We start from the raw sequence: 56,576 nt of genomic DNA, 5'->3' as shown, positions 1-56,576 counted from the left end.
CTGGTTCGGCCCGTATGCCATTCTTATAGGGAAATATCAGTAATATAATATAACCTTTTTTGTTGACAAATTGCGGTTTAGGCCTATGTGACAAAACCAATTCTTTGAGGTAAATGAGGGAAGTATGTTTCTCCCTAATTTTCTGTCCCAGCGTAATTACCTCTTTTCCTTTTAAGATTTAGGTCGGAAAAGGAATGCTGTCTGATCTCTAAAGGGCTGAGCTGTCTCCAGCCAACTAACTAACGAACTCGTGATTCCATTGTTACCCGCTTGCCCTTTCACAACGAACAGCCCATTCCAGAAGTAGAGAAGTGAGAAGAAACTGTAGGAACTACATTCTTCTGCTCTTGAAGGTTGGGCCTCTAGGGGTTGAACTTGGATAAATGGACTTTTGCCATAAAATACTACTGCAGTGCACTGCAAAAATGTATTTGTTATGAAAGTGTAGATCTACACTGAACAGAAATATAAACACAACATGTGAAGTGTTGGTCCCATGTTTCACGAGCTGAAATAAAAGATCACAGAAATTATTCAGACGCTCAAAAAGCTTATTTAACACAAATGTTGTGCACAAATTTGTTTACATCCATGTTAGTGAGCAATTCGCTTTAGAAAATTTGGCAGAACGTCCAACCAGCCCCACAACCACAGACCACGTGTAACCACGCCAGCCCAGGTCTTCCACATTTGGCTTCTTCAACTGCTAGATCGTCTGAGACCAGCCACCCGACAGCTGATGAAACTGTGGGTTTGCACAACTGAAGGATTTCTGTATAAACTGTCAGAAACCGTCACAGGCTAGCTCATCTGCGTGTTCGTCATCCTTACCAGGGTCTTGATGTCACGATCGTCGATAGAAGTGGACCAATGCGCAGCGTGATGAGTGAACATACTTTATTTTGATTCACCACACGAAACAAAACAACAAAATGATACGTGAAGTCCTAGGTAACAGACACAAACCATACACGGAACAAGATCCCACAACACACTGTGGAAAACAGGCTGCCTAAGTATGGTTCCCAATCAGAGACAACAATCAACAGCTGATTCACGTTGCCTCTGATTGAGAACCACACCGGCCAACATAGAAAACACATCAGCTAGATAAACGACCTAGACCACAAAACACATAGAACCAACACACCCTGGCTCAACATAACGGAGTCCCAGAGCCAGGGCGTGACAGTACCCCCCCCCCCCCAAAGGCGCGGACTGCGACCGCGCCAAACATAAACCGAACAGGGGAGGGCCGGGTGGGCATTCCTCCTCGGAGGCGGTTCCGGCTCCGGGCTTGACCACCACCCTCCATAGCGCCCCTGGTCCGGTCTGGCCCCGCTGGCTGGAGCTGGACTGGACATCGGTGGAGCGGATTGCTTAGGCTCCGATGTGGAGCAGCTGACCGGTACCTGACCAGGCACCAGTGACCCAGGCACGGGCTGTGCCCGACTGACGACGCGCACCACAGGCTTGGTGCGGGGAGCAGGAACGAGCCGGACCGGGCTGACGACGCGCACCACAGGCTTGGTGCGGGGAGCAGGGACGGGCCGAACCGGGGGCTGACGATGCGCACCACAGGCTTGGTGCGGGGAGCAGGAACAAGCCGGGTCGGGCTGGCGACGCGCACCATTGGCTTGGTGCGGGGAGCAGGAACAGGCCGGGCCGGGCTGGCGACGCGCACCATTGGCTTGGTGCGGGGAGCAGGAACAGGCCGGGCCGGGCTGGCGACGCGCACCATAGGCTTGGTGCGGGAGCAGGAACAGGCCGGGCCGTGCTGGCGACGCGCACCATAGGCTTGGTGCGGGGAGCAGGAACAGGCCGGGCCGGGCTGGCGACGCGCACCATTGGCTTGGTGCGGGAGCAGGAACAGGCCGGGCCGGGCTGGCGACGCGCACCATTGGCTTGGTGCGAGAGGCAGGAACAGGCCGGACCGGGCTGGCGACGCGCATCACAGGCTTGGTGCGAGGGACAGGAACAGGCCGGACCGCACTGGGAACACACACCACTGGCCTTACCCGGGGATCAGGAACGGGCCGGACCGGACTGGCAACACACCTCAGTACCTCTCACCGTGCCTCTACATTCTCCTTCCCTCTACTCGCCAATGGCTCCCGTAACCCGGTGGCCTTCTCTCCTCGTCCACTAACTCGCCCCTTATCTGCCTCCAGCAGTCCCGTCGTCCACGGTGTGAGCCCCCCCCTAAAAATGTATTGGGTTCGTCTCTCCCCCGTGGCTATGGCCTCCATGGCTCTCGCCAGACTCTCCAGCCTCTGCTCCCAAGTCCAACCTCTCTCTTCCTCACGCGGCTTGACCCAGTCGAGGTGGATATCCGCTAGAGTCCTCTCTGGCGTTGGCTCCTGGACACGCTGCTTGACCCAGTCGAGGTGGATATCCGCTAGATTCACTTCTGGCATTGGCTCCTGGACACGCTGCTTGGTCCAGTTATGGTGGGATCTTCTGTCACGATCGTCGATAGAAGTGGACCAATGCGCAGCGTGATGAGTGAACATACTTTATTTTGATTCACCACACGAAACAAAACAACAAAACGATACGTGAAGTCCTAGGTAAGAGACACAAACCATACACGGAACAAGATCCCACAACACACTGTGGAAAACAGGCTGCCTAAGTATGGTTCCCAATCAGAGACAACAATCAACAGCTGATTCACGTTGCCTCTGATTGAGAACCACACCGGCCAACATAGAAAACACATCAGCTAGATAAACGACCTAGACCACAAAACACATAGAAACTACACACCCTGGCTCAACATAACGGAGTCCCAGAGCCAGGGCGTGACACTTGACCTGACTGCAGTTCGGCGTCGTACCCAAATTCAGTGGGCAAATGCTCGCCTTCGATGGCCACTGGCATGCTGGAGAAGTGTGCTTTTCACGGATGAATCCCGGTTTCAGCTGTACATGGCAGATGGCATTGTGTGGGCGAGCGGTTTGCTGATGTCAACGTTGTGGACAGATTGCCCCATGGTGGCGGAGGGGTTATGGTATGGGCAGGAATAAGATACAGACAACGAACACAATTGCATTTTATCGATGGCAATTTGAATGCACAGAGATGCCATGACGAGATCCTGAGGCCCATTGTCGTGGCATTCATCTGCCGCCATCACCTCATGTTTCAGCAAGATAATACACAGCCCCATGTCGCAAGGATCTGTACACAACTCCAGGAAGCTGAAAATGTCCCAATTCCTCCAATGGCCTGCATACTCAACAGACGTCACCCATGAAGCATGTTTGGGATGCTCTGCATGTTCCAGTTCCCGCCAATATACAGCAACTTCGCACAGCCATTGAAGAGGAGTGGGACAATATTCCACAGTCCACAATCAACAGCCTGATTAACTCTATGCGAAGGAGATGTGTCGCGCTGCATGAGGCAAATTGTGGTCACCCCATTTTTTTTGCTGTGATCAACAGATACATACAGTGGGGAAAAAAAGTATTTAGTCAGCCACCAATTGTGCAAGTTCTCCCACTTAAAAAGATGAGAGAGGCCTGTAATTTTCATCATAGGTACACGTCAACTATGACAGACAAAAGTTATATTTTGGTTTCATCTGACCATATGACATTCTCCCAATCCTCTTCTGGATCATCCAAATGCACTCTAGCAAACTTCAGACGGGCCTGGACATGTACTGGCTTAAGCAGGGGGACACATCTGGCACTGCAGGATTTGAGTCCCTGGCGGCGTAGTGTGTTACTGATGGTAGGCTTTGTTACTTTGGTCCCAGCTCTCTGCAGGTCATTCACTAGGTCCCCCGTGTGGTTCTGGGATTTTTGCTCACCGTTCTTGTGATCCTTTTGACCCCACGGGGTGAGATCTTGCGTGGAGCCCCAGATCGAGGGAGATTATCAGTGGTCTTGTATGTCTTCCATTTCCTAATAATTGCTCCCACAGTTGATTTCTTCAAACCAAGCTGCTTACCTATTGCAGATTCAGTCTTCCCAGCCTGGTGCAGGTCTACAATTTTGTTTCTGGTGTCCTTTGACAGCTCTTTGGTGTTGGCCATAGTGGAGTTTGGAGTGTGACTGTTTGAGGTTGTGGACAGGTGTCTTTTATACTGATAACAAGTTCAAACAGGTGCCATTAATAAAGGTAACGAGTGGAGGACAGAGGAGCCTCTTAAAGAAGTTGTTACAGGTCTGTGAGAGCCAGAAATCTTGCTTGTTTGTAGGTGACCAAATACTTATTTTCCACCATAATTTGCAAATAAATTCATTAAAAATCCTACAATGTGATTTTCTGGATTTTTTTCCCTCAATTTGTCTGTCATAGTTGACATGTACCTATGATGAAAATTACAGGCCTCTCTCATCTTTTTAAGTGGGAGAACTTGCACAATTGGTGGCTGACTAAAAACTTTTTTTCCCCACTGTATCTGTATTCCAAGTCATGTGAAAACAATAGATTAGGGCCTAATTTATCTATTTCAATTGACTGATTTCCTGTAACTCAGTAAAAATCTTTGAAATTGTTGCATGTTGCATTTATATTTTTGTTCAGTGTAAATGTGTTATATACCCATGTGGGGCAATAAATGAAGGTGTTGTAATCTATACATTTTTTATATAAGTAACAAAGTGGGATTGAAATAGATTCGTTTTTTTTGTCATTGATCTACACAAAATACTTCATAATGTCAAAGTGAAAAGGTCCTATTTAAAAATATATATATAAATGAACACTAATTAAATAACTAAAATATAGTGGTTTCATAAGTATTCACCCCCTTTTTTAGGCAAGTCTAAATTTGTTCAGGAGTAGAATTTGGCTTAACAAATCACATAGCTTACATGGACTCTATGCGATATAATTGGGGTTGACATGCTTTTTGAATGACTAACCCTTACTCTGTCCCCAATACATACAACATTTGTAAGATCACTCAGTCAAGTATTGTATTTCAAGCAGATTCAACTACAAAGAACAGGGAGCTTTTCGAAAGCCTCACAAAGAAGGGCAGTGATTGGTAGATGGGTAACAATAACAAATCAGACACTGAATATGTCTTTAAGCATGGTCAAGTTAATTGGTAAAGTTAATATTAAACCACCCAGACACTTCAAAGACACAGTCATCCTTCTGAACAGAGCTGCAGGACAGGAATTAAACTGCTCAGGGATATTACCATGAGGCCATTGGTGATTTTAAAACAGCTACAGAGGTCAATGGCTGTGATGGGAGTAAACTGAGGATGGATCAACAACACTGTAGTGACTCCACAATAATGACCTAAATGAGTGAAAAGAAGAATAAAAATATATACAGAATAAAAGTATTCCAAAACATGCATCCTGTATGCAATAATATAATGCCATTTAGCAGACGCTTTTATCCAAAGCGACTTACAGTCATGCGTGCATACATTTTTGTGTATGGGTGGTCCCGGGGATCGAACCCACTACCCTGGCGTTACAAGCGCCGTGCTCTACCAGCTGAGCTACAGAGGACCAACAAGGCACTAAAGTAATACTACCAAAAAAACATGCTAAAGGAATACACTTTCTGGCCTAAATGCAAAGCCTTATGTTTGGGGCAAATCTAACACAACACTGAGGAACTGCCTCCTTATTTTCAAGCATGGTGGTGGCTGCATCACGGTATGGGTATGCTTGACATCGGCAAAGACTTGGGAGTTTTTCAGGGTTAAAATAAAATGGGACAGAGCTAAGCAAGCACAGGCAAAATCCTAGAGGAAAAACTGATTCAGCCTCCTTTACACCAGACACTGGGAGAGGAATTCACCTTTAAGCAGGACAGTAACCTACAACACAAGGCCAAATCTACACTGGAGCTATTAACTAAGAAGACAGGGAATGTTTGTGAGTGGCCAAGTTACCATTTTGACTTAAATCTGCTTGAAACATTATGGCAAGATTTGAAAACGGTCGTCTAGCCATCATCCCCAACACCTTAACAGAGCTTGAAGAATGTTAAAAAGAATAATGCGCAACTAATAGAGACGTACCCAAGAAGACACAGCTGTAATCACTGCCAAAAGGTGTTTCTAACATGTATTGACTCTGAGGTGAATAGTTATCTAATCAAGGTATTTATTTGTGTTTTATTTTTCATTAATATAGAAAAACATATATATATATATATATATATCTTTCACTTTGACATTAGTGAATTTTTTGTAGATAGTTGACAGAAAATGACAAATCCATTTTAATTTGTAACAATATAATGTGAAGAAATTCAAGTGGGTGAATACTTATGATACCCACTGTAGGTGATTCAGTCGCCACCTTGTGACCATAGAGTACTAACTTTTTTAGATACATTTAGGGTTGCAAAGCTACTGGTAATTCACCAAACATTACCGGAATCTTCTGTAATTTTGGTAATTAACAGGTAATCTATTGCAATCTATGGCAATTTTAGTAATTTATACTTGAATAACTATAAAAATATATATATTCATATAGTACTCATTTTTTATACCGGTGTCCATATTGCCGATGAGTTTCTAGTGGATATACCATATGTTTCAGGAGAAAATACCCTAATGAATGAAAAAATAATCTAATCAACAATGGCATTTTCAATTAACTCTGCAACTCTTACAACTATTGACTTTAGTCAAATAAATGTGTAATGGCTGGAGCGGCATGAGTGAAATGGTATCAGATACATCAAACAGTTTCCATGTGTTTGATGCAATTCCATTCGCTCCATTCTAGCCATTATTATGAGTCGTCCTCCCCTCAGCAGCCTCCACTGCTGTAAATTGATGGTTTATATTTAGGATAATATTTTAAAGATTTGTTATTCAATTTTTTATTTTAAAATGATCTTATTTCATTATTTGATATATTTTACGTGATAAGGCCACACAGAAGTCCGGAGATAATTACAGACACCTAATCTGAAGTACCCAAAATGGCTATACAGTGTGCGAAATTGCTTTGCTAAAGAACTGTGCCTGTTGTAATACATTTTTATCACCTCTTACAATCTTTTTTATGCACACATTTCAACACCAAAAAAAAAGATTGCATGTATTTTTATTTTTTTATCACAAACCCAAAGTTTGCTTACAAAAAAGAACGACAAAAATAAAATGTGTACCCATCTATTGCATATCATGCTGGCAGTTTAAACTACATGCAAATCGACAATAATAAGAACAACTATGATAATAATGATACTAAATAAGAAAGGGGAGGGAGAAGGGTGGTCATTTAAAATAAATAAACCTTGACATGTTACAACTGGTATAAAAAAAAAAGAGTATATAAAAAGGGGCCTTCCCTCCAGTGGAGTCGTTTTTATACATGAGGCTTCCTCTAAGAGCAGGGCAGGAGAATCACAAATCTCTCTGGATAGAGACAAATGTAAAGGGAGAGAAAGAGAGACAGAGAAAGAGAGCGAGAAAGAGAGAGAAAGAGACAGACAGAGACCGAGACAGAGAGAGAGAGACAGAGAGAGACAGAGCGAGAGACAGAGCGAGAGAGAGAGAGAGAGAGACAGACAGAGACCGAGACAGAGCGAGAGACAGAGCGAGAGACAGAGCGAGAGACAGAGCGAGAGACAGAGCGAGAGACAGAGCGAGAGACAGAGCGAGAGACAGAGCGAGAGACAGAGACAGAGAGAGACAGAAGGAGAGAGAGAGAGAGAGAGAGAGAGAGAGAGAGAGAGAGAGAGACAGAAGGAGAGACTGCATAGAGACAAAGGCCTAACCCCTCCCTGCTCTAACAATGATAAGAGTGATCAGTGGAAATGAATGGAGCGATAGAGGGGGCACTGAAGAGGGAAGAGAAGAGGGGGAACTGAAGAGGGAAGAGAAGAGGGGGCACTGAAGAGGGAAGAGAAGAGGGGGCACTGAAGAGGGAAGAGAAGAGGGGGAACTGAAGAGGGAAGAGAAGAGGGGGAACTGAAGAGGGAAGAGAAGAGGGGGAACTGAAGAGGGAAGAGAAGAGGGGGAACTGAAGAGGGAACTGAAGAGGGAAGAGAAGAGGGGGAACTGAAGAGGGAAGAGAAGAGGGGGAACTGAAGAGGTGAGTAGGATCACTGGGCAATGGGGAAGGTATACTGCAGTAACTGCCCAATATTGAATGACACACACACACATGGAGGTCATACATACAAAATACAAACTCAATCATACAGTTAGAAGCCCTTTCATCGATGGCAATGTCTCGTCAATGTGAAAAACCTGCGAGAAACTAACATAACTTAATTGACCTATCATGGCTGGTCTCATACAATTGACAATGATTTATTGTGAATTGAATGGGTTAGGTAAGAGTATGGCTTTATAGTTTCTTTCTTTTAAACGTCTACACATAAAAACATTACATCGAAAGGTCATGATTTATGTTCTCTTGGCTTGTAGACAAAACAAGGGCCAAGCCTTCCATAGGATGTGTCCCAATGGCACTCTATTCCCTATATAGTGCACTACTTTTGACCAAAACCCTATGGACTGTGGTCAAAATGAGTGCATTGTATAGGAAATAGGGTGCATTTGGGACACAAAAATAGAGAACACAAAAGCCACCCATACCGTGTACTTCACAGAGAGACAGAGAATATATAGATGAGGTTTGTACATAAAGGGTTTACAGACACTGAGGAAGAACAGTTGGTCACTAAAAAGGAGAAGAGTTGGGACCTGGAGGATTCAGCGTTTGGATACCCTGTGTGTGGCTCTCATGAATGGGCACTAAGTGAGGCCTGGAGAAACTAACAGAGGCAGAGAGAGATGATATGACATGGGGATGAGAGGGAGTTGTAGGGCAGTCCCTTTGGTATCTGACCCAGTGTACTGAATGTTGTCAGAGAGTCCCTTTTAAGTATCATGTCATAGACCAGTGTATTGAATGAGCGTAGATCCCAAATGGCACCCTATATTGTGCTCTACTTTTCACCAGGGAATAGGGTGCCATTTTGGACGCATCCTAGGAGGTCCCTTGGAGGTTTGAGCCAGTGTTGTCCTTATGGATGGTAGCAGGTGGTGTGGTCAATGGTTGGGTGGTCTGGGGGTCAGGCGGATGTTTCCGGAGCCTCAGTCTGCGCTGACCTGTGTGGTGACCTGTCCATCGGCCGTCTGATTGGTGGACTGGATGAACATGGGCTGGCTCAGGTCCTGTCCCGCCGGCATCGTCACCTGCTGAATCTGATACAACTGCTGTTAGGCGAGAGAGAGAGAGAAAAGGATGTGAGCGAGCGAGCGAGCGAGCGACAGGAGGTCACTGAGATGTTCCTCTTACCTGTCCGTCAGTAAACTGGTTGAATTGCTGCTGGCCTTGCTCTGTCTGTGTAATCTGAGAACAAACCAGAGAGAGAGGAGTCAGTCACAGTGCTTCACACAGCCACTATTCAAACCTACACCTCTAGTCAAATGCAACTGAAGGCAATGGACAATATAGAAAACGATTTACGAAACAATATAGAAAACACACATTTTAAAGATTAATAATCGTATCATATGTTACTACATTAACATTAATGTTATTTTATATACATTTACGTTATTTAGCAGACGCTCTTATCCAGAGCGACTTACAAATTGGTGCATTCACCTTATACTAATACCAGACCAGAGACTACATTACAGAGGTGAAGTGTCTACATACATCTGATGCAATACTATAGATCTAAAAGGTTATTGTTCAGTACCTGTACCTGCTGAGTGTTACCCAGCGTCTGGATCTGTCCCTGAACCACCTGTGTGCCAGAGACAGGCTGTGCCAGCCGGATGTACTGCAACTGACCAGTGTTCAGCTGCACCTACACACAGCCACCACACGGGGGAGACAAACACACTTTAGGCTGGGAAGGTCATCGATACACAATGCAGAGGTTATCATGATCACTGAGCTAGTTAGAGTCAAAATGGAGGAAAGTATAAGGTTCTCCAGCTCTACAGTGTAAGGAGATTTATCTCCAATTTCTAACTGAAGAACATTTTGTATTAATATCATTAGAAAATTGAGCTTTACAATTATAATGTTTCCTCCCTCTCTCCCTTTCTTACTGGTATCTGCTGGATCTCTGCGGTGTTGGTGATTATCTGCTGCATGACCTGCATGGTCTGTCCTGACTGTACCGTCTGGGTCTGGCCCTGCGACGACGCCTGTACTATCTGGACCTGCTGGTCCCCCACCTGCATGGTCATCGGAGCACCCTGAAGGGAGGGGGAGAGGGACAGTTCATTGTTGAACGACTGGTGAGAGTCTGGTGACGGAGACATGTAATGATTGTCCCACAGAGAGAACCCAAAACCCCTTCAAGAGCGAGAGAGAGAGAGAAAGAGAGAACACAGCAGGGTTTAAAGCACCCTCTCATCCTGCAAGCGGAGAGACGATGATGTGAAAGTGATATAGTGTCAGGCAACCCAGTCTCTCCAGGAACGGCTTACCTGACCTGATCTGACCAACGTCCCTAATGAACCACCTGATCTGACCAACGTCCCTAATGAACCACCTGATCTGACCAACGTCCCTAATGAACCACCTGATCTGACCAACGTCCCTAATGAACCAGCTGACCTGATCTGACCAACGTCCCTAATGAACCAGCTGACCTGATCTGACCAACGTCCCTAATGAACCAGCTGACCTGATCTGGCCAACGTCCCTAATGAACCAGCTGACCTGATCTGGCCAACGTCCCTAATGAACCAGCTGACCTGATCTGGCCAACGTCCCTAATGAACCAGCTGACCTGATCTGGCCAACGTCCCTAATGAACCACCTGATCTGACCAACGTCCCTAATGAACCAGCTGACCTGATCTGGCCAACGTCCCTAATGAACCAGCTGATCTGATCTGACCAACGTCCCTAATGAACCAGCTGATCTGATCTGACCAACGTCCCTAATGAACCAGCTGATCTGATCTGACCAACGTCCCTAATGAACCAGCTGATCTGATCTGACCAACGTCCCTAATGAACTAGCTGATCTGATCTACGTCCCTAATGAACCAGCTGACCTGATCTGACCAACATCCCTAATGAACCAGCTGATCTGGCCAACGTCCCTAATGAACCAGCTGATCTGATCTGACCAACGTCCCTAATGAACCAGCTGACCTGATCTGACCAACGTCCCTAATGAACCAGCTGATCTGACCAACGTCCCTAATGAACCAGCTGACCTGATCTGGCCAACGTCCCTAATGAACCAGCTGACCTGATCTGGCCAACGTCCCTAATGAACCAGCTGATCTGATCAACGTCCCTAATGAACCACCTGATCTGATCTGACCAACGTCCCTAATGAACCAGCTGATCTGATCAACGTCCCTAATGAACCACCTGATCTGATCTGACCAACGTCCCTAATGAACCAGCTGACCTGATCTGGCCAACGTCCCTAATGAACCAGCTGACCTGATCTGGCCAACGTCCCTAATGAACCAGCTGACCTGATCTGGCCAACGTCCCTAATGAACCAGCTGATCTGACCAACGTCCCTAATGAACCAGCTGATCTGACCAACGTCCCTAATGAACCAACTGACCTGATCTGGCCAACGTCCCTAATGAACCACCTGATCTGGCCAACGTCCCTAATGAACCAGCTGATCTGATCTGACCAACGTCCCTAATGAACCAGCTGACCTGATCTGACCAACGTCCCTAATGAACCAGCTGACCTGATCTGGCCAACGTCCCTAATGAACCAGCTGATCTGATCTGACCAACGTCCCTAATGAACCAGCTGATCTGATCTGGCCAACGTCCCTAATGAACCAGCTGACCTGATCTGGCCAACGTCCCTAATGAACCAGCTGACCTGATCTGACCAACGTCCCTAATGAACCAGCTGACCTGATCTGGCCAACGTCCCTAATGAACCAGCTGACCTGATCTGGCCAACGTCCCTAATGAACCACCTGATCTGGCCAACGTCCCTAATGAACCAGCTGACCTGATCTGGCCAACGTCCCTAATGAACCAGCTGATCTGATCTGGCCAACGTCCCTAATGAACCAGCTGACCTGATCTGGCCAACGTCCCTAATGAACCAGCTGACCTGATCTGGCCAACGTCCCTAATGAACCAGCTGATCTGACCAACGTCCCTAATGAACCAGCTGACCTGATCTGGCCAACGTCCCTAATGAACCAGCTGACCTGATCTGGCCAACGTCCCTAATGAACCAGCTGATCTGATCTGACCAACGTCCCTAATGAACCAGCTGATCTGATGGCCAACGTCCCTAATGAACCAGCTGACCTGATCTGGCCAACGTCCCTAATGAACCAGCTGACCTGATCTGGCCAACGTCCCTAATGAACCAGCTGATCTGACCAACGTCCCTAATGAACCAGCTGACCTGATCTGGCCAACGTCCCTAATGAACCAGCTGATCTGATCTGGCCAACGTCCCTAATGAACCAGCTGATCTGACCAACGTCCCTAATGAACCAGCTGACCTGATCTGGCCAACGTCCCTAATGAACCAGCTGATCTGATCTGGCCAACGTCCCTAATGAACCAGCTGATCTGATCTGGCCAACGTCCCTAATGAACCAGCTGATCTGATCTGGCCAACGTCCCTAATGAACCAGCTGACCTGATCTGGCCAACGTCCCTAATGAACCAGCTGATCTGATCAACGTCCCTAATGAACCACCTGATCTGACCAACGTCCCTAATGAACCAGCTGATCTGATCTGACCAACGTCCCTAATGAACCAGCTGACCTGATCTGGCCAACGTCCCTAATGAACCAGCTGACCTGATCTGGCCAACGTCCCTAATGAACCAGCTGACCTGATCTGGCCAACGTCCCTAATGAACCAGCTGACCTGATCTGACCAACGTCCCTAATGAACCAGCTGATCTGATGGCCAAAGTCCCTAATAAACCAGCTGACCTGATCTGGCCAACGTCCCTAATGAACCAGCTGACCTGATCTGACCAACGTCCCTAATGAACCAGCTGATCTGATGGCCAACGTCCCTAATAAACCAGCTGACCTGATCTGACCAACGTCCCTAATGAACCAGCTGATCTGATGGCCAACGTCCCTAATGAACCAGCTGACCTGATCTGGCCAACGTCCCTAATGAACCAGCTGACCTGATCTGGCCAACGTCCCTAATGAACCAGCTGACCTGATCTGGCCAACGTCCCTAATGAACCAGCTGACCTGATCTGGCCAACGTCCCTAATGAACCAGCTGACCTGATCTGACCAACGTCCCTAATGAACCAGCTGATCTGATGGCCAACGTCCCTAATGAACCAGCTGATCTGATCTGGCCAACGTCCCTAATGAACCCGCTGACCTGACTAATGTCTCTAATGAGACTGCTGCTGCTGAGTCACAAGCTAAGCTGCAGGCCTGGAGATGAGAAGGACTGGAGAGATAGGAAGGCCCTCAGGGGTGAACTAACCTTCCTGATTAAATGTGGAGGGGTGCGCTCCAGGATGACATTTCCCCTAGGTACAGATCTAGGATCAGCATCCCCTCCCCCAATCTTAACCTTAACCATTAAGTGGGATAAATGCAAAACTGATCCAAGATCAGCATCTAGGGGTAACTTCACCCTACACCGAGGAGTGCTGGGATGGGAGGGGTGATTCAGATGTTGACAGGGGGGGCTGAGGAGGGGTTTTTACCGTGATAGGTGTGCCCTGTGACTGGGCTACCTGCACCTGCTGTAACTGTTGCATTGTGGTCCCCTGCAGCACCTGAAGTGGGGAGGGAGGAGAGAGGAGAGAGAAAGAGGAAGAGAAAGAGGGAGCTTTACAAACATGACTACAAGCACATGCAGAGCACACAGGAAGTAGCACACACATACAGTCAGACACCTGTCATCAGATCACACATACAGGCAGACACCTGTCATCAGATCACACATTCAGTCAGACACCTGTCATCAGATCACACATTCAGTCAGACACCTGTCATCCGATCAAACACACAGGCAGACACCTGTCATCAGATCACACATACAGTCAGACACCTGTCATCAGATCAAACACACAGGCAGACACCTGTCATCAGATCACACATTCAGTCAGACACCTGTCATCAGATCAAACACACAGGCAGACACCTGTCATCAGATCACACATACAGTCAGACACCTGTCATCAGATCAAACACACAGGCAGACACCTGTCATCAGATCACACATTCAGTCAGACACCTGTCATCAGATCACACATTCAGTCAGACACCTGTCATCAGATCAAACACACAGGCAGACACCTGTCATCAGATCACACATTCAGTCAGACACCTGTCATCAGATCACACATTCAGTCAGACACCTGTCATCAGATCACACATTCAGTCAGACACCTGTCATCAGATCAAACACACAGGCAGACACCTGTCATCAGATCACACATTCAGTCAGACACCTGTCATCAGATCACACATTCAGTCAGACACCTGTCATCAGATCACACGCAACAAACAATGAGCATGTGAGCACAACTTAATTATGCGTGGAAGAAACGCATAGAGCAGAAGGGATGCAGAATGAATGGAGAAATAACAGCTGTGAAATCCAGGTGAAGTTAATGAACATAAAGATGTATCCTACAGTAGGACATGGCAGTTCCATTAATACAATGCAGATGTGCAATAGAAATTGAGGTTTGGTTTCGTAACGGATCAGTCCATTAGGGACTTTGTGACCAGAGAGGGAATTTGACAGAACTGGTACAACAGTGACAACTAGTGACACTGAAAGCTCTTTGCAGGCAAGTCTGCCGAAGACGCAAACACACACACAGGAATTGAGCAATGAATTAGGACCTCTTCACCCTCCTCCCTCACTCTCAATCTCCAGATATCTCTCGCTTTCAAAAATCACACTTTATCCATCTGTTTTTAAGATCCTTTCCCCTCTTCCATCCCTCTTCCTCCCTGGCCTCTTAACTGTAACCCAGTAGTCTACACTAGTCATCTATTCTAAGGTGCCAATCATGTAGTGACCTCCCCTGCTCTGCTCGGTGACTGTGGGGGGACTGCGGCATGTAGTGACCTCCCCTGCTCTGCTCGGTGACTGTGGGGGGACTGCGGCATGTAGTGACCTCCCCTGCTCTGCTCGGTGACTGTGGGGGGACTGCGGCATGTAGTGACCTCCCTGCTCTGCTCGGTGACTGTGGGGGGACTGCGGCATGTAGTGACCTCCCTGCTCTGCTCGGTGACTGTGGGGGACTGCGGCATGTAGTGACCTCCCCTGCTCTGCTCGGTGACTGTGGGGGGACTGCGGCATGTAGTGACCTCCCCTGCTCTGCTCGGTGACTGTGGGGGGACTGCGGCATGTAGTGACCTCCCCTGCTCTGCTCGGTGACTGTGGGGGGACTGCGGCATGTTGTGACCTCCCCTGCTCTGCTCGGTGACTGTGGGGGGACTGCGGCAGCAGCAGCAGCAGCTCTAGCCTGACTCTGGCTGTGGAACTGTGACAGCGCAGCCAAACTAAGGCAGCCTGCTGAAGCAGCACTGATCAGCCAGGAGAGAGAACACACTAGAAAGATAGTACAGGAGGGAAAATAATGGAACAAGAGAGAAAACAAAAGAGAGCGAGACAGATGGGTGCCTGGGAAACCACAATCAGAGAAAGAAAAAAAGACTAGGGATGAGGGGGCAACCCACCCATCTGCTTATTCATATGTTCCTCCTCTTCAGAGAGAAGAACAGTGGAGTGGCAGAGAGCAGTCTCACAGGGAGTGTAGGCTGCATCCCAAATGGCACCCTATTAGATGGTGCCAGAGGAGATGGCTGCCGTTTTATGGCCCTCTAACCAATTGTGCTATTATGTGTGTTTTTTCACGTTATTTGTAATTTATTCTGTACATAATGTTTCTGCCACCGTCTCTTATGACCAAGAAGAGCTTCTAGATATCAGGACAGCGATGAAGGATATTCTACAGACACCCGACAAGACCCGAATCCCAGTCATTCCCATGAGAAAGAGATGGAGATATCGTGGACGTAGGTCGGGGTGCCTTGTAAGGATCCGACGGCGAGCGAGTAATCTGCCTCTTCCATCAATCCTATTAGCCAACGTACAATCATTTGAAAACAAAATGGACGACCTAAGATCAAGGATATCCTACCAACGGGACATTAAAAACTGTAATATCTTATGTTTTACGGCTGAACAACGACATGGATAACATACAGCTGGTGGGATATACGCTACATCGGCGGGATATAACGGCTGACTCCGGTAAGACAAGGGGTGGCGGTCTGTGTATATTTGTAAACAACAGCTGGTGCATAAAATCTAATACTAAGGAAGTCTCAAGGTTTTGCTCGCCTGAGGTAGAGTATCTCATGATAAGCTGTAGACCACACTATTTACCAAGAGTTTTCTTCTATATTTTTCATAGCTGTCTATTTACCACCACAAACCGATGCTGGAACTAAGTTTGCTGATGGCCTTATACAGCTCATTGAGTGCAAACAGGAAAACACTCATCCAGAGGCGGCGCTCCTAGTGGCCGGGGACTTTAATGCAGGGAAACTTAAATCCGTTCTACCTAATTTCTACCAGCATGTTAAATGTGCAACAAGAGGAAAAAAAACTCCAGACTACCTTTACTCCACACACAGAGACGCATACAAAGCTCTCCCTCGCCCTCCATTTGGCAAATCTGACCATAACTCTATCCTCCTGATTCCTGCTTATAAGCAAAAACTAAAGCAGGAAGAACCAGTGACTCGGTTAATAAGGAAGTGGTCAGATGACGCAGATGCTAAGCTACAGGATTGTTTTGCTAGCACAGATGGAATATGTTACGGGATTCTTCCGATGGCTTTGAGGAGTACATCACATCAGTCACTGGCTTCATCAATAAGGGCATCGATGACGTCGTCCCCACAGTGACCGTACGTACAGTTGAAGTCAGAAGTTTACATACACCTTAGCCAAATACATTTAAACTCAGTTTTTCACAATTCCTGACATTTAATCCTAGTAAAAATTTGCTGTGTTAGGTCAGTTAGGATCACCACTTTATTTTAAGAATGTGAAATGTCACAATAATAGTAGAGAGAATGATTTATTTCAGCTTTTCTTTCTTTCATCACATTCCCAGTGGGTCAGAAGTTTACATACACTCAATTAGTATTTGGTAGCATTGCCTTTAAATTGTTTAACTTGGGTCAAACGTTTCGGGTAGCCTTCCACAAGCTTCCCACAATAACTTGGGTGAATTTTGGCCCATTCCTGCTGACAGAGCTGGTGTAACAGAGTGAAGTTTGTAGGCCTCCTTGCTCGCACACGCTTTTTCAGTTCTGCCCACATATTTTCTATAGGATTGAGGTCAGGGCTTTGTGATGGCCACTCCAAAATCTTGACTTTGTTGTCCTGAAGCGATTTTGCTACAACTTTGGAAGTATGCTTGGGGTCATTGTCCATTTGGAAGACCCATTTGCAACCAAGCTTTAACTTCCTGACTGATGTCTTGAGATGTTGCTTCAATATATCCACATAATTTTCCTTCCTCGTGATGCCATCTATTTTGTGAAGTGCACCAGTCCCTCCTGCAGCAAAGCACCCCCACAGCATGATGCTGCCACCCCGTGCTTCACGGTTGGGATGGTGTTCTTCGGCTTGCAAGTGGACCCCTTTTTCCTCCAAACATAACGATGGTCATTATGGCCAAACAGTTCTATTTTTGTTTCATCAGACCTAAGGACAATTCTCCAAAAAGTACGATCTTTGTCCCCATGTGCAGTTGCAAACCATAGTCTGGCTTTTTTATGGCGGTTTTGGAGCAGTTGCTTCTTCCTTGCTGAGCGGCCTTTCAGGTTATGTCGATATAGGACTCGTTTTTACTGTGGATATAGATACTTTTGTACCTGTTTCCTCCAGCATCTTCACAAGGTCCTTTGCTGTTGTTCTGGGATTGATTTGGACTTTTCTCACCAAAGTACGTTCATCTCTAGGAGACAGAACGCGTCTCCTTCCTGAGCGGTATGATAGCTGCGTGGACCCATGGTGTTTATACTTGCAAAACAATTTTTTGTACAGATGAACGTGGTACCTTCAGGCGTTTGGAAATTGCTCCCAAGGATGAACCAGACTTGTGGAGGTCTACACATTATTTTCTGAGGTCTTGGCTGATTTCTTTTGATTTTCCTATGATGTCAAGCAAAGAGGCACTGAGTTTGAAGGTAGGCCTTGAAATACATCCACAGGTAGACCTCCAATTGACTCAAATTATGTCAATTAGCCTATCAGAAGTTTCTGATAGTGACATAATCTGTCTGTAAACAATTGTTGGAAAAATTATTTGTGTCATGCACTAAGTAGATGTCCTAACCGACTTGCCAAAAATATAGTTTGTTAACAAGAAATTTGTGGAGTGGTTGAAAAAATAGTTTTAATGACTCCAACCTAAGTGTATGTAAACTTCCGACTTCAACTGTACATACCCCAACCAGAAGCCATGGATTACAGGCAACATCCGCACTGAGCTAAAGGGTAGAGCTGCTGCTTTCAAGGAGCGGGACTCTAACCCAGACGCTTATAAGAAATCCCGCTATGCCCTCCGACGAACCATCAAACAGGCAAAGAGTCATTACAGGACTAAGATTGAATCGTACTACACCGGCTTCGACGCTCGTCGGATGTGGCAGGGCTTGCAAACTATTACAGACTACAAAAGGGAAGCACAGCCGCGAGCTGCCAATGACACAAACCTACCAGACGAGCTAAATCACTTCCATGCATGAGAGCATCAGCTGTTCAGGATGACTATGTGATCACGCTCTCCGTAGCCGATGTGAGTAAGACTTTTAAGCAGGTCAACATTCCCTGACTGAGTCTGTAATACCAACATGTTTCAAGAAGACCACCATAGTCCCTGTGCCCAAGAACACTAAGGTAACCTGCCTAAATGACTCCCAACCTGTAGCACTCACGTCTGCAGCCATGAAGTGCTTTGAAAGGCTGGTCATGGCTCACATCAACACCATTATCCCAGAAACCCTAGACCCACTCCAATTTGCATACCACCCCAACAGATCCACAGATGATGCAATCTCTATTGCACTCCACACTGCCCTTTCCCACCTGGACAAGAGGAACACCTACATGAGAATGCTATTCATTGACTACAGTTCAGCGTTCAACACCATAGTACCCTCAAAGCTCATCACTAAGCTAAGGACCCTGGAACAAAACACCTCCCTCTGCAACTGGATCCTGGACTTCATGACGAGCCGCCCCCAGGTGGTAAGGGAAGGTAACAACACATCTGCCATGCTGATCCTCAACACAGGGGCCCCTCAGGGGTGCGTGCTCAGTCCCCTCCTGTACTCCCTGTTCACCCATGGCTGCGTGGCCAGGCACGACTCCAACACCATCATTAAGTTTGCTGACGACACAACAGTGGTAGGCCTGATCACCGACAACGATGAGACAGCCTATAGGGAGGAGGTCAGAGACCTGGCCGTGTGGTGCCAGGATAACAACCTCTCCCTCAACGTGATCAAGACAAAGGAGATGATTGTGGACTACAGGAAAAAAAAGAGGACTGAGCACGCCCCCATTCTCATCGACGGGGCTGTTGTGGAACAGGTTGAGAGCTTCAAGTTCCTTGGTGTCCACATCACCAACAAACTATCATGGTCCAAACACACCAAGACAGTCGTGAAGAGGGCACGACAAAGCCTATTCCCCCTCAGGAGACTGAAAAGATTTGGCATGGGTCCTCAAATCCTCAAAAAGTTCTACAGCTGCACCATCGAGAGCATCCTGACTGGTTGCATCACTGCCTGGTATGGCAACTGCTCGGCCTCCGACTGCAAGGCACTACAGAGGGTAGTGCGTACGGCCCAGTACATCACTGGGGCCAAGCTTCCTGCTATCCAGCACCTCTATACCAGGCGGTGTCAGAGGAAGGCCCTAAAAATTGTCAAAGATTCCAGCCACCCTAGTCATAGACTGTTCTCTCTGCTACCGCACCGGAGTGCCAAGTCTAGGTCCAAAAGGCTTCTTAGCAGCTTCTACCCCCAAGCCATAAGACTCCTGAACAGCTAATTATGGCTACCCGGACTATTTGCACTGTCCCCCCCACACCCTATTTTACACTGCTGCTACTCTGTTTATTATCCATGCATAGTCACTTTAACTAATAATAATAATAACTCTACCAACATTTACATATTACCTCGACTAACCGGTGCCCCCGCACATTGACTCTGTACTGGTACCCCCTGTATATAGCATCCCTACTGTTATTTTATTTTACTGCTGCTCTTTAATTATTTTTTATTTATATTTTTACTTAACTTTTTTTCTTAAAACTGCATTGTTGGTTAAGGGCTTGTAAGTAAGCATTTCACTGTAAGGTCTACACCTGTTGTATTTGGCGCATGTGGCAAATAAAATTGGATTTGGACTTTTGGCCCTGGTCAAAAGTAGTGCACTGAATAGGGTATAGGGTGCCATTAGAGACGCAGCCCTAGTGTTACTGTACTGTGTTGTTCTGGACCTCCAGTGGAGAGAGGAGTGACTGAAGTGGGCAGATCAAATGGCCCTGTATCATTGCTTTTATAGCTGGGTGTGTAGGTTCATTCATCCCTGCTAGTGGGAAAGTGTTGAGGCCAGAGTGTGGATCGGCTGTGCTTGCCAAGGATAATGTCAATAAAACCCACTGTTATTACCCCATTAACACTGTTTTATAGTGGACAGGGTTGGAGAGGGATGTTGACTGGGAGAGTGTTAGGAGAGCTGGTGATCTGCCAGGCTGTGTCATGGTGTGTGTGTGTGTGTGTGTTACACTATACCTTTGCCTGGCTGAATGTTGGTAGCTTACTGGTTGTTTGTGGCGTAGTGTGTTCAGTGTGGTGCGTGTGTGTATATATGTGTGTGTCTGCACACGTGGTCTTTCTCTCTGTGTCAGTGCACATGTGTGTGTCTATGTGGTGTGTGTATGTGTGTGTGTGTCTGCACACATGGTCTCTCTGTCTGTGTCAGTGCACGTGTGTGTGTGTCTATGTGGTGTGTGTGTATATATGTGTTTGTGGTGCAGGTCTATTCTTAAGTGTACCTGTCCTTGCTGTGGCTGTGCGATGATGATCTGTCCAGGCTGGATGGTGGTAGCCTGTTGTGCTGTGGCCTGCTGTTGGCCCTGGACCTGGCCTGGCTGCTGAGCCAGGGTGAAGTAGTACTGGACCGGCTCTGCTGGGGCCACCGACTGACGCACCTCCTCCTGTACACACACACACACACACACACACACAGAGAGAGAGAGGAGAGAGAAGAGAGAGAACTATCAGTCCATTACAAATCCATTAATTATTTTGCCAGTGTAATACAATAGGTAAGAGGCCCAGATAAATAACTGATAGGGCCTGGATGGATGAGTAATGTGATTCTGAATAGAGGATACGTCCCAAATGGCACCCTATTCCCTATGTAGTGCACTACTTTTGATCAGGGCCCCATGGGTCAGCCCTATAGGCCTTGGTCAAAAGTAGTGCACTATGGGGAATAGGGTGCCATTTGGAACGCAACTGGAGGATCCATTAGCACTGGAGGACCTTGATGAGCCCAGTGGACAACACTCAGGCTCAAGGCCTTATGGGTCTTCATCAAGACAATGGATTTTCACAACCCAACAACACTTTTCAGAACACAAGAACACTTCAACAGACAGAAAGGGATCATTTCCATTCATGAAAACAAGACCTTGGCACACTATTGAGAATGTTTTAATCATAAACTGTGAATGGAAAGCTCATTCAGTGACACATTGGACATTACGTCAGCCATTAACAAGCATGAAGGCTCTTTGTGTATAGTATAATATGGTCTAAGTCCCTGCCAGTTAGAGCAATGCCACATCACTACAAGCTTCCACATTTCTTTGTGCTCTGAGAAGTACACTCAAGGCCTCATCGTCGTCAGAAGTACAGGGTAACAGTGTAGGAGCTAGCAGTTTCCCCGTCACCAGAAGCGTAAACACCCCTCTCCCAGCTCGATGATGTCACAGCTGAGAGTGTAGGATGTTTACACCCCTGGCCACAGACTTGGTGAATCGGTCTATTTAGGTTGGTCACAACTTTAAATGCTTAGGAGCCACTGCCCAGCCTAAAACACCATCAATCTGAGTCAGGACTGTAATGTGGTAGAGGGGGCATCAGTTAACACGGTGGTGATTATGTTGATAGTGATTACAAGCTATGGGGTATTGGTGGTTCTGTTGGAGATTAGAGGCTATGGTGGTGTACTGGTGGTGGTTCTGTTGGAGATTAGAGGCTATGGTGGTGTACTGCTGGTGGTTCTGTTGGAGATTAGAGGCTATGGTGGTGTACTGGTGGTGGTTCTGTTGGAGATTAGAGGCTATGGTGGTGTACTGGTGGTGGTTCTGTTGGAGATTAGAAGCTATGGTGGTGGTTCTGTTGGAGATTAGAGGCTATGGTGGTGTACTGGTGGTGGTTCTGTTGGAGACTAGAGGCTATGGTGGTGTACTGGTGGTGGTTCTGTTGGAGATTAGAGGCTATGGTGGTGTACTGCTGGTGGTTCTGTTGGAGATTAGAGGCTATGGTGGTGGTTCTGTTGGAGATTAGAGGCTATGGTGGTGTACTGGTGGTGGTTCTGTTGGAGATTAGAAGCTATGGTGGTGGTTCTGTTGGAGATTAGAGGCTATGGTGGTGTACTGGTGGTGGTTCTGTTGGAGACTAGAGGCTATGGTGGTGTACTGGTGGTGGTTCTGTTGGAGATTAGAGGCTATGGTGGTGTACTGGTGGTGGTTCTGTTGGAGATTAGAAGCTATGGTGGTGGTTCTGTTGGGGATTAGAGGCTATGGTGGTGTACTGGTGGTGGTTCTGTTGGAGATTAGAGGCTATGGTGGTGTACTGGTGGTGGTTCTGTTGGAGATTAGAGGCTATGGTGGTGTACTGGTGGTGGTTCTGTTGGAGATTAGAGGCTATGGTGGTGGTTCTGTTGGAGATTAGAGGCTATGGTGGTGTACTGGTGGTGGTTCTGTTGGAGATTAGAGGCTATGGTGGCACTGTTGGGGGTTGTAGGAAGTAAGGGGCAGCCAGACGCTGCAAACATCCGACTGAAAGCCCTTGTTGCCCAAACACCAGCTTCCAGTCAAGGATGTTTACAGCGCCTCCAGGCTGCCAGGAGTGGTACTCCATCCTGCCTGGGTCCTGAAATTAAATGCAGATAGACCCATACACACACACACACTACCTGTCGTTTGGGGGGCTTGAGCTCGTCCCGGGGCACGATGTCGATGAGGAAGTCAAACTGGTCGAACTTCGTTATCGCCATGGCAATGTCGTTCCTCTGTAACACAGGAAGTAAGAGTTGAGGGTGAACGTTAGGCTCCTCATTCAGTATGTGAAAAAACTAGGCTAAATATAAAACCGGCTTTGTACTTCTGCTGCTCTCTCCAAATATAGCCTTTTTGGAAGCGTTTGAAGAAAATACAGTTTAGAAAAACTTCTAGGTCAAACTTGAACATTCTGCAGTTCTGTAAACAATACTAAAAGGAGGTCGCTCTCAGTGGAACTATAAAAGGCTTTGCCTACTTCAATCACACACAACACATACAGTGGGGGAAAAAAGTATTTAGTCAGCCACCAATTGTGCAAGTTCTCCCACTTAAAAGGATGAGAGAGGCCTGTCATTTTCATCATAGGGACACGTCAACTATGACAGACAAATTGAGATTTTTTTCTCTCCAGAAAATCACATTGTAGGATTTTTTTATGAATTTATTTGCAAATTATGGTGGAAAATAAGTATTTGGTCACCTACAAACAAGCAAGTTTTCTGGCTCTCACAGACCTGTAACTTCTTCTTTAAGAGGCTCCTCTGTCCTCCACTCGTTACCTGTATTAATGGCACCTGTTTGAACTTGTTATCAGTATGAAAGACACCTGTCCACAACCTCAAACAGTCACACTCCAAACTCCACTATGGCCAAGACCAAAGAGCTGTCAAAGGACACCAGAAACAAAATTGTAGACCTGCACCAGGCTGGGAAGACTGAATCTGCAATAGGTAAGCAGCTTGGTTTGAAGCAATCAACTGTGGGAGCAATTATTAGGAAATGGAAGACATACTGATAATCTCCCTCGATCTTGGGCTCCATGCAAGATCTCACCCCGTGGGGTCAAAATGATCACAAGAACGGTGAGCAAAAATCCCAGAACCACACGGGGGGACCTAGTGAATGACCTGCAGAGAGCTGGGACCAAAGTAACAAAGCCTACCATCAGTAACACACTACGCCGCCAGGGACTCAAATCCCTGCAGTGCCAGACGTGTCCCCCCTGCTTAAGCCAGTACATGTCCAGGCCCGTCTGAAGTTTGCTAGAGTGCATTTGGATGATCCAGAAGAGGATTGGGAGAATGTCATATGGTCAGATGAAACCAAAATCGAACTTTTTGGTAAAAACTCAACTCGTCGTGTTTGGAGGACAAAGAATGCTGAGTTGCATCCAAAGAACACCATACCTACTGTGAAGCATGGGGGTGGAAACATCATGCTTTGGGGCTGTTTTTCTGTAAAGGGACCAGGATGACTGATCTGTGTAAAGGAAAGAATGAATGGGGCCATGTATCGTGAGATTTTGAGTGAAAACCTCCCTCCATCAGCAAGGGCATTGAAGATGAAACGTGGCTGGGTCTTTCAGCATGACAATGATCCCAAACACACCGCCCGGGCAACGAAGGAGTGGCTTCGTAAGAAGCATTTCAAGGTCCTGTAGTGGCCTAGCCAGTCTCCAGATCTCAACCCCATAGAAAATCTTTGGAGGGAGTTGAAAGTCCGTGTTTCCCAGCGACAGCCCCAAAACATCACTGCTCTAGAGGTGATCTGCATGGAGGAATGGGCCAAAATACCAGCAACAGTGTGTGAAAACCTTGTGAAGACTTACAGAAAACGTTTGACCTGTGTCATTGCCAAGAAAGGGTATATAACAAAGTATTGAGAAACTTTTGTTATTGACCAAATACTTATTTTCCACCATAATTTGCAAATAAATTCATAAAAAATCCTACAATGTGATTTTCTGGAATTTGTTTTCTCATTTTGTCTGTCATAGTTGACGTGTACCTATGATGAAAATTACAGGCCTCTCTCATCTTTTTAAGTGGGAGAACATGCACAATTGGTGGCTGACTAAATACTTTTTTCCACCACTGTACCATGTAAAAACAGCAGAATTAACCATAGAGCCATAGGACCACTATGAGCAGCACCAGATTAAGGACATTGGGAGTTGTGTGATGTATTCTTAGCATCACTGTCCTCCCGAGGCCCACTCCTCTAGCGCGTGTGTCATTTTCCACAGGATATTGGCATCTAAGTCCCCACATTGAGGCCCCCTACATCTGTGTATTTATAGCGCTGTGAGATTAATATATCAGGTAACATCGGATCACATCCACAGTTGATATATTGATGAGCGTCGCCATGGCGACCCTGATCGGCGTGCCACTGGCACAATGGAACCCTAGCACCGACGAGAGCCGGTGTGTGTGTGTGAAATGGAGAGATAAAATTAGTGTGATTGCAAGCAGAGCTGTCTTATTAATAAAACACATGTAACACCACCTGTGGTGTAAAAATGCAATTAACGTGAGGATCTTGAAACCAAATTGGCATTCTATTTCGAGGTTGTTAAAGGGTAGGAAGCATTTGTTTTTACTCACATAAGTAACAACACAGTGTGGTCAAAGACTTAGTAACTTAGTTGTAGTCACGATATGGTTACTTATAACTACAAACATACTTACAGTGGGGGAAAAAAGTATTTAGTCAGCCACCAATTGTGCAAGTTCTCCCACTTAAAAAGATGAGAGAGGCCTGTCATTTTCATCATAGGTACACGTCAACTATGACAGACAAATTGAGAAAAAGAAATCCAGAAAATCACATTGTAGGATTTTTAATGAATTTATTTGCAAATTATGGTGGAAAATAAGTATTTGGTCACCTACAAACAAGCAAGATTTCTGGCTCTCACAGACCTGTAACTTCTTCTTTAAGAGGCTCCTCTGTCCTCCACTCGTTACCTGTATTAATGGCACCTGTTTGAACTTGTTATCAGTATAAAAGACACCTGTCCACAACCTCAAAACAGTCACACTCCAAACTCCACTATGGCCAAGACCAAAGAGCTGTCAAAGGACACCAGAAACAAAATTGTAGACCTGCACCAGGCTGGGAAGACTGAATCTGCAATAGGTAGGCAGCTTGGTTTGAAGAAATCAACTGTGGGCGCAATTATTAGGAAATGGAAGACATACAAGACCACTGATAATCTCCCTCGATCTGGGGCTCCACGCAAGATCTCACCCCGTGGGGTCAAAATGATCACAAGAAAGGTGAGCAAAAATCCCAGAACCACACGGGGGGACCTAGTGAATGACCTGCAGAGAGCTGGGACCAAAGTAACAAAGCCTACCATCAATAACACACTACGCCGCCAGGGACTCAAATCCTGCAGTGCCAGACGTGTCCCCCTGCTTAAGCCAGTACATGTCCAGGCCCGTCTGAAGTTTGCTATAGTGCATTTGGATGATCCAGAAGAGGATTGAGAGAATGTCATATGGTCAGATGAAACCAAAATCGAACTTTTTGGTAAAAACTCAACTCGTCGTGTTTGGAGGACAAAGAATGCTGAGTTGCATCCAAAGAACACCATACCTACTGTGAAGCATGGGGGTGGAAACATCATGCTTTGGGGCTGTTTTTCTGCAAAGGGACCAGGACGACTGATCCGTGTAAAGGAAAGAATGAATGGGGCCATGTATCGTGAGATTTTGAGTGAAAACCTCCTTCCATCAGCAAGGGCATTGAAGATTAAACGTGGCTGGGTCTTTCAGCATGACAATGATCCCAAACACACCGCCCGGGCAACGAAGGAGTGGCTTCGTAAGAAGCATTTCAAGGTCCTGGAGTGGCCTAGCCAGTCTCCAGATCTCAACCCCATAGAAAATCTTTGGAGGGAGTTGAAAGTCCGTGTTGCCCAGCGACAGCCCCAAAACATCACTGCTCTAGAGGAGATCTGCATGGTGGAATGGGCCAAAATACCAGCAACAGTGTGTGAAAACCTTGTGAAGACTTACAGAAAACGTTTGACCTGTGTCATTGCCAACAAAGGGTATATAACAAAGTATTGAGAAACTTTTGTTATTGACCAAATACTTATTTTCCACCATAATTTGCAAATAAATTCATTAAAAATCCTACAATGTGATTTTCTGGAATTTGTTTTCTCATTTTGTCTGTCATAGTTGACGTGTACCTATGATGAAAATTACAGGCCTCTCTCATCTTTTTAAGTGGGAGAACTTGCACAATTGGTGGCTGACTAAATACTTTTTTCCCCCCATTGTATGCTTTGGTTTATTTACATATTTATTAACTTCTGTCTGGGGATATCTTCTAAACTACCCACAATGCACTATTTCTCAACATCATATGGATTATCTACTCTGCGTTAGCTAGCTCGAGCTGGCTAACGATAGCCACTAGCCATGCAGACCGAGTGTTGTCCGTGGTGAGCTACAATCCACCAAACACGAGGAGGTGTGAAGTAAACAACCAATCAGATTCGCCACATGTGGGGGCCGTATGATCTCCAAAGTAGGCTACCAGAGTTTTTCAACCTTGGCTTAGTACTAGCGAGCTACAGTAGCTGACTGACTGTAATGTTGTGATAATTTCAATCTGCCTGGAGCCTTCCTACGATCGCCGTCTTATTGTTGACTCTTCTCCTCGTCTCCTGTGACCAATACCGCCTCTGGAATCTATCTACTTTGGATTTACCTCACTATATCGCTATTGGATTAGCAGACTCTCCCTCGGCTTCCCTCTGAAGCACCTCTCTCCTTGGTTCTTCTTTGTTAGCCAACTCACCTGGGTGATTCTCATGAAACCATTTTTAAACATGTTACAAAACCATGATGCACCTGCATTCTGAAGACTAAGATGTTTTATTTTAGTGTTAAAAAGTGTTATTTTAAATAGATGTCAACATTTTGCCCACATTTTTTACATTTCCACCCCAAATTCTCATTACTGAAATGTGTCCGGATTTCAACTGTGGTAATTTTAGACAATTTTACTTTAGAAAAACCTAACTTATTTGAATAAAACAAAATATGTTGCTGTAATTTGTCCATAAATCATAAAAATTATATACTAGTTGAAGTTAACATTAAACTAGAATATTTATTACGTAAAAACTGTGTGTGTGTGGTCTCATTACCGTAACACTCCAATCAGTTTTTAAATAAAGTTTTAGTTAAGTTAATTTATTCACTTATCTGCCTTCAGAATCAGGTTCTTATTATCAAAACACCCCCTTTACCCAACTTGGCCTTCTCGTTAACGAAACGACTAAAAAGCTCAAATTGGGGAAAAGTAAGAGAACCATTACCTAACCAACATGGAAGAATGAATGGGCTTTAGTGATGTGGTCAATTGTTTGCTGACTCATAATGGCTGTCTCCTATTATTTGCAGATTGATCTAAAGGCCTCCCATTACGAAACACACATTTCTCATTACCACGTCATTTGTAGGTCAGTTTCGGTAATGAGAACCTTATTTCGGTAGTGATAATAAGCTCATTCTAATGTATATAGTCAATGGGTGTGCTGTTCTGGTAACTTTATTTACTAGGACCACTTCTTAAACCTATTGTATAGATTTTTTGTAAAACAACAGTTAATTGATTAAGTAGGGTTTGTCAAGAAATATGGGGTGTATAAATCCCATTTAACTTACTTTAAGCCACAATCGGCAGTTTATGTTTTAGCAAAGAGCAACCCCACGACTCAAAGGAGGATATACTCCATTTTGACATGTGTACCTGTTTTTACACTTACCTATACGGTTGTTTGATATCCCAAGACAGTTTTTGGTCCATACGTCAAGTATTTAAATACTTTATAGGCATATTGTGTTATACTGTTTGCCCATAGGATCCCATTCAATCCAGAAATACATCTAAAATACCTTACAACCACAAATATCCACATCTTAATAAACCAATATTACCTGTAAAGACCTTGGATAAACAGTTGCAGTAATTACTTTTTTTGCGCTGGTAGTTGTGGAAATTGTGGTAAAATGCATCTTATCTGATTTTAAAAAAAAAATGAATAATTATAAAATGAATAAGTACATTTCCTAATCTCAGTGATCCAAAAGGAAATTTCATGAAAAAGAACACTTGAGAATTTTTTGGTCAAATGTTCCGTGAGAATGACCCAGCCGTCAAATCGGTAAGTCTCCACTCTCTCTACTTTATAACTGCTGGCTTTTTTTGTGTGTGTTCTGTGGGTTCCTGCCTGTGCTAGACTAGTTGTTCTCTGGCTCAAATGTTCCGTGAGAATGACCCAGCCGTCAAATCGGTAAGTCTCCGCTCTCTCTACTTTATAACTGCTGGCTTTTTTTGTGTGTGTTCTGTGGGTTCCTGCCTGTGCTAGACTAGTTGTTCTCTGGCTTACTACTTAGCTATGTTGACGGTGGTGGTTGGCTAGGTTACTTAGTTATTTTAGCCTGCTAGCTAGCTTAGCCAGCTAATTTTAGCTAGATGGCTAAGATACCAGTATATGCAGTTAACATTATTTGATAACTGGTTAGATGGTTTACTTTAATGCAGCTGTAAGCTAGGTGTTGATAGCAACTGGCTGACTCATGCTGTGCTAACATAACGTTAGCAGGCTAGTCTGCTAGCAACCTTGCATGCATATCTGTAACAATACTTTTGATGCATATACTAATGCAAATCCATATGTTACATGTGGTTATGTTTATGCTACCTATACCCCCCCCCCCAACACACACACTGGCCTACACACAATCCCCATAATGTCAAAGTGGAATTATGATTTTTCTAAATGTTTACAAGTTAATTACACATTTAAAGCTGAAATGTCTAGAGTTAATAAGTATTCAACCCCCTTATTATGGCAAGCCTAAATACGTTCAGGAGTAAGAAGAATTGTAACAAGTCACATTATAAGTTGCATGGACTCACTCTGTGTGCAATAATAGTGTTTAACATTATATTTGAATGACTACCTCATCTCTGTACTCCACACAGTTATCTGTAAGGTCCCTCAGTCGAGCAGTCAATTTCAAAACACAGATCCAACCACAAAGACCAGAGAAGTTTTCCAATGCCTCGCAAAGAAGGGCACCTATTGGTAGACGGGTAAAAAAAAAAAAAGAAGAAGCAGACATATCCCTTTGAGCATGGTGGAGTTATTAATTAGGCTTCGGATGGTGTATCAATACACCCAGTCACTACAAAGATACAGGCGTCCATGCTAACTCAGTTGCCAGAGAGGAAGGAAACCGCTCAAGGATTTCAATATGAGGCCAATGGTGACCTTAAAACAGTTAGAGTTTAATGGCTGTGATAGGAGAAAACTGAGGATGGATCAATGACATTGTAGTTACTCTACAATACTAACCTAATTGACAGAGTGAAAAGGAAGCCTGTACAGAATAAAAAATATTCCAAAATCTGCATTCTGTTTGCAATAAGGCACTAAAGTAAAACTGCAAAAAATGTGAGAAAGAAATCAACTTTATGTCCTGAACACATTTTACATTTTAGTCATTTAGCAGACGCTCTTATCCAGAGCGACTTACAGTTTAGTGAGTGCATGCATTGTTTGGGGGCAAATCCAACAAAACACATCACTGAGTACCACTCTTCATATTTTCAAGCATGGTGGTGGCTGCATCATGTTATGGGTAGGCTTGTAATCGTTAAGGACTAGGGAGTTTTTTAGGATAAAAAAAAATGTAATAGAGCTAAGCACAGGCTAAATCCTAAAGGAAAACCTGGTTCAGTCTACTTTCTAACAGACACTGGGAGACCAATTCACCTTTCAGCAGGACAATAACCTAAAACACAAGGCCAAATATACACTGGAGTTACTTACCAAGACGACATTGAACGTGGCCTAGTTACAGTTTTGACTTAAATTGGCTCGAATATCTATGGCAAGACTTGAAAATGGCTGTCTAGCAATGATCAACAACCAACTTGACACAGCTTGAAGAATTTTAAAAAGAATGTACAAATATTGTCCAATGTAGGTGTGCAAAGCTCTTAGAGACTTACCCAGAAAGACTCACAGCTGTAATAACTCATGGGGTTTAAAAATAGTATTTTTTATTTTTTACAAATGTTAGAATTGTTCTTCCACTTTGACATTAAGAGTATTTTGTGTATATCGTTGACAAAAAATTACAATTCAATAAATTTTAATCCCACTTCGTAACAACAAAATGTGGAAAAAGTCAAGGGGTGTGAATACTTTCTGAAGGCATGTATGTGCATGGATGAAGAAGAGAGACAACTGGGGCACTCTGCTTTAATGTTTCAGTGTGTGGCTGACTGGCTGGTCTACCCTCTAACACACAGGTGTGACTAGCCCTGGCTTTCCAAACCCCTCTGATCAACGCGCTCTTTTCTCTCCCTCTCTCTCTTTACTCCATATTTTCTCTCTCTCTCTTTTCTCTCTCCCTCTTTACTCCATCTTTTCTCTCTCTCGCTCCTCTCTTTTCTCTCGCTCTCTCTCTTTTCTCTCTCTCTCTACTCCATCTTTTCTCTCGCTCTCTCTCTTTTCTCTCTCTCTACTCCATCTTTTCTCTCTCTCTCTACTCCATCTTTTCTCTCTCTCTACTCCATCTTTTCTCTCTCTCTCTTTACTCTCTCTCCCTCTTTACTCCATCTTTTCTCTCCCTCTCTCTCTTTACTCCATCTTTTCTCACTCTCCCTTCCTCTCTTGCTTATCTCACTCGCTTTTCTCACTCTTGCTCTCCCGTTGTCTTCTCTCACACACACACTCTCTCTCTCTTTCACTTTGTCTTCCCCATTCTCTAGCGTCACTTCAGGATCCATGTAATTCTCCTGGCTCTGGGATAAGAGAGCAAAATGACATTGGGAGTAAAAGTGGGTCACGGGAGCCAAGCTTTGCTTTCAGAGTGGACAGAGAGAGGAAGGAATTTAACAGAGCCGGTCCTCAGTGGATGGCGGTGTGGGGCCTCTACACAAACACTGAGACCAGTACAACTGCATATGTGTGTATGTGTTGTCGTTAAATGTAAAATTGTTTCAGCAGACTGCATGTGCATCTGCGTGAGCGTGTGTACGCGTGACCTCTTTACACATTAGGGAGAGTGCACGTGTGACCTCTTTACACACTAGGGAGGGTGTGACTGACCTGTAGGGTGCGTCTCTTGTTGTCTTCAGTGTGGATCCAGGCCCTCAGCGTGAGCTCTGTGATGAAGATCTGAGCTGCCTTGGCAAACAGCACCGGAGCCTCCGCACTGATCATCTATGGAGACACAGCGATGACATGTTAGAACTAGGGGGAAACAGGGAACACACACACATAACACACAAACGTACACAGCTAGATAGGGTTGTATAGATAGGCCGACTGTAGCCTTTGCTACCAAAGGGAGAGACCTAACCTAACCTTTTGAAAACCTTTCCAGAGTGACATTAGCTTTTTTGAGAATTCTAAACTCACCACATGTCATCTGCTGCATTACATTGTGATTTCACAAATTATTTGTTTATCCAACCATTTGGTTATTGTAACAGCAAGGATATAGAAGAAATGTAGCCTGTACAATTTAGCTAGTTAGCCAAAATGACATTGCAAACGCCAACACAGCTAGCTACCTACGAGCTAAACAAGCTAGCAACGAACTATAATAGATGTATTTTTTTATAGCTCTTTTCATTACAAAGAGAATCTCAAAGACGCTGTAAAAAAATATATCAAAGAAATGTAGAGATCTGGCAGGTCTTGGGCGATGGTCTTCCACAGATTCAGATGATAAGGTGTTGTTCAGACAGGCAGTTCAGAAAGGCTGGGCAGTAGTTTAAGTGGATGGAGCTTCGATGGCACAGAGAAGGAGCAGCACCAGTTACTTAGACAGGCCCAGACTCGGAGCTCTTCATCAGGCACCTCGTTCGTTGTCTCCTCCTCCTCCTCCTCTGTAGGTAGGCTGGATAGTCCACTACTGAAGTGTAGCACCCACCAGCTATAAGCGCCAGAAAGACCACCACACCTCGGCAGTAGTCAGGAAAGAGTCCACTGCGAGGCAGGCCCTCTCAACCCCTCACACCGCAATATCAAATGGTGGACCATTTCAGTTGAAACTGGTCAGGCAGAAGTTTGGGTTCACTTCGAAATTACATTTATTGACTACTAAACCATGTACTATAATTTGTATATATCTCCTGCTGTTTTAGTCTCTGCTCTGTCAACCCTGATTGCAGGTTGTGCTGCGAAGCACTGACAGCTCTGTTGACATGACAACTGGGTCGGAATTCCAAACCTTTTTTATTTGTATTTTATTTCACCTTTATTTAACCAGGTAAGCCAGTTGAGAACAAGTTCTCATTTACAACTGCGACCTGGCCAAGATGAAGCAAAGCAGTGTGATAAAAACAACAACACAGAGTTACACATGGGATAAACAAAACGTACAGTCAAAAACACAATAGAAAATCTATATACAGTGTGTGCAAATGTAGTAAGTTATGGAGGTAAGGCAATAAATAGGCCATAGTGCAAAATAATTACAATTTAGTATTAACACTGGAGTGATAAATGTGCATAAGATGATGTGCAAATAGAGATAGTGGGGTGCAAATGAGCAAAATAACAATATGGGGATGAGGTAGTTGGGTGGGCTAATTACAGATGGGCTGTGTACAGGTGCAGTGATCGGTAAGCTGCTCTGACAACTGATGCTTAAAGTTAGTGAGGGAGATAAGAGTCTCCAGCTTCAGAGATTTTTGCAGTTCGTTCCAGTCATTGGCAGAAGAGAACTGGAAGGAATGGCGGCCAAAGGAGGTGTTGGCTTTGGGGATGACCAGGGAGATATACCTGCTGGAGCGCATACTACGGGTGGGTGTTGCTATGGTGACCAATGAGCTAAGATAAGGCGGGGATTTGCCTAGCAGTGATTTATAGATGACCTGGAGCCAGTGGGTTTGGCGACGAATATGTAGTGAGGGCCAGCCAACGAGAACGTACAGGTCACAATGGTGGGTAGTATATGGGGCTTTGGTGACAAAACGGATAACACTGTGATAGACCACATCCAATTTGCTGAGTAGAGTGTTGGAGACTATTTTGTAAATGACATCGCCGAAGTCAAGGATCGGTAGGATAGTCAGTTTTACGAGGGGATGTTTGGCAGCATGAGTGAAGGAGGCTTTGTTGCGAAATAGGAAGCAGATTCTAGATTTACCTTTGGATTGGAGATGCTTAATGTGAGTCTGGAAGGAGAGTTTTCAGTCTAACCAGATACCTAGGTATTTGTAGTTGTCCACATATTCTAAGTCAGACCCGCCGAGTGGATCATGTGACAAAAGTGTCTGTTTTGATTGGCTGTTGCTTGCAACTAGTTCCACAAAGTTTCAACTGGGTGCAACCAAGTTGCAGATAAGTTCCAGAGGGGTGTTTCACGAAGCAACTCAGTTGCAAGCAACTAAAATTGCGTGCAAGTTGCGTCGTGTAACTGCAGCTTTAAGTTCAGCTCCTTCCTCCACCTACTTAAGCTGCTACTGCTTATCTATCTCGGGACACGCCGCTATCTCTGGACACGCCGCTATCTCGGGACACGCCGCTATCTCAGGAGGAGCCCTGCCTGGACACACACAAACACACCGCGGCGTCACACACATACTAGCATCCTGACAGTGACACACTCCACCCTCAGTGTCCTCCCCATGAGCAGGAATAGCCCTGCTGAGTGATAAGCTGAATAGCTGATCTATTGGAAAGTGACCATAGGATGACCTAATGAAGTGGATATACAAGGACTATAACATATAGCATAACATGTGATGTGGGACTCACTTAACATAGGATGAGGTACGATTGCAAATAACATGCCTCCTCGAAGCATTTTCTACTAAATGAGCTAGTGGGTCCTGTGAATCCCCTGTTCATTTCAGCCAGCTGTGGAGACACACCTCAGCTACACATCGCCATGTTTTGTAATCTGAATAGGGTGTTGATGAAAACTTCATAGAGTGATCCCAGAGGGCGGTGACCTGTGCTGTGTAAGCCCCGCCTCCTACCTTCACATCTTCATCCAGCTTCATGATTTTCTTGATTCGGGCGAGAGGCAACTCCTGCACGCGGAAATCCTTCTGAAACAGAGCCAAGGGGTGTTAGAGGCAGGTCATGTGGAAGACCACTTGTTAGGTGCGTATGTGTACCACAATGAGGGGTGTGTGTGTGTGTGTGTGTGACGGAGGGAGGGAGGGCGTGACGTACCACCGTGAGGTTCCTGATCTCTTCCATGACGCGGGGCCAGAAGGACTGTAGGCTCTGCTGGGCATCGCTGCCCCCGGCGCCAAACGAATCTGCAGACATGCTCACTGCAGGGGGAAGGAGGGAGAGAGAAGGAGGGAGGAGAGTGGAAGAGACAGAGAGAGAGGAAGAGAGAGATTAAAAAATATATACTATGATCTACTGTATGAATGAACTATGATCTACTGTATGAATGAACTATGATCTTGAGCAGCGAGTGATGAAAGGTGGATGAGTGAATCAATCTACCATAACAGTACACCAGAACTGACCGACATTGGCAGCCAAAGGCCCCACTGGCCAGAGCTCTAGGAACTCCATAGGAGAACCTACAATTAGAATACATTGAATTTTAAATATAGCCCAGGCCGTTTCTATTTCTGTTGCCGCCCATCAATCCTTGACATGCCTAATGACAGCTCGCTGCATGGAGCAACCACATTAGTAGCCTACAGCTACATCAAACTGGAGACTCTAGTCTGTCATGTCATTGTGTGGTGTATTAGTGACCCCAAGTCTGAGGACAGGCCTGAGTGCCCCATTTTTTAGGCAGCAGGGATCTTGATCATGCCATCTAGCTACTTAGCTAGCAAGTTAGCAAACCACATGCATAGCTGAACATAATGTATTTGGCACATCTTAGATAGTTAACTTATATTTATAAGCTTTAGGAAGCCCACACATTTGCTTTCGACAAAAATCATACCGTAGGTAATTCAAAATACCCCGGTATACCGCCCCAAGCCTAGCTCAGAGTATTCCACTCCCTAGAGAGTAACAACTCACCACCGCACTCAAGCACCAAAACACACACACCTCCAAATCCACATACCTCTGTAACGTGAGGCCAGAGTCTGGCTCCCAGAAAGGGAACATGCCAGGTTACTATGGCATGCCAGGAATTCTGCTGTGAATATTAGCCTGCCTGTCCGAGCCAGTCTACAGTGCAACCTCACCTCTCCCTCTCTTCTTTCCTAGGAAGAATGGGCAGGCGGCAAGAGGAAAGGGAAACTATAATAGCTGGGTGTGGTGTGTGTGTCCAGTCAGTGGTGTGTACAGCGGAGCAGCATTAACCCAACGCTGAGACAAAGTGCCAGAGGCTGGAACAGGGGGAGGTAAGAGACAGGCAGGGAGGGAGGGAGGGCCGTAGCAGTCAGACGGCTATGCAAACCAGCTATGTGGGTCAAACATGATGATGATGGTAAGAGAGAGAGAGAGAGGCATAAAAGCATGACCACACAAAGACGCTCTAGTCCTGCCTCTCAGCCATTGGCCACAGCTTAGTCCTAACGCTCAGCCATTGGCCACAGCTTAGTCCTGCCTCTCAGCCATTGGCCACAGCTGAGCTCATGTCCTCCAGTAGTTCTAAACACAGACAGTATGACAATAAATCAGTTCTGAACCATGAGCATTCTTTCTGTTATTTTCAAATAGAAAGTAAATCAATCAGAATGGAGTTGGGGGGGGGTGGAGGGGTCGATAAATCAATCAGACCAGATGTAATGGCGGGTGATGAGTTGGACTGCCCAGTGTCCAGTTTCATTTCAAGGTTGATTGAAGTCCTGTCGCAAATCACTAACCAGCTTCCCCTTAGCCTACAAAACAATCCCACCATTCCTGAGGGCACAGATGAAGGTAACGATGATGGGATTTGTAGTCTTATGGTGGAGTCAGGCTAAGCCTACAATGATGAACTGAATGCCATTGTGTCTTGTTTATTTTACCTGTTCTGGTCTGAGTGGGAGAATGACAAAGCAAACAATAAAGAACAGTATAATGACACGCCTCCTTCCAGGAACACTGTTTTATTGGTCTACTTTTTACAGCTCCAAGGCAGCCCAGCGTATTCAGAACGGCGTCAGGAATTGATCTTGTGATGGATGCAGCAGGAGAGGACATCCGTGTGTGTGTGTGTAATCTCTCCAACTGGTAGCCAGATAAGAAATTATAATTAGACAATTCACTTAACACCATGACAGAGGACTATCTGGCTAATTACCATGGCAACAGTGGGATTTCTGCGGTGGCCCAGGGAGGAAATGGAGAGCGGGAGCGAGAATTAAAAGAGCAAAAACTTCAATTAATGAAAAGAGATTAATTAATTAATAAATAAATAAATAAGTAGGACCTAACCACCACAGCTGTCTCCGCTCATACACACACACACACACCAAACCTCAGCTGACTGAACTAAATACCTCCGGAGCGGGGCTTTGCGCTCGGATAGAGCATGTGATACTGTGTGACCCTACGACCTTCAATATACCCACAACGCCCGCCACAGACCAGTTCTCACTTCAATAGACACTATGCATATAAGCACTGTAGGCAATAAAACAGTGTCTCTCCTTCTGCAGTCCTAGCTAAACATAAACCTGATTGAATAGTATAAATGGTCAAGCTCACCTACGAGTGAGCCTCTCCAAATGGGGACTGATGTCCTTGAAGAGGCAGTGACCAACACATGTCCATTAGGAGCGTCAGGCTGTGGTGTTCAGTGTGATGTAGAGGTCAAGAACAAAATAGATGGCTACACTGATCGCCGTTCAGTGAGTCATTTTGAATTTTATTTTTCTACGATAGGTGCTCGCGCAAACTTAAAGGTACGTAAACTGTGTTCTCTCTCCACTACACCGCTGGTGATGTTGACGGGTTACACTTGGCTGCACTGGTGTGTCTCTCTACTTGGACCCTATGTCCACATAGCACTGTGACATGATGTAATGTGCTGTACTGTAATGTGCTGCACTGTGCTGGTCTTTGATATGATGTGTTCTTCTACAGTTCCACTGCCCTTTTCTTTACTGTGCTGTGTTCCACTATGCTGGCGGTTCTATGCTGCACTGTGCTGCTTTCCTCTCCTCTGCGGTTCCATTGCCCTTCAGTGGTCAGAGAGAAGAGAGGAGAAAGAGAGAGAGAGAGAGATGGCGGTGTACAGTTTCTCCTGACCTGCGCCGTGTGCCTGTGCTTCGTCGGCAACACTGACGATCCGCCGCCACTCCTCCTCCTGCATCCCTCTCTGTCTCTCTCCTCTGAGAAAGTCAACGGTGTTCAGCAGCAGTAAGCAGCAGGATCTGCTGAATCAGCAGCATTGTTGTCCTGCCAACCCCAGCCTCTCTGCTGCTCTGCCCTGGCAGGTCGGCCACGGACACACTCACAGCAGCAGCATCATCAGCTTCAGGGCTCAGGTCCAAACTGACAATGACACTCCCTTACCTGGGCCCTTCTGGGACTACACTCGCCCTAGAACATCAGAAAGAACTGGATAGGTGCAAGGAAAATGGTGGAAACACTTCATCTAGTCCTCTCAGATCTTGACTAGAGACGACATTTATCATATTGCCTGTACTGGTCCTGTCCTTTTAGATTCTGCAAGGGGGGAATCCGAGGTGCAAGAAAGGAGTGAGTGTTCCGATTGGAGTGATGCACTGCAGGTAGCTTTTAGCTAACAGAAATGCACTCTGCATAGGGAGGTGGTCACTACTCAGGTAAATGCATGGCTGACGGAAAGAAAATGAATGAGTAAAACACTAATGATGAACACTGAGTTAATAGCTTCCTTAATGGCCTGGCTGGTGGATTTGAATGGAGCCAATTACTGTCATCCACAACTCCATGACCATCACAACCCTAGTTTGTCCTATTTCAAACCTAAAGCTTCAGTGCAGAGACTCACAACGTAATGCAAACACAGGGGAACTTCACAAAGGGAATAGATTTATTGACTAATGGACAATTAGTGTAGCCTAGCCTATAGCCAAACCTTGGCCTGAGTGAGAACAACATTCAAAAAGGCCCTTTCTAATGTATTCCAATAATACCAGTAGGATATCAATAATGGTCTTGCATGCTATGCAGTAGTCAGTATTGTTTCAAATTAGGCTAGCATGGAGCAGGTTAAAGGATAAAAATGTTGCAGTCATGGTACCATGACTCCTCCTGACTGGTTTCAAAATGTTGACAGAAGTAGTTCTGGCTAACTCATTAATCCAGACTTGTGAAACTCCCCCACGACAGCCTGCACTGACTAACTCTGAAATGTTGAAGAAAAACAAGAATAAATTCAATGGTCAACTACATGCTTCATGTGAGGGTTTATTTGGCTACGGGCATTGTGTTGTTTTAACACTAACATGATTTGACTTAATGTTACTCCTGGATTATTTAGTCAACCTCTCACTCGAATGACCTTTCTAAACAGAGGAATGTAGCCTACCACTTCGCTTTTGGCCAACAACAAAAAAATCCATCCCAAAAACAAAATGTGTAGTTCACTGTTTACCAGACTGGAACTTGTACAGGAAAAATCATCCTTTGGTAACCAAATTATTAAGTATTCACAGATTTGTAATATGTTGACAGGTGCTCAAAAGAGACATCTCGTGTCAATCCCACTTGCCACCTCCATCCACCCCACTCTCCATCCACCCCACCTCCATCCACCCCACTCTCCATCCACCCCTCCTCCATCCACCCCACTCTCCATTCTCCCCTCCTTAATTGTTGTGAAAATAGCAAAGTGATGAGGGCAAATCCAGAGTAATAGAGGTCACTAATCAGATCCCCCCATCAGAGTAATAGAGGTCACTAATCAGATCCCCCAATCAGAGAAAGAAGGCAAAATAGAGAGAAAGAGAGGAAGGGAGAAAGAGAGAAAGTGAGAGAGAAAGAGAGAATTACCTAAAATGACCGCAACAGGACAGGATGGGAGTGTTTGGCCTAACCTGATCTGATTAGCCTCTGAATTGAATAAACTTTTTGTATTGTCGGAATAATGCTATATCCTTATAATGATCATTAAGGTGACCTACTGCAAAATGTCAGGTGCAAGAACACAAAACTGAAGTTATTCAACCAAAGGCTATGGCTAGGCTATATAAGCTAGCTAGGCTATCAGTAAATGATGTATGATAAGCCTACAGTGCAAACAGTAAGAGGGTACACATTGCACAAGCTGCATGCAACGTCAATAGCGGAGGTCACATTCTAGAAGCATGAATGCCTTCGGTCAACTAAAAAGTCCCTAAAAACAAGCCCTCTAGGATTTTGTTTAGCAGAAAACCACTGTACCAATCACAGAATCAGCCTTTTGGGAATTAAATTATATTTTGGGGGGTGGAATTGATCGCAAATAAAACACCATTTCATTATTTTTCTTCTCACGTTATGGATTGACATTGGAAGCTCAACCAAACTGCTGTATCCAGTTCTATTCAAATGACATCAGTGGGGGTAAAACTGTGAAGGACAAGTGTGAACATGAACATTTCTAAATAAAGCATTGGAAAACATTATAACTGAGGGAAGAGAAACTGAAAAGAAAAACTCCCCCAGAAGAATCAATCATTGTTGAATCCTAGGGGCCCTATTAAGGGCAAAGCGGCAGCGGCATATCAAACCAAATCCATCTATATTCATTCGGGGCAGAGGTCAAATCCAAACCCCCCCACACACACACACAAATAAGAGAACAGAAATTGGCAGTGTTGCAGAGTGCCGGGTAAATTATCTACTCAAGAACAACAAAAAAACAAGGAGCCAGGTTCTCGTTCTCAGACAGTCAGTGAATTCCAGACTAACCAAGAACACGTAGCCAGACCTGTATGTGCACGTTGTGATCAGTTCGCGGTGGATTCTGTGCTTGAAGAGAGCCGCGGCCTGTAATAATATCTGACAGCAAGCCCTGACCCGTGCCAAAGTCCTCCGTCCCCCTGGCCCTGTGCTGTGCTCTGGCCCTGCAAACTTTGCCCTTGGTTCTGCTTCAAACCAACTCCAGGAAGAACTCGCTCGGCTCTGATCTTCCAAGGTCATTCAACAGAGGAGAGAGAGAAACCAGAGAGGGAGCGAGAGAGCGGGAAAGAGGGAGGGGGGGTGAGAACGAACAATAGAGAGAATGAGACGGGGAAAGAGAGGACAGGTTTTTCAACTTTCAACTGCAGCACTTGCATGCGCGACCCCATTTTCGTCACTTCTTTCTGAGGGGGTCTTCCTTTGAGCGCAAAGAAAGATATCTCTGTCCGCAAAGTCCCTTATTCCTCGGGTCCCTCACTGTCCTTTCATCCCTTCCTCCACTGACAGAAAGAGTGCGGGAGTCAGTCTCACATTCTTGTGACCTTCATCCAACACTAGGCCCAAGCAGCTCTGGCATCATCAAGGTAGGCAGGCCCAACGCCGCTTCCTGCATATCAGCCTCAATAACATAACGCCACCAGCTAACTTTACCTGGCAGCTTGGCTCATGTGTTGACAACACACAGCATTACATACACACTCAAAACAGGGCTGCCTGCAGGCACACAAGAGCTGTGTGTGGTCACTTTAGCTGGAGAGGGTGCTTGTATGTGTGTATGGTCGAGTGTGTGTGTGTTTTTGTTTTCATTGACTTTCCCACCCATTTTGCGTATGATGCAGTACGGGCCACCCGCAAATGATATTCAAATCTCATGCAAACAGCGACGGGCGCTGGGATTTGGCAGCCAGGGCTTCAGCTCTTTTTTGGCCTCCCTCTCCCCAACGGGACTTCATTTTGTCAGAGAGAAAGGCACCAAAATAAACGTTCAATTAGGGAGGAGGAGGGGAGGCAGGGGAGTCAGAACAGAGCTAGAGATGGTATAAAGATCCCCATCTAAAGAGATCTCACAATCACACATCAAAAACCTCTGGTCCTCCCCCCCACCCCCCTTCCAGGACCCCACAACTACGAGGTCTCAGATTGTCCCCTAAACATCCAGCAGTCAGCCCAGCGACCATCTTGCCCTCTCCTCTGCATCACTATCAGGTGAGTGTAAACAACGCTCCGAGGACCGGGCCTTGGGACGGGCCCTGGACAGCAACCGCAGTCACAGCACCGCAACCATCCTAGATGACTTTGAAGTCTGTCTGCCTACAGAGAGTCAATAACCAACACAGCCCAGAGAGAGAGACTAATAGCTGCTAACGTCCTGCTTGAAAGTCCAAAGTCAAAACACAGCCGCAGCAGGGTCTCAAATAAACACCAGCTACGGCCGTTCCACAGAACAACCAGCCTTATTCAATAGAACTTGTCTTCAATATTAGTAACCTACATTGTAGTATTCATAGGAAAACATTAACATGACTCAAATCAACTGTAAAAAAAAATATACATTTGCACCACTTTCAATTGTACTAAATGCTAACTAAAGATGTCAACAACAACACCGGTCCTGTACTGGAGTGACAGTTGAAGGACATGAGGGTGACCAGGCAGACTGTTGTCCGATGCAGAAAAAAACACACTCAGATTTCTCTCAATGAGAAAAGTAGAGGACGACAGAAGAGGAGGAGGAAGACAGAGAGAGCATCCCATCTCTGGAGAGAGAGAGGGAGAGAGGGAGAGAGGGAGAGAGGGAGAGAGGGAGAGAGGGAGAGAGGGAGAGAGGGAGAGAGGGAGAGAGAGAGAGAGAGAGAGAGAAAGTACACATGGGTAGTGGAGGAGTCGTGCTGTGTTCCCAGGTCTGTGGTTACTAGCGTGTGTGTGTGGTCACACTTACCCCGTGCCCTTCATGCTGTGTAGTACGCTGTGGGAGAGCAGGAGAGAGAAAGGCTGTACTCTACTCTGCACTGTAGAAGAGAGAGGGGGGGCTGGCTGACACTAAATCTCTGTAGCCCTTAACTTCTTCAGGCCCCGGTCCCAGGGAGACAGAACGCGGTCTGCCTGTTCGCCGCCTTTAAAAAGCTTACAGCCTGCCCGACAGAGAGAGAGAGAGAGAAGAGCGTTCACCACCACCCCTTTCTATCCCTCCCCCTCCCTCCTCAACTCAGTCCCCCCGGCCCTCCTTTCCTAAACACACACCCCTCTCTCCTGTTTCTCCTCTAACCAAGTTCCCTCCAATGCCCCACAGCTGAGAGTCTCCCTCTTTTTCCTCACTCGTTTCCTCTCACTCTCCAGGACAGCGACCCTTGCGTTTGTCATTCAGTTGACCCCTGACTCAGCACACAGGAGGGCAAAAAGAAAAGAAAACAAGAGCGCTGAAGGAGCGACGGCAGAACAGTTAAAAATCTCCTCCTGCCTCCTTTCCCGTTAATATTCAAAAGTAATCAATCTAGTCTGCTACGTGATACTCAGACCCCGCCCCTGGCCGGGCTCCTACCCCGCTCTCAGCCGATCCCCCAATGAGAGGTGAAAGCCCTTGTGTTCTATTGGCCAAGCCACCCGCTCGTAGGCTCTGACACTATCCCCGCTCCTCCCCCTTCCTCCACCCAACCCCCATTTCACCGACAGCCAACTTCCTGTTTTAAGTTACCTTGAGCTGAAGGATAGGGGTCAGGGGACAAAAAGAGGACGAGAGAGAAAGAAGAACGAGCAAAAAGAGAAATAAAGTTATTTTTAAAAGCGCGTTAGCGAGTGAGTGAGGAAGTTGTGGCGGTAGCTTGCCTCTGCATTCTGTGTCCTCCGGCTGATCTTGCGTTTCTCATGGCTGGACGGAGAAGAAAGGAACCACTGGCTGCTCTCTGACAACTGTTCCCTGCTTATTTACAATGTCAAACTAAACGTCTCCCTGAGTCCCGCCTCCCCACGGCCCAGATTGGCTGACGGGCCAGTGATGTAATCAGCCCTGCCGCCCCTGATTGACCAACGAGAGTGTCAGAATGGATGCCGCATGTTGCAGCCACATGATTTAAAGAGCAACGGCATATTGAGCAGACACAGCGTCCCATACGTGTGCACAGGCATATGTGCACGTCCACAGGCGCACACACACACACGCGCTTGTCCTTCCGCTGTCACAGAACTACAACATCCAGGCTGTCTACTACATATTAGTCTGTTTAAGTGATAACACAAAAACGTAATTGAAGGGTATGCATCCGTTCATTCACAAAAATGTACTAGAATAACTACTTAGTACACAATTAACTTCATGCGAATTAAATAGGCTACACAGTCATGCTAACTGATAGTGAGATCCAGATTCAGCAATAGATTCATGAAATACTGAATACCTAGATCTAGACTACTAATACATTTTTTAAAGATTATAGAACGAGTAGTGGCTGGGGGTATATAAATGCCATTTTGTTATCTCGCCAGGGGTTAAACAGACAGTCAGCCATGCCGTTCTACACAATAACCTCTACATTAGTAATGCACTATAGGAAGTGTGCCATTTGGGATGCAAGAATGGTGTTTGGAGCACTGTATTGCTAAACATCTGGCTAGCAACAGATTAAGAAAATGTCCTGGCAATGAAGTGTACTGAAGTGAGAGATTTAGCTGAGAGGGAAGGGGCAAAACAATTTGCCGAAAGAGTTGCTTTTAGCTGGCAGTCTGCACAGATGATGGTGGAATGACATTTACATTTTACATTTACGTCATTTAGCAGACGCTCTTATCCAGAGCGACTTACAAATTGGTGCATTCACCTTATAGCCAGTGGGATAACCACTTTACAAGTGACCTGAGGCTTATCCTGCATATTACTGCTGCAAATCCCCCACTGTACCGAGAAACAAGCCAGTGAGAGAACAAACCTGCCCCATTAATGAACAAACCAGGGGGAGGGGGAGCCGGAAGAATGGAGAAGGACAGAGAGGAGAGTGCTGTTACAGGATGGGTGTGGGGGAGGGGGAGAGAGGGGGAGAGTAAACCTTCCCCGTTAATGAACAAGCCATGGGAAGGGAAGGGGAGAGGCGGAAGGATGGAAAAGGAAGGACAGAGAGGAGAGTGCTGTTACAGGATGGGGGGATCCCTTTCATATCCCAACTTTTTTCGTATATCAGAAAGGGGTAGGGGATTAAAAATAACATTTAAAAAATAATCACCTAAAGACCAAGAGCAGGGTCCTAAACTGGCGTCCCGCAGGTGGTTTTATTTGGCCCCCCAAGTTCGGAGAATTATTTTTTAACAATTCATTGTTGGCTATAAAAACACAAGGAAATCAGCTCCAAGTGATTTTAATTTTAAAAATCTGTTCCCAAGTATTCCCACGCATAATAGAGAGACACGTGATCGTATATACAAATGTAAGCAAGGTTTCAAATGATTATGTTTTTGTCAAACATTACATCTGTTTGGGCTTCTTGCGGACAATCTGCAGTCTACAAATTATTTGTATTTATATTCCGGCCCCCCGACCATCCACTCCAGAAAAAAAATTGGCCCGCGGCTGAATCTAGTTGATGATCCCAGACCTAGAGGGTCTTCACACTTAGACTTTTCGCCAAAGATACCCTCGGCTACACAAATTACTGCAATGTCACCTCTCGACTGCTACCTCCCGAAGTAACGCACGACACTCGCCCGACAGTTGCAATGTAAGCAGTGCAATCAATGTAAACAGAATTGTCAGGTTGCGCCAACACTCTCACAGCAAAAATTGTAATAGCAGAGCAATGTTTTTGAAACTGCTGAAATGTACATACATTTCTTTTTTTTGAGACTATTTTTTATTTAGTTTTTCCCTGAAATTGTAGTAACAGCCTGATACATTCGATAATTTTCACTGTAGCTTTAAATCTCAACTGTGGTATTTTTTGTTTTTCTTGACTGCACTGAGCCATGTCCAGGCAAGAAGCAACTCCCCAGGGAATGATCATCGTTTTCAGGTGCAATTTGCTTTTACCTCATATAGGCTTAATGACTTCCATGATATTTATAAAATTAAGCCTGGTTTGTTCTAAGGCAACTTGAATATGCTAGTGTAAGCCTAAGTGCTCCTATGTTGCAATGGTTCAGCTAAATGTCAGCATTCAGCTACCAGCCAGCACGTTGATGTGAGAAATAAGTTATTTTGTTTAGCTAGTTAGCTAGCTTGCTAGCTAAAGTTACCTAGCTGTGTAGCCCAGGGTTTTCGTTAGCCGGCAATTGCTGGCTTTTTTTGGCAAAAAAAAAGAAAAAAAAGCAGATAAATAAAAATCACCCATTGCAAAATAATGCTTTTTATTTATTGATGGAAATACATTTGACCGTCATGCTTATCAGTCTATAGGTTCATTTGAATAATTTGGTGGAATTAGAATTTTAACACGCACGCAGCGGTTGCTGCTGGAGTAAAACGTGCTTTTATAACATTTACATTACATTTGAGTCATTTAGCAGACGCTCTTATCCAGAGCGACTTATAAGCCCCTTTATTGCACAGCAATTTTAAATGCAATTGTGTTAAAAACTATTTTGATGCACAATTAAAAAGAGCTACTATTTTTATTTCTCAACTGGTAATTGAAGCGCGCCTCCCATTTGCAATTCACAGCAAGTCACCCACCACTTTACAATGTGAGCTGAAGGCAGTATGCATTTTAAAAACATACAGTACTTAATTGCTTGAAACCTGAATGTTGTATTTCATATTATGGAGGCATGTCTTACCTTGCTTCAAAGTAGCCTATAGGCAAAATCTGACCATGGAAACGTGGAGGCAATTATTTTATAAAAATACTTCATAGGCGGCACGTGAGTTTCAAGTTTGGGGAAGCTTGCAATTTATCCTACAATTTCTACCATTCTGCGTGCCAGTTATGATTTTTTATGCACATTTTCGTGGAACAGTTTCAATTCAATAATAAAGGTTTTAGTTTCTCAAAATTATTCTCACATGGTTCATCAGAAAAATCTGAATTCAAATGATAAAAATTTTTTTTTCTAAGTAAACTAATGCGAGATCACCAGCCTCTGCCATATGGACACATTGATAGATACACCGTGATCCATTGGCAGCTAAAGAAATGAGCGCATGGAACTCATAGACATAGCCTGTAGGCCAATGCAGCAATAGGCCTACAACTTCCATTGCTCTTTCACACCAAGGATTGGTGATTATTGAGGGGGAGAATGTTGTAAAGATTTTTCAAATAGCTTACTGTGAGGAACAATAGTTTTAATATATTATCATTCGCAATGGATGTAAAAAAAAAAAAAATACTTTCCTACATTTCCGCACAAGCCAGGTACACTACATGACCAAAAGTATGTGGACACCTGCTCGTCGAACATCTCATTCCAAAATCATGGGCATTAATATGGAGTTGGTCCCCCCTTTGCTGCTATAACAGCCTCCACTCTTCTGGGAATGCTTTACACTAGATGTTGGAACATTGCTGCGGGGACTTGCTTCCATTCAGCCACAAGAGCATTAGTGAGGTCGGGCACTGATGTTGGGCGATTAGGCCTGGCTCGCAGTTGGCGTTACAATTTATCCCAAAGGTGTTTGATGGGGTTGAGGTCAGGGCTCTGTGCAGGCCAGTCAAGTTCTTCCACACCGATCTCAACAAACCATTGCTGTATAGACCTTGCTTTAGGCACAGGGGCATTGTCATGCTGAAACAGGAAAGGGCCTTCCCCAAACTGTTGCCACAAAGTTGGAAGCACAGAATTGTATGCTGTAGTGTTAAGATTTCCCTTCACTGGAACTAAGAGGCATAGCCCGAACCATGAAAAACAGACCCAGACCATTATTCCTCCTCCACCAAACTACAGTTGGCACTATGCATTTGGGAAGGTTGTGCTCTCCTGGCATCCGCCCAACCCAGATTCGTCCGTCGTACTGCCAGATGGTGAAGCGTGATTCATCACTCCGGAGAACGCATTTCCACTGCTCCTGAGTCTAATGGCAGCGAGCTTTACACTACTCTAGCAAACGCTTGGCATTGCGCATGGTGATCTTAGGCTTGTGTGCGGCTGCTCGGCCATGGAAACCCATTTCGTGAAGCTGCCGACGAACAGTTCTGGTGCTGACGTTGCTTCCAGACGTTTCCACTTCACAATAACAGCACATACAGTTGACCGGGGCAGCTCTAGCAGGGCAGAAATTTGATGAACTGACTTGTTGGAAAGGTGGCATCCTATGACAGTTCCACGTTGAAAGTCACTGAGCTCTTCAGTAAGGTCATTCTACTGCCAATGTTTGTTTATGGAGATTGCATGGCTGTGTGCTCGATTTTATACACGTCGGTGTGGCAGAAATAGCCAGATCCACTGATTTGAAGGGGTGTCCACATACTTCTGTATATATAGTGTACTTCTATGCGTGCTCAGGCGCGCTCGCTCCCTCAACATTATCAGGACAGAGAAACCAGACACATGCGGAGCACTCCAAACAAAAGACAATTTAAAAAATTGCCAAATCTTGTAAATGATGGTTAAGAAAAATAAATAAACTTGTTTCTCACAAGTATAGCAGGTTGTGAACTCTGAAAAAAAAATCCATTCCAAGAATGAGAACGGTAAATGACTGTACTTAATACATGCATTAACAGATATGAATGACTGGAATTAACGGTACATTTACGACTGGTGACATATGTAATGGGGAATTTATTAAACAAATATTCAAAGGGCAAACAATTCACACAATGAAACAATGAATGCGCAAGAATTGGCAGGAGACAGCGGAGCTATTCTGGAGAGAGACTCACACACACACATACATACATATACAGTACCAGTCAAAAGTTTGAACACACCTACTCATTCAAGGGTTTTTCATTATTTTTAGCATTTTCTACATTGTAGAATAATAGTGAAGATATCAACACTATGAAATAACACATATGGAATCATGTAGTAACCAAAAAAGTGTTAAACAAATCAAAATATATTTTATAATTTGAGATTCTTCAAATAGCCACCCTTTGCCTTGATGACAGCTTGCGCACTCTTGGCATTCTCTCAACCAGCTTCACCTGGAATGCTTCTCCAACAGTCTTGAAGGAGTTCCCACATATGCTGAGCACTTGTTGGCTGCTTTTCCTTCACTCTGCGGTCCAACTAATCCCAAACCATCTCAATTGGGTTGAGGTCAGGGGATTGTGGAGGCCAGCTCATCTGATGAAGCACTCCATCACTCTCCTTCTTGGTAAAATAGCCCTTACACAGCCTGGAGGTGTGTTGGGTCATTGTCCTGTTGAAAAACAAATGATAGTCCCACTAAGCTCAAACCAGATGGGATGGCGTATCGCTGCAGAATAATGTGGTAGCCATGCTGGTTAAGTGTGCCTTGAATTCTAAATAAATCACAGACAGTGTCACCAGCAAAGCACCCCCATACCATAACACCTCCTCCTCCTCCTCCATGCTTTACGGTGGGAAATACACATGCAGAGATAATCCGTTCAGCCACACCACGTCTCACAAAGACACGGCGGTTGGAACCAAAAATCTCAAATTTGGACTCCAGACCAAAGGACAACTTTCCACCGGTCTAAATGTCCATTGCTCGTGTTTCTTGGCCCAAGCAAGTCTCTTCTTCTTATTGGTGTCCTTCAGTAGTGGTTTCTTTGCAGCAATTGACCATGAAGGCCTGATTCACACAGTCTCCTCTGAACAGTTCATGTTGAGATGGATCTGTTACTTGAACTCTGTGAAGTATTTATTTGGGCTGCAATTTCTGAGGCTGGTAACTCTAATGAACGTATTCTCTGCAGCAGAGGTAACTCTGGGTCTTCCATTCCTGTGGCGGTCCTCATGACAGCCAGTTTCATCATAGCGCTTGATGGTTTTTGCGACTGCACTTGAAGAAACTTTCAAAGTTCTTGAAATTTTCCGCATTGACACCTATTTTGGCCCATTCCTCCATGCAGATCTCCTCTAGAGCAGTGATGTTTTGGGGCTGTCGCTGGGCAACACAGACTTTCAACTCCCTCCAAAGATTTTCTATGGGGTTGAGATCTGGAGACTGGCTAGGCCACTACAGGACCTTGAAATGCTTCTTACGAAGCCACTCCTTCGTTGCCCGGGCGGTGTGTTTGGGATCATTGTCATGCTGAAAGACCCAGCCACGTTTCATCTTCAATGCCCTTGCTGATGGAAGGAGGTTTTCACTCAAAATCTCACGATACATGGCCCCATTCATTCTTTCCTTTACACGGATCAGTCGTCCTGGTCCCTTTGCAGAAAAACAGCCCCAAAGCATGATGTTTCCACCCCCATGCTTCACAGTAGGTATGGTGTTCTTTGAATGCAACTCAGCATTCTTTGTCCTCCAAACACGACGAGTTGAGTTTTTAAAAGTTCTATTTTGGTTTCATCTGACCATATGACATTCTCCCAATCCTCTTCTGGATCATCCAAATGCACTCTAGCAAATTTCAGACGGGCCTGGACATGTACTGGCTTAAGCAGGGGGACACGTCTGGCACTGCAGGATTTGAGTCCCTGGCGGCGTAGTGTGTTACTGATGGTAGGCTTTGTTACTTTGGTCCCAGCTCTCTGCAGGTCATTCACTAGGTCCCCCTGTGTGGTTCTGGGATTTTTGCTCACCGTTCTTGTGATCATTTTGAACCACGGGGTGAGATCTTGCGTGGAGCCTCAGATCGAGGGAGATTATCAGTGGTCTTGTATGTCTTCCATTTCCTAATAATTGCTCCCACAGTTGATTTCTTCAAACCAAGCTGCTTACCTATTGCAGATTCAGTCTTCCCAGCCTGGTGCAGGGCTACAATTTTGTTTCTGGTGTCCTTTGACAGCTCTTTGGTCTTGGCCATAGTGGAGTTTGGAGTTTGATTGTTTGAGGTTGTGGACAGGTGTCTTTTATACTGATAACAAGTTCAAACAGGTGCCATTAATACAGGTGACGAGTGGAGGACAGAGGAGCCTCTTAAAGAAGAAGTTACAGGTCTGTGAGAGCCAGAAATCTTGCTTGTTTGTAGGTGACCAAATACTTATTTTCCACCATAATTTGCAAATAAATTCATAAAAAATCCTACAATGTGATTTTCCTGCATTTTTTTCTCATTTTGTCTGTCATAGTTGACGTGTACCTATGATGAAAATTACAGGCCTCTCTCATCTTTTTAAGTGGGAGAACTTGCACAATTGGTGGCTGACTAAATACTTTTTTTCCTCACTGTATGTGTTATTTCATAGTTTTGATGTCTTCACTATTATACTAAAATGTAAAAAATAGTAAAAATAAACAAAAACCCTTGAATGAGTATCTCTTTGCCACACACCCCTCCCCCCTTTCTAACAGAGATTTTAATCTGTCACATATGGAACCGTTATCAGGTGCGCTGTTTAGAATGGTGTTTTCCCAGGTGCGCTGTTTAGAATAGTGTTTTCCCGCGAATTGCATTTTTGCAAATGTTTGAAAATGACGTTTTATTGGTTGCTTCATTACATGATTTGCATGTTCTGTTAAGATTCATTACCATAATCTAACTGTGATTTCTGTTATTCTGAGCACCGTGGGTGGACGCCCTAATGGTTTATGCACCCAATGCATATGTGTCCGGTAAATTCTCAAATGGACGGTAAATTACAAATCTTCCCGGTCACGTTGTCCAGCGCCTCCACGGAAACCCTGGTGTAGCCTAGCTATATTATAATAGCAATGACAATGTATGATAACGTTAATATTCGTATTTGAGGGGTAAACGTTCATTATTGATATGCTGACGTTACTTGATCATGAAGCATGTTGTTATTTACCTTGCTAGCAGGAGTTGGCTGTGTATTGTCAGCTAATTTAATGTGTACGGATGAGAAACTAAACCCTTTAACTGTCTGCACATGCTGGTGGATTGTTGCATTTTTCAAGAGTGTAATATGGTTTGGTTAGATTATTCAATATTGTAATAAGTTTTAGAAGAAAAGTTGCTTGGATTGTTAAATAGTTTGTGCTTACTGGCTAGTGGCTACTGTGATTTTTACGGTCAATTTGAGCGGCGGACCAAGAATGTCACGTTGCCAGACAACGAAAAGGTAGGCAACGATGTAATGTGAATAGAAAAGCAGAAATCTCTTTCGGCATTCCGCTCCTCAGACTCTCAATCTTTTGTAGTGGGGATAGGGCCCTAGTCATGAGTTCTGCATTTTCAAAGATCCTGCAACCAAAATACAGGTATAGATTGTGTGTGAATGGTTCTCAGATTTTTGCAGGTAAATTCATTAACACCTCCCTAATTTGAACTACAAACAGCCCCCATGGTTTAACACCCCTCACAATTTGCCAGTTAATAATAATAATAATAATAATAATTGGTCATTTAGCAGACGCTCTTATCCAGAGCGACTTACAGGAGCAATTAGGGTTAAGTGCCTTGCTCAAGGGCACATCGACAGATTTTTCACCTAGTCGGCTCGGGGATTAGAACCAGCAACCTTTCGGTTACTGGCACAACGCTCTTAACCACTAAGCTACCTGCCGCCCACAGTTACCCACTGACATGTATACAAGGGGTATACCTGCAACTAAAGTGGTAAATATGAGAGCGAGAGAGACAAAGTTAAACGTTCCCTTTTCTGTTTTGGTACAGGGAGAGCAGGGGAACAGAGTAGAGCAGGTACCAGGCTAGTTAATGATTATAGAGCAGCTCTAGACCGCACAATTTGCCTCTATGGCGGTGCAGGCAGGCTTGGCTAAACCAAAACCTCCATGATGACACCTGACAAGGTCACTCTGCAGCAGAGGCCTTCCCATGACTTGTGCGGCTGGTGCCTGCTGCCTGGGACATGTTTGCTTACTGACACTGTTTAGAGATAAACAAGCCAGGCTATCAGTTTTACAAATCCGTTTTTACAATGAGCCGGGCTATCAGTTTTATAAAACACACAGCAGAAGAGAGCCCTCAGGGCAGCCGGACTAAGCCATGCACACCTGTATAAAATAGGCTTACCCACACAAAAACATGCACACACAATTGTCCATGCTAGATGTGGATCATAAAACAGTCTCACTGGCTTCAATCCTGCCTGCGCTCAATATGAAAAACGGATTCTAGATGTTGATAATTTAGCAATGGGGAATAAAATAACAATACAACTGCTAATTTGATGATAACATTGTAATGGTGCATTTAGACTGGAAATAAAGGTTGAAAGTTAGCAAGTTAACAGCTGCTGTGTTACTTGGGGGCCTACCTACAGTAACACAGGAAAAAGCTGGTCAGAACTGTACCGTCAGTGACTAAAATACTGTATGCTTTTCTTAGACCCGTTTCAGGCACCACCCTAATGTACTGTATGTTCCTGTGTGCATGTAGAGAACAGATCCTTTCTGTATAGAGCTATACTCTGTGTGATAGTCATGAAATTACTTAGATACCCCCTGCACTAGATTGAGAATTTCAGCTTGTTGATGGATGGTGAGAACATTAACTAATCATGTAAAATAGGCCAACAAATATTGTACCCTTAATAGTCAACCAGGGACTTCCTTTCTAGTTAGTTTTATATTGTACTGTACATAAGCTGCTACAAAATGCATTTTGAAACAGGTATTGCATGTAATGATTTTCTTTGAATCAATAAATAGTTAAAACCAATTATAAATTGTCAATACAACAGAGAATGCTGTTTATCATACTGCTCAAGGGACAAAGCACAGACCTGTTCAAGACCTGAAGTCTTTGATAAGAGTCATTGCACACAAAAAAGTAGTTCACAATAACTGTCAGTCGGCACACGGAAATGTAAACAATGAATATGATACATACAGAGGCTTGCGAAAGTATTCACCCCCTTTTTTCTTATTTTGTTGCCTTACAACCTAGAATTTAAATTGATTTTTTTGGGGGGGGGGGTTGTATCATTTGATTTAAACAACATGCCTACCACTTTGAAGATGCAAAATATTTTTTATTGTGAAAGAAACAAGAAATAAGACAATAAAACAGAAAACTTGAGCGTGCATAACTATTCACCCCCCCAAAGTCAATACTTTGTAGAGACATCTTTTGCAGCAATTACAGCTGCAAGTCTCTTGGGTATGTCTCTATAAGCTTGGCACATCTAGCCACTGGGATTTCTGCCCATTCTTCAAGGCAAAACTGCTCCAGCTCCTTCAAGTTGGATGAGTTCCGCTGGTGTACAGCAATCTTTAAGTCATACCACAGATTCTCAATTGGATTGAGGTCTGGGCTTTGACTAGGCCATTCCAAGACATTTAAATGTTTCCCCTTAAACCACTCAAATGTTGCTTTAGCAGAATGCTTAGGGTCATTGTCCTGCTGGAAGGTTAACCTCCGTCCCAGTCTCAAATCTCTGGAAGACTGAAACCGGTTTCCCTCAAGAATTTCCCTGTATTTAGCGCCATCCATCATTCCTTAAATTCTGACCAGTTTCCCAGTACCTGCCGATGAAAAATATCCCCACAGCATGATGCTGCCACCACCATGCTTCATTGTGGGGATGGTTTTCTCGGGGTGATGAGAGGTGTTGGGTTTGCACCAGACATAGCGTTTTCCTTGATGGCCAAAAAGCTCAATTTTTGTCTCATCTGACCAGAGTACCTTCTTCCATATGTTTGGGGAGTCTCCCACATGCCTTTTGGCGAACACCAAACATGTTTGCCTATTTTTTTCTTCAAGCAATGGCTTTTTTCTGGCCACTCTTCCGTAAAGCCCTGCTCTGTGGAGTGTACGGCTTAAAGTGGTCCTATGTACAGATACTCCAATCTCTGCTCTGGAGCTTTGCAGCTCCTTCAGGGTTATCTTTGGTCTCTTTGTTGCCTCTCTGATTAATGCCCTCCTTGCCTGGTCCGTGAGTTTTGATGGGCGGCCCTCTCTTGGCAGGTTTGTTGTGGTGCCATATTCTTTCCATTTTTTAATAATGGATTTAAATGGTGCTCCGTGGGATGTTCAAAGTTTCGGATATTTTTTTACAACCCAACCCTGACCTGTACTTCTCCACAACTTTGTCCCTGACCTGTTTGGAGAGCGCCTTGGTCTTCATGGTGCCGCTTGCTTAGTGGTGTTGCAGACTCTGGGGCCTTTCAGAACAGGTGTATATATACTGAGATCATGTGACACTTAGATTGCACACAGGTGGACTTTATTTAACTAATTATGTGACTTCTGAAGGTAATTGGTTGCACCAGATCTTATTTAGGGGCTTCATAGCAAAGGGGGTGAAATACATATGCACGCACCACTTTTCCGTTATTTATTTTGTATAATTTTTTGAAACAAGTAATTTTTTTCATTTCACTTCACTAATTTGGACTATTTTGTGTATGTCCATTACATGAAATCCAAATAAAAATCCATTTAAATTACAGGTTGTAATGCAACAAAATAGCGAAATGTTAAACTAAATCAGCCTGCTTTTCTGTTTTAATCAGGTCCCTACACAGGCTCAGAAGGATCCTGTGATGGCGGAACATTTCCTGGCGACAGTAGTCCTTGCAGTGCTTCTGCCGTTAAGTCTTGGAGGCCCAAAAACTTCTCGGCTGCAGATATAATGATGTCCAGCTTCTTGGACACTTGTGCAGTACAATTAATAACTGTGGCTATGAATGCTACAAAATCCACCTTCTTCACAATAAGTTTATCCAGATCACTTGAATTACATAACATTTGCAACTGGTTGTGGTGCATCCACCGCCGTATCTTCATCAGAACTGTGGCCTCTTGCCCCTTCGACTCTCTTCACCGCCTCCACATAGGAGATTTGCTGTACAGCCACGATCCTTGACACCTCAACCTCTTTCACCCTAACAGGGCACTCAGGGAATTCGGAAATAATATCCCCACCACAGTTGCAACATTTTACATTCACAGACTCTTCAATAACATATTCCTTCCGTCTGCAAACACTTGGCATATTGCCAAACTTTTTACACTTCTTGCATTGCATTGGGTTTTGCACGAACGCGCTTACTGTATTTCTTATATATCGCAACTTTACATAGGGTGGGAAATACTCATCAAACATCAATAATACAGATAAAGTGTGCTCCTTTTTCCCTATATGGGTCAAGCGACGCGCATTAACTACTCCTGGAATTTTTTGCCTAAGATATTGAATATCAATGTCCAACCGGACGCCAGAGATAACACCTTTTACTGGTGCCCCGCTCCGAAAATCAGAGCTGTCTACTTCATGCGTTGATCATTTTGCGAGCCACAATGCACGCTCCTTTTGTTCTTTAGATACACACGATATCAACACCATACCACTCCTGGTTACTATGATACCAACACCATACCACTCCTGGTTACTATGATACCAACACCATACCACTCCTGGTTACTATGATACCAACACCATACCACTCCTGGTTACTATGATACCAACACCACACCACTCCTGGTTACTTTGACTGCATCCACTTTTCCCAACGATTTCTTCACCATCCTCGTGACTTCAAACGGGTTTCCCAAATAAACAACCTCATCCAAAAAATGTATTCCAACAAGCAACGATTCATCAGACTCATTTTCCACAACAATTTTAGCCCTTTTTGTTTCATTCTTGGACTTCACTGTTGTCAAATAAAATAAAATTGTATTGGTCACATACATATATTTAGCAGATGTTATTGCGGGTGTAGCGAAATGCTTGTGTTCCTATCTCCAACAGTGCAG

The 56,576-nt window shown here is 44.9% G+C and overlaps 1 protein-coding gene across 8 annotated transcripts; it reads right to left on the bottom strand.

Moving 5' to 3' along the window:
• Positions 1 to 7,962: 7,962 nt before the first annotated feature.
• LOC121586711 (nuclear transcription factor Y subunit gamma) lies at positions 7,963 to 43,806 on the bottom strand. 8 transcript variants are annotated; one of them, XM_041903644.2, is made up of 11 exons: positions 43,708 to 43,806; positions 35,278 to 35,381; positions 35,079 to 35,150; positions 32,194 to 32,307; positions 23,177 to 23,272; positions 21,024 to 21,185; positions 13,620 to 13,691; positions 10,022 to 10,171; positions 9,664 to 9,774; positions 9,255 to 9,308; positions 7,963 to 9,172 (listed from the first exon to the last, which is right to left on the bottom strand). In XM_041903644.2, exons 2-11 carry the CDS (start codon positions 35,374 to 35,376, stop codon positions 9,050 to 9,052), a joined length of 1,053 nt encoding a protein of 350 aa, XP_041759578.1. In that variant the 5' UTR covers positions 35,377 to 35,381; positions 43,708 to 43,806; the 3' UTR covers positions 7,963 to 9,049. The 8 variants fall into 8 exon arrangements, with proteins under 8 accessions (XP_041759578.1, XP_041759577.1, XP_041759573.1 ...); XM_041903643.1 differs by lacking the exon at positions 43,708 to 43,806 and adding an exon at positions 42,824 to 43,060; XM_041903639.2 differs by lacking the exon at positions 43,708 to 43,806 and adding an exon at positions 38,263 to 38,571.
• Between the last annotated feature and the right edge of the window lie 12,770 nt (positions 43,807 to 56,576).

This window comes from Coregonus clupeaformis, unplaced genomic scaffold (assembly GCF_020615455.1).
Source record: "Coregonus clupeaformis isolate EN_2021a unplaced genomic scaffold, ASM2061545v1 scaf0520, whole genome shotgun sequence".
In the NCBI taxonomy this organism is placed as follows: domain Eukaryota; kingdom Metazoa; phylum Chordata; class Actinopteri; order Salmoniformes; family Salmonidae; genus Coregonus; species Coregonus clupeaformis.
Note: the sequence above shows the minus strand (reverse complement) of the source record. Positions and strands in the feature narration are given on the sequence as shown.

Bases quoted from the DNA above. Each gene is read 5' to 3' on its own strand.
- LOC121586711 (XM_045215801.1), bottom strand. From the start codon at position 37,212: ATGTCCTCTCCTGCTGCATCCATCACAAGATCAATTCCTGACGCCGTT. The intron at 23,273-32,193 runs GTCAGTCACACC...CCTGTGTTACAG, and splicing joins ACAAGAGACGCACCCTACAG to AGGAACGACATTGCCATGGC. The intron at 10,172-21,023 runs GTACACTTAAGA...CCCTCCCTTCAG, and splicing joins CACAGCCACAGCAAGGACAG to GGTGCTCCGATGACCATGCA.